Source organism: Staurois parvus, unplaced genomic scaffold, assembly GCF_062004578.1.
Source record: "Staurois parvus isolate SC_StPar_1 unplaced genomic scaffold, SC_StPar_1.0 ptg000730l, whole genome shotgun sequence".
NCBI lineage: Eukaryota > Metazoa > Chordata > Amphibia > Anura > Ranidae > Staurois > Staurois parvus.
This window is the reverse complement of record NW_028318526.1, coordinates 712,655-764,484: the sequence shown is the minus strand read 5'-3', so window position 1 is coordinate 764,484 and position 51,830 is coordinate 712,655. Positions and strand designations below refer to the sequence as shown.

The following is a 51,830-nucleotide window of genomic DNA, read 5'->3' as shown; positions in this document are numbered from 1 at the left end:
ATAGGAATAATAGAGTGTATAAATGGCAAGATAAGATCACTACAGATGGGTGTGACTCCCAACTTTCTACACCTGAAAAAATTATTATACCTAATTTAAAATCCCCAACGGTTAATCAAACCACTATATCTCCTCCTAAACAAAAAGTGACATTTCAGAATTCTGGCAGTAGAACACCTGAAAATGTTCATGATAAATCACCTCATCAATATGAATATAATGGTAGACCTTCAAGAGGTTTTTCCAACTATAGAGGTCAAGGTGGATATAGGGGTAATGGATATAGGAGAGGAGGTTATCAAAACCAAAATTTTTTTCCATCGAGGGGGGGTTTTTCATACCATCACCGGGGGTGGAATATGGCACCAAGGGGTTACAGACCACAGGAGAAAGATTGGAGAGAACAAGGGAATTATGGCAGAGAAGAGGGAATAAGAAATACAGAGGCAAAAGAGGAGGAAGGAGACAAAAAGAGAAAAAGAGAATAATAGGGGCAGGAATCTATAACTTGAGTGATGTTACTTTTTCTGAAAGAGAAATTAAAGTTTTGGACCTTGGTTTGAAATATATACCTAGGACGAATTTAAATAAATTCGATGTTTTTATTGATTTGCAAAAATTTGTGAGAAAACTTAATATTAAAAAATTTTTTGAATTAAATAAATCTCAAGGAAACAATCCTACTTCATCTTCTCATGGTTTTCAAAATAGTGGTTTAAAAAATGCTTCTACATTTAACCCCAAGACTTCTGGAAATGCTTTTCTGGAGGTATTTAAAAAATATGGTAGAAAATGAGATTAAGAGTATTAATGTTAAAAATTCGTACTGTATTCCACCAGATATAAAATTGGGTATTGAGGATCTTAAAAAGAGAAAGAATATAGTAATTAGAAGTGCTGATAAAGGGGGAAGTATTGTTGTTTTAAATAAGAATGACTATGAAAAAGAAATGAAGAGATTATTACAATCTGAAGACACATATAAAATTTTGCAAAAAAATCCCACTAAAAAACTTAAATTACTACTTAAGTGTATTATTAACAAAGGAAAAAAGTTGGGGGTATTAACTGAAAAAGAAGCAAAATATTGATTAAACATCCGAAAATACCTACTATATACTATTTACCAAAAATACACAAAAATAAGGAGAACCCACCGGGGAGACCCATTGTGAGTGGGATAAATTCTTTATTTGCAAGAGTTGGTGAATATGTTGATACTTTTCTGAAAAACATTGTTATGACAAATAGGGCTTTTCTGAGAGATGGTGGACATCTTATTAACATCCTTAAAGAATTACATAATGTTGATAATTGTATGTTGGTTACTATAGATGTAGAATCTTTATATACTAACATCGATCAAAATGATGGAATTAATGCAGTAAAATGGGCCCTTAAACATAAATCACTCCTGAAAAGATCGCAGAGGAAATTTGTTGTTGAATTACTTGAATTTGCGATGAATAACAATTTCTTTTGGTACAACAACACTTTTTTTCAGCAATGTAAGGGTGTTGCCATGGGAGCTAAGTATGCTCCCAGTGTGGCAAATCTGGTAATGGATAAATGGGAGGAAGAAAGTATTTTCAATAAATGGCCAGAGATGGCGCTATACAAGAGGTATATTGATGACATTATAATGGTATGGGATGGATCCAGAGAAAAGCTCGATTCCTTTATGGAATATATTAATATGAACCGCTATGGATTGAGATTCACTGTTATGAGTGATTTTGAGCAAATTAATTTTTTGGATCTGGTCCTATACAAAGATAATGGCCAAATTTGTACCAAAACTTACTTCAGGGAAGTGGACAAAAACAGCTATATACCTATTTCTAGTGGACATCATCCAAATTGGTTATATAGCACTCCAAAAAGTCAGTTTACCAGATTAAAAAGAAATTGTAGCGCTAACAAAGATTTTTTCGACCAATCTGAGGTGTTAATTGAAAGATTTATAGAGAAAGGGTATGATAAGACCTTTTTGATTAAAGAGAGAAATTCGATTGGTATTAAAGATAGGGAGACGTTTCTTGGAAATAGAAAGGCTCATGTGGGATTTGAAAATAATGTACCCTTTATTACTAACTATAATATGCAATACAAAAATATTGAACGAATTTTTAAAAAATATTGGCCCATTTTTTTAAAAGATGATATACTAAATAAATTCTTATCTAAAACTCCTAAATTAATTTATAAGAAAAATAAGTCTCTTAGGATGAAACTGGCTCGCAATGTCATCGAACCCCCCAAAAAGTTCGATCTGTTTCCAAATTTAAATGGTTTTTTTCCTTGTAGGAAGTGTAAAGTTTGTAGGACTGTAAAAGTTGGTTCTTTTACAAAAAGTCATTTTACAAAAGGAAAGTCATTCTGCTCTTCATTTTCCAAAAAAGAATATGATATTAAATCCCTGATTACATGCAATTCTACACATGTGATTTATGTTTTAGAATGTCCATGTCATTTGAGATATATTGGGAGAACTGGGATATGTTTAAAAACAAGAATAGGCGAACATATAAGAAACATAGTAAAAGGATTTGATAAACATAGTGTATCCAAACATTTCAAATTGGTACATAATTGTGATCCGAGCTTACTTACCTTTTATGGGATCGAGATGGTAAAACCCCATTGGAGGGGCTCGGATTTGGTTAATGAGATTTCCAAAAAAGGGACGTTTTGGATTTATGAACTAAATTCCTTGCAACCATTTGGGTTAAATGTCGATATAGATTTGAATTGTTTTCTCACAAATTTTTAATTTTTATGCTATTTTAAGTATATTTTTATATAGGTAACTGTTTAAAGATGATATATGGGAGATTGTATGTTTTTTGTACAATTTTTGCATTATTTTTGTATTATTACTAGAGTTCCTCTTTATTTGTGTTGAAAGTGTTACTGGCCCTTTAAGTTCCCTTTTTGTAACACAGTCTTAGAGGGTGCTGGCCCGTTAATGTATTTACTTATTTAATTTATTTATCATTAGTGTTTTATTCAAATTTCTTTTTATTCTATTTTTGTTCTCTTGTTTTAAAGTTTTTTTGCTTGTGATGGCAAATATATTGGATACATTGTATATCCTTTGTGGACTCCTGTCATCTGTGGGGCGGCTTGCTTTGCTTGATTCCCCATTGATGTCAGCTGTTCGTTTCCTGTGAGTGAATATTTAAGGAGGTTGAGACGTCTCACATCTATCCGCTCCGTGAGGACGTCGATGACGAAACGCGTAGGGCGGAGCTTGATTGATGTGACGTCATTACGTTTTTGGCTGCCAGCTACTGCGCATGTGCTGAGTAGCCAGGCTCGTTTATGTGATTGCTGTTATGCTGTTGATGCTGGTGTCGGCTGGGACACCTCTTGAGTAAGTGCAATGAGTACCTAATAAAGGAATTGGTTTTTATAATATTGCACCATGAAGTCTTTCTGTTTCTCTCGAGTGCTTGGCATTTCCCCCCATGGATACGTTTGAAGGTGGTCCTTTATCTATTGGAGAAGTGGATTTTCGATTAACTACAAAGTTTTTCATCCTGTTATTTCGATCGATGAGGATCGATGTGTTGCAGAGTTTCCGTTTCTGAAGATATATTTATGGATGATCTGCCATTATATTATCAAGGTTTTTTGGTGAAAATTTTTCATATTTAGACACTTTTTTTGCACAAAAGTTTTTTGCACTTAAAAGTTTTTTTAATTTTTTTTGTGGTATTGGCATATATATATTTTTTTCTGGACTTATGATTTGATGATTTCTTTTTATACACATTTACTAGCGCAAATTATTTATTTATTGGTACACTTTATATATGGTGATTTTTTGCAGCTGGTACACTATTAGTAAGTTATATAATTTTGACCATAGGCGCTATTATTAATTTTTCTTATTAATGGTACCATAGTACTACTTTGGGGAAGTGATCAGTATTTTTTTTTTTTTTTTTTTACACAATTTGCTTATAGCAAAGAATTACTTTGCTATAAGCAAGCATTTACCTGAATGACATCGATTCATTCAGGGTTTTTATTTTTTTATTTTTTTGTGCTTAGCTGTGATTTGGCCATGGCTAATCACATGACACAACTGGGCTGTGATTGGCCCAGCTTGGTCATGTGAACGCTGTGACCATTCACAGCTAGACACACTAGTATACAATGGATGGCATGAATGAAGCCATCCATTGTATACAACTGTCATGGCTCTGCAGGCGCACAAACTGCGCATGCCCGAAGGGACGCAATATGGCATCCGCCCGGAAAGGTAGGGGTTTTTGCTGGCCGCCATTCGGCCATAGGTCGGGCGGGAAGAGGTTAATTTTGATAATGTAAGGTTCTGCACTTGGGGGCTAAGAATATGCATGCATCATACATACTAGGGGGAGTACAACTGGGGGAATCAATGGTGGGGAAGGATCTGGGGGTTTTGGTAGATCACAAGCTTAATAATGGCATGCAATGCCAAGCTGAGGTTTCTAAAGCGAGCAAAATCCTCTCTTGTATTAAAAGAGGTATAGACTCCAGAGAGAGATATCATATTACCCCTGTACAAATCATTAGTAAGACCTCATCTGGAATATGCAGTTCAGTTTTGGGCACCAATTCACAAAAAGAACATTGGGGAACTGGAGAAAGTGCAGAGAAGGGCAACCAAACTGATAAGAGGCATGGAGGAGCTCAGCTATGAGGAAAGATTAGAGGAACTGAATTTATTCTTTCTTGAGAAGAGGAGATTAAGGGGGGAAATGATCAACATGTATAAATATATCAGTGGTTCTTATAGTGAACTTGGTGTAGAGCTATTCACCCTGAGGTCATCACAGAGGACAAGGGGGTCACTCTTTACGTCTGGAGGAAAAGAAATGTAATCTCCAAATACGGAAAGGTTTCTTTGCAGTAAAAGCTGTGAGAATGTGGAATAGACTCCATCAAGAGTTAGTTCTGGCCAGCTCAGTGGATTGCTTTAAAAAAAGCCTGGATTATTTCTTGGATACATAGAATATAACTGGATGCTAACATTTATAAGTAAAGTTGATCCAGGGAATATCCAATTGCCTCTCGGGGGATCAGGAAGGAATTTTTTTCCCTGCAGGAGCAAATTGGATCATGCTTTGCTGGGTTTTTTGTCTTCCTCTGGATCAACTGTGGGCATAGGATTATAACTTTTTTTTTGTTAGGTTGAACTGGATGGACTTTTGTCTTTTTTCAGCCAGACTACCTATGTAACTATGTAACATTCTAAACCAGTAACCTGATCTAAATAGAATGTATGAGTGTATATACATTGTACCAAAGGATACTGGAAACCATAAAATTCTGGGAGATGCTTTACCTCCTCCCCACACTTCCAAAAACAAAAACAATGGATGGGGTTCCACTTTAAGATTCTTGAGTGTAACACTGATGTGGATAACTGAATGTGGTTTCTATTTAAGATTGTTGTAATAAACGACCAATTATTTTATACTTTATATTATTTATTCTTGTAGACACAACAAAATGATAAAACATACACCTAAATTTCCTAAATGAAACCTGTGCTGAAAGAAATATGGAGGCTGCCATTGCTGACCTCCTCCTGATTTTTCTAGTTGCATGGTTGTTATGGTGGTCCAATGGCTTCAACAAGAACATATGTGAAATGCGTAGCTCTCACTTCCCTCTGAAAGTTCTGAACCAGAGCCAGCCAGCCAACCTGCAGTATTTTTAGAAGTTAGTAGTTGCAGCTTCCATATTTCCTTCTGCACAGATTTCCTTTAAGTGGAAAATGAACATTGTTGCTCCCCCAGCTGACAAAGAATATAGTCCTTATTCTTCCAGTGAATTAAGTAATATAGAGAAATACTTATCTTACCCCATAGTCCTTTGGTAGCCAATGGTCAGATTAGCTTTCGGGGGACTAATTATCACAATTGGAATCTTCAGGGAGGAACACTGTTGGAACAGTACAGTGGCTTAGTCCTTAGCACTTCTGCCGCCTCGCAGCACTAGGGTTATTGGTTGAAATACCAACCATGACACTGCTTGTATTGAGTTTGCATGTACTCCCTGTGCTTGTGTGGGTTTCCCATTGTTTCCTCCCATACATCAAAGACATGCTGGTGGGTTAATTGGCTCCTGTCTAGACTGGTCCTAATTTGTGTATGTATGCATGTGAGGTAGGGACCTTAGATTGTAAACTCTCGGAGGACATGTACTCAAGGAGCTATATAAATACCTGTGATAAAAAAGTTTATTCCTGTGAATTACATCATCATCTCGACAAACTATATTCTTCTTCGGCTTCAGAAGAGGGTGGGGATACAGTTCGATTATATTATTTATTTACAGAGTTATATAAATACATATTTTTAACATTCCTTAAAATAGGCCTCCAGTGACATCTCCTGACTAGGTGAGGATAACCGAAAACATGTTACCTCACCATTTTGGCTGACATTCAGTGTGACATTAGTTGACCTCATCCAGTTCCAGAAGTCAATGAGACCACAGTTACATGCAAGCGTCATTGGTGACAGATCCAGATTCTGCAAGGAAGCCAAAGATTTAAAACTTGAAGATGAAAGAGTAATAAGATTATTGCTCCCTATATATAAGGTTTTCAGTGCTATAAGGCCAGTGAAGAGTTTTTCAGGGATAAGTCTAAGGTTATTTCTTGACAGATCTAAAAAACGGAGACTCTTTAAATTACTGAATAAATCTTCAGGCAAGGAGTATATGTGATTCTTTGAAAGACTAAGAATTTCAAGTGACTGCAGATTTGTAAAGATGTCTGAGCATTGTCCGGAGTTCCAAATCTGACCCAAGTCGTTATCAGACAGATCCAAATAATGCAACTCAGACTTGCTTAAGGGTTTGCTAGCAGAAGAACAACGGGAAAATGTATTACTGCTTAATAGCAGGTTTTTCAGAGATTTCAGTTGCAGAATATCCCACAAGGTCCTCAGATCAGTTAGTCGGTTGCTTGAAAGATCCAGAAAAGTGCAGTTAGGGCAGAAAGAAGTTAAGCCATAAGTGTCTGAGATGCGGTTTTGTTTTAGTAGTACCAGAGTTAAAGCTGGGAGTTTAACTTGTGGTATATGCTTCAGAGCATTGTCCCTTAAGTTCAGTGATGACAGCGAGACAAGACCATCCATTGCTCCAAACTGGATTGCTCCAATATTATTTACACTAAGATCCAAGGCTTTAAGAGGGGAAGCCCACAGGCTTTCAAAACTTTTGATTGTAATATCTCCAAGGAGATTTCCAGAAATATTTAGGCTCACCAGTCCTGTTAGACCTGCAAATACCCCTTTGCTAATGCTACTGATTTTGCTGGAAGACAGATCAAGGGACAATAACTTGGTAAAAGCAGAAAAGACACCAGGGGTAAGCTGTGAAACAAAACTATGGGACAAGTCAAGAATATAAACATTACTTGAGCTGAGAGCTGCAAAAGTATTTTCATCTGGGTTTTTCAGATTACTGAATCCAAATCCACTTCCCAACACCGCACTATCACTCATCCTAATATGCTTCACCTGGGTACCTGAAATAGTTCTGAAATATTGTGCAAATGTATCAGCATTCCAGGCCATGAATGATATATCTAGGGTTCCCAAGGTTATGTTCACAAAAGGATTAGCACATAGGGATGTATTGGACACCTGTAGTGGATTATATGAGAGATCAAGGAGCTCCAGTCTCCTTCCTCTCCAGTACCTAAGATCATTTTCGCACAATTGGCTGATTTTGTTGGATTTTAAACTAATGGTAGAAAATGACTTCAGCCTTAGAAAACTGGGATCTGGTCGTAGCCTGTGTATGTTGTTATTAGAAAGATCAAGCTTCCTGAGAGAGAACAGTTCTCCAAACAAATTTGATTCCAAAACCGATTCATCAAGTCCATTAGAGTCTAGAATAAGGACTTGAAGTTGAAAAAGACCCTTGAAGGCCTCTGGGTGCAGGCTGAGGATGCGGTTGCCTCCAAGATCAAGGGATATAAGGTTAGGTAGGTTGAAGAAAGCACCTTTCCCTATGTGAAAAGACCCATTGATGTCTTGGCCACCCAATGACAGGCCTTGCAGCTTTGGGAGGGTCGGGAAAGAGTCATTTGAAATGGATGAGATACGGTTAAAATTAAGCAAAAGTACTTGGATGTCTTGAGGAGCAGAGGGAACTGCTAACAAGCCCTGAGCCTGGCAGGAATAAACTGAGCGAGATTGGGCCATGAACATGTTACATTCTGAAGAATAAGACATCAACACAGTACACGAAAGAGTTGCAAGCACCAGGAAGACAGGTGGAAGGAACATGTTACCTGTAAGATAAAGAATACAAAAAGCATATTAAGGACTTGTGCAAAATAAACGTGTAAAATAAATAAGTACTAAATATTGTAAATACTAATTGCTGCATGTCTAATTACATGTGAATGGTTATGAGCACTGTCAGCCTCTCATTGTTCCGTATGAGGATTTCCATCTACAGCTGTACTCTCAAACCCTGCTGAGTTTCCTACAGAAATTCGTAGTCGTCCCTTAAACACAGGTGTAAAAGGGCCTTCATATGGGCAATAACCTTATTACTACTTAAGATAACAAAGTGATATACATACTAAATCTTAAAATAAACAAGCCTTATTTAGTAGTACTGACTTTTAAAAATTAGTTAAAGTGTGTGTAAAACCAAAATTTTTGTTGTACTTTAAGACTGAGTGTAGAATGGTTAGAATCCTCATTAGGTTTTATTGTGGTCTGTGTCCCTGTTAGGTACATTTACCTATCTGTCCTGGTGACTACTGTCACTGAGACAAGAAGTGCTGAGAAATTCATAATTTTAGAATTGGCAACTAAATTCAAGGTAAGGGTAAATCTTGTCTAAGATAGCTATTTCTCTAATTTCTTAGAGATTTCCTTACTTTCTGCTACATCTCCGAGACAGGAAATAAAGCTAAATCTCCATGATTGCACACATACAATAATATGCTTTTTACAGATAAAATACTGTATATAGGGATTTTAACTCTTCCATACTCTATCAAAATTTAAAAAAAAGTGTTGGCTATGCATACACATTAATTTCATTTAAACGTAAAGTCTAATAGGTTGGATAGCACTCCTCTACCATTTTTAGTGGGCTCTGGTAGCCTTAATACATGCTTAAAGGCTACATTTACATCACTAAACAAGGTGTGTGTGTGTAGCAGAGTTTTAAGGTACCCACATCACAACTTATAAATTAAAAAATATCAATCTTTTATTGAAGTGATAATAAAGGCAATTTAGAAAAAAATAACAAACATATTATACTTACCTGCTCTGTGCAGTGGTTTTGCACAGAGCAGCCCCGATCCTCCTCTTCTCGGGTCTCCTGTTGGCGCTCCTGGCCCCTCCCTCCTGCTGAGTGCCCCCAGAGCAAGTAGCTTGCTCTGGGGGCACAGTGTTACTGTGGTAAGCCCTTGGATTAACATGATCTAAGAGGTTGTTTCTAGTCTAGGATCTTAATACATTTATAATTATTTGGGATAAGAAAGAGACATAAAGTGAGGTTATGGCATAAGGAGGAATGTAAGGCACCATATATGTGCTCTTGCAGTTAATTATCTTTATTAATATACTGCAGCTTATCCTAATATGCTGATATCAGTTGATAAGAATCATTTCATTGCTTGATCCTTTGGATGGATTGGGTTTGGTGGTCAACTCTCTCTGCTGGGCAAACTTCCCTTTGTTTATACACCCCTGCACTTGGGCTGCAAGTGGGCTTTTACATTGACAATATCCTGGTATGGTCTTATGACAAACAGGATACAATGACTTATAATGGTTTCTAAAGAGTATATATAGATCAGCCTTTCTCAACCTTTTCAACACAGAGAAACCCTTGAAATTACTTTTGATCTCGGGGATCCCCTTCTAAAAATCACTGTATCTACAGCCCATGATACATTAGTGTGATGGTGAGTGGAGTGAATGTTCCTTGTGATCATTGAGAATAATTATCCCCTTATAGATAGCTAAAAATATCAATGGTGTCAGTGGAAACTTATCCGAGAGGCGGCTATTGCTCATTGCTAAAGGAACCCCTAGCAACCTCTGGAGGAACCCTAGTTGAGAAACCCTGATATAGATATACAAAACTGGTTCCTAACTGTTGTTTTCTCATGGTATGTTCTGTTATATTTGTTATAGAATTAGCCCATAGGAAACCCTTGAAGAAGGGGAACATTTCCAAGAAACACGTTCAGTAGACACCATGCCTTCACCATATGTTAGTGGAAACACATATGGACTAAGTCACTAGAACTGTAAGAATACTGTATGGTTGAGATAGCTAATAGGTGATGTATGGGGATTGTACAAGTATGGGAGTTTATTATTGACAGAATGTACTGATGATCTTATAATGATTTAAACTGTTGTTTTTTTTAAGTGATAGTACTATTTTTGTAATTTATTTGTTGTGATATGGGTACCTTAAAAATCCACTATACATAACTTTGTTCAGTAATCAAAATATTTTTCATGTGGTACTGTTACTTATCCCTCTCCTTTTCACATCACTAAACAAAGCCTGCACACATAGGGGTTGATTTACTAAATCTGGGGAGTGCAAAATCTGGAGCAGCTGTGCATGGTAGCCAATCAGGTTCTAACTTCAGCTTGTACAGTTAAGCTTTGACAATAAAACCTGGAAGCTGATTGGTTTCTATGTAGAGCTGCACTAGACCACAGTGCAGTTACATGTGAGTAGAGCCTCCCACCGTCAGACAGCGTGCAGTCAGGGTCTGCATTTTTGCAGAGTTTTGGCCGCACACAAACTGCCCACAGCTAATCAGCCAGTTTGTATGTGGTCATATCACAGAGTTGTAGCATCCAGGGGTGGTGTTTAGCCACTTTTGAATGCATCAAAATATCCAGAGAGATCCCCATGTGAATGTAGCCTTAGAATTCTGCTCTCTATGGTCCAAGTCATGGCTTGGTGGTATTTTATCTAAGCAACTAATGCTTTTCTTAGTTTTCTGATGTCAGAGTAAAAATTTCTCCAGGCAGATCAATCTCTGTTCTGTCTGTGCAATGCTATTGGGTTTATTTAAAAAGTACTAGTTCTATATTCTTCCTGCGTAAGAAGTATATTGACCCACCGCAGTCAATCAGAATTCATCCGTGGCTGTGGTCATCACCTAATAAAGTGTCAATATTACGAATTGTCTTTGCTGCCAGTAATAAGGAATAAATAGCTCTGCTGAAAAAGAACAAATAAACCTGCATCTATGCTGACCTTATCTGAGCCATTTGTGACATAAACTGGGAAAGTAAAACAAATTAGTACTTACTGATGTCTCAGCCACAGGACCCAGAAAGTCTCCAGCAACCCAATCTCCCACTGCAGGATTGTATTAGTCTCTGCCTATCCTCTATTTAACTATTTGGCAGATGCAACTTCTCAATGAGGAAACAAATGATTGACGTCAGAGAAGCACGCTCATGTTTGCCAACAGAGAGTAGGAAATTCCTAAGGAGATTCCCACATCTTGACCAGTCACCATTTACTACTACAACTTAACGATTATCTGTAGGGTTTTCTCTCTAATACACACTGGGACACATAACTCCTACACCTTGCTGCTACTTATTTACATGGACACCAAGGTGTTGCTGCACAAACAGTACCCATAGATGCCAGCACTCTTTTTTTCTAGGTAGGATCCCAGTTTTATTTTCTGGAAATTTCTTAGTTCTAGAATTCTGACCAACAACTTGTCAAGTCTCACTTTATAATAGATCCCTGTGCTAAATACTATAAATACTAAGGTGAGCTGTAGTTCTAAGAATGAATGCTGCGCACTGCCTTTTTTCATAAGGACGTTGGATACTTAAATAATTGAAAGACAGTAATAATTTGGAAATGGTTCTGTGTTTGTATTTGGGCCTGTGAACATGTAAGTTAATGGACTGCAAAGCAGATCAGAAATGATAGCTTTTTTTTGCATAAATGTATATAGTGTATTTCTGTAGATCAGTGCGTTTGGATGATTTAACACAAAGCACCTTTTAAAGTAATGTTAAAGGTTCTTTTATTTGCCAAACATATTATACTTACCTGCTCTGTGTAATGATTTTGCCCCGATCTTCCTCTTCTCAGGTCCCCCACTGGCACTCCTGGCTTCTTCCCCTACTGAGTGCCCCATAGCAAGCTGCTCGCTATAGGGGCACTTGTGCTTGCTTGCTCCCAAGCCCTGCCCCCTGCTCCCTCATCAGTGGCTCTGACTGACAGCAGTGGGAGTCAATGGCTCCCGCTGCGGTATCTGAGCTAATGAGGAGCAAGAGAGTCGAGAGAGACTTGGCATTCGTGCACATTGCTGGATCCAGATCAGGCTTAGATGAGTATGGGGGGGATTTTTACCTTACTGCATAGAATGCCTTTACAAACACTTTAAATGCTTCTATTTTGCTCTCATACTTAGCTTAGGGGTTAGTGACACATTTAAGTAAACTGAGCATTGCCCATGTAGGCCAAAGCAACATGTTCACTTTAATGCAGAAGTACAGTCCATTCAGCCTGCAGGAGTGAAGGGAAAGCCCCATGTAAATCTAATTTGACTGCGCTAATATAACCTAGTATTGTCATATGGATTGAATCACATGCTCCTCCATACCCAGAAGTACTATTTCTTTTGGCTGCTGAGGACTGGAGGGATGTTGAGCAAAGGTCTGCTTTTAAGTTTGTGTGCAGGGTAATAGTAAAGCACTAGGAGATTGCTTACTAACTCATAACAAACAATTCCCATTATGGGTTTTCTAAAATGGGAGTGTGTACAGATGAAGGGGGGGGGTTACGCCTCAGGTTCATTCTTTTCAGCTCAGCTTGAGCTACTGAGCAATATTAACAACAGGTAATTTTTAATAGGGATGTAAGCAAAATACAGAAAACATGTAATAAGGAGTTTGTTTTTTTTTTACTTCTTATTATATAGAGGAAAATAAACAGCAAATTAAAAAAAAAACTGTTTCTGGTATAACACTTTGCAAATATTAATATTAAAAAAAAAAATCTTTCTTCATACATTTGTGCCAAGCTGTACTGTGCTACATTTCTTTGTACAGTCAGTGTATATTATTTAGTCTGATAGTTATAGGGTCTACAAACTGATAAACATGGATTCATGCTTTCATGTTGTTTATGCCAAATTCTGACCCTACGATCTGAATGTCGCAGCAACCAGTCTGCCCATTCTCCTCTGACACCAACAAGGTTTTTTTTTTACACACAACTGCCGCTCACTGGATATTTTCTCTTTTTTGGACCATTCTCTGTAAAACCTACAGATGGTTGTGTGTGAAAATCCCAGTAAATCAGCAGTGTTTGAAATACTCAGACCAGCCCGTCTGGCACCATCAACCGTGCCACATGTAAAGTAATTTAAATCCTCTTTCTTCCCCATTCTGATGCTCGGTTTGAAGTTCAGCAAGTCATCTTCAAGACGTCTAGATGCCTAAAAACACTGAGTTGGTGAAACTCGGTTCCACCACCTCTGGCTCAGGCCCTCTGCTCCCTGCTCACTGCTATTACTTGTAAACATAAAAGTCCGGCTTCTGTGTTTACAAGTGACAGCTTGTCTCCCAATGGCTATCACAGAACTGATATCCTGAGCGGCACCCTAAGTGCAGGACGGGGACAAAGAAGATTCAGGTGTCCGGGATGCAGTGTAGATGCCGACACCCCCACTGACTGATCTCTCTGCAAGTGAGAGAAGCGGAGCCACCTAAAGTGTACAGGTAGGTACTAGAGAGGACTGGGTGCTTAAGCTTAATCCAGCAACAAAAGTAAGACATGTGGAAGATGGTGGAACTTTTAAGGAGGGGGAGAAAATGAGGGCAGTGGAGGGGGGGGGGGGTTACATGTAGAGGTCAGAGCTGAAGAGGGGTGAAAGTGAGATGTGGATGAGGGATGCAAAAGGTAAGCAGCTGTGGAAGAAGGCTGAACTTTGCACTCTGTGAAAAGTTCAGCCTGAACTTAGCACTTGGTATGCAGTGCACCCCTGAACTCTGCACTCTCTATGTAAAGCACTCTTGGTATTCAATGTCCCTTTAAGACCCTCCCACTATTAGTGAAATTTGACTACACCCACTAATTGATGTAGTTTGGCAGGGGGGGGGGGTGAGGGTTAAGGAGGTTTTTGGGGGGGCCATGCTTGTGTTCCTGCACCTATGTCCTGTGTGTGTGTGTGTGTATATATATATATATATATATATATATATATATATATATATATATATTTGAACATTGATCAGCCCTGATGTACTGACTGCCTATCTAATTTCTTGAGGTCCTAAATTGCCAGGACAGTAAACATTCCCCAAAATTACACCTTTTTGGAAAGTAGACAGTCCAGGGTGTTTTGTTGGCATGGTGAGTTTTTTGGAGTTGTAATTTTTTCTAATTTGTTGGAAAATTAAGAAATTAGAAAAACTTTTTACAAAAAGTTGTTAATTATTTTATCACACACGGCATAATTGCAATTACATCCCAAAACACATTTTGCTACTCCTCCTGAGTATGGGGTTACCACATGTTTGAGACAAAATCACAATTACGGTATGTGTCTAATTTCACGACTACTTGCAGTATATTTTTTTAGTCCCTTAATTGCCAGGACAAGAGAAACACCTAAAAAATTACCACATTTTGAAAAGCAAACATCCAAAGGTATTTTCAGAAAGGCATAGTGAGTCTTTTGAAAATAATTTTTTTTGTTTCATGTTTTTGGAAAATGCAGAAAGAAAATAAAAATCTATTTTTTACACAAAGTTGTCAATTAATAAGATAATACTAACAAACAGAATATGCATATTTAAAATGACAAACCAAAAAACATTCTTCTACTTCTCCCAAGTATGGCAATACCACATGTGAGAATTCTTTATAGCTTAGCCCAACATTCAGTTAGCACCTTCACACTTTCTAGTTCTATAAATTAGGCACCTAACTTCCTGACAACCTATTACATTTTTGGAGGCCTTGGAGCACCAGGACACTGGAAACACCCACAAAATGGCCATATTGTGGAGAGTAAATACCCCAAGGTACTTTTTAGAGGCATGGTGAGTCTTTCAAAGACTTCATTTTTTTCCCAAAAGTTTTTGAAAAATGCAAAAAAGTTTTTAAAACAAAGTTATCAATTTATTAAGACATTTTTCACACACAGCATGGGCATAATTTCACCACAAAACACATTCTGCTACTCCTTAGTATGGGGATACCACAAGTGTGAAACTTTTTCAATGTTTGGGCTGAATGTACATATTCAGCCCAAACTCGGACAAGATTAATCAGAAAATAAATTGATTATTTATCAAAGCATTTATAACCATCAAAACCTGTTACACACTTAGTACAGGTGAATTCACAGTTCTGCCAACAGCAGGTCAATGCTTGAACCCTTTATATCCTCCCACACACATCATCCGTCACTTCAATGTGAATCCTAGAATTCACAGTACAAGTTGCATCTTACAGTACATATTGATGCTTTACAATAATCCTATATTGATGATATAGTGGTCCTCCAGTATAGCATGTGTCATGGACGGTAGACTTTATCATGCTGGTAAGATGCCAACATACTTTGTCTAGCACTTGTAGACTTTGTCAGGGTGCTGACCTCTAAACAGTAGATGACAATTCCTATCCTTGAAAAGTTTAGATATCTTTTTAGTGCATGTGATAGGGCCTGCACTGCTATCATTACAAGTTCAAGTTCACTTACTATAGTATTTGTATTGCCACGAAGATTTACTTTTAAAGCAACATTTAGTAACAGTCGTGTGGGGCTTTTACAATCAATGCTCCTTATCCAGGCAGTACAGAATGGATGAAAAAATATTGGGGATGGTTACTGGCCAGACCATCTGCTGAGATGAAAACAATGATTCATTGCAATACCAGAACATGGGAAGTGGATTGTTGGTTGAATGTCCTGTCCTATCGGTAATGATGTCATAACTGTGTTTACATAATGATTTCCTTTATATAAGTACAGGCAATGGTAAAGCAGGATGTCTGCAGAGGGAGGAACTGTTGTAGCTGGGTGGGTCAAATATACACTATATTGCCAAAAGTATTGGGACGCCTGCCTTTACACGCACATGAACTTTAATGGCATCCCAGTCTTAGTCCGTAGGGTTCCATATTGAGTGGGCCCACCTTTTGCAGCTATAACAGCTTCAGCTCTTCTGGGAAGGCTGTCCACAAGGTATAGGAGTGTGTCTATTGGAATGTTTGACCATTCTTCCAGAAGCACATTTATGAAGTCAGGCACTAATGTTTAATGAGAAGACTTGTCTCGCAGTCTTCACTCTAATACATCCCAAAGGTGTTCTATCGGGTTGATGTCAGGACTCTGCGCAAGCCAGTCAAGCCCCTCCACTCAAAATATCTTGGCATGCTGACACCTTAAGAGTTCTCTTCACTGGAACTAAGGGGCCAAGCCCAACCCCTGAAAAACAACCCCACACCACCATCCCCCCCTCCAAACTTTACACTTGGCATGATGCAGTCAAGCAAGTACCATTTTTCTGGAAACCACCAATCCCAGACACGTCCATCAGATTACCAGACAGAGAAACGTGATTCGTCACTCCAGAGAACACGTCTCCACTGCTCCACTGAGTCCAATGATGGTGTGCTTTACACCACTGCATCCAACGCTTTGCATTACACTTGATGATGTAAACCTTGAATGCAGCCACTCGGCCATGGAAACCAATTCTCTACACACTGTTATTGTGATAATCTGAAGGCCACATGAAGTTTGGAGGTCTTTAGCTATTGACTCTGCAGATAGTTAGGGAATTCTGCACACTGTGTGCTTCAGCATGCACTGACCTCACTCTGTCATTTTACGTGGCCTACCACTTCGTGGCTGAGTTGCTGTTGTTCCCAGTTGCTTCCACTTATAATACCACTAACAGTTGACTGTGGAATATATAGTAGGAAGGAAATTTCACAGATGGACTTATTGCACAGATGGCAACCTATCACGGTACCACACTTGAATTCACTGAGCTCCTGAGAGCGACCCATTCTTTTACAAATGTTTGTAGAAGCAGTCTGCATGCCTAGGTGCTTATTTCTATACACCTGTGGCCATGGAGGTGATTGGAACACCTGAATCCAATGATTTGGAGGGGGTGCCCCAATACTTTTGGCAATATAGTGTATGTACTAAAGTAACAGACCTTATGGAAATAAAGGGAGTAATAGACCATGTCATTTGCAAGGCATCACCAGTGTGAGTAAATCTACTACATGTCAAACAAAGGTGATAGCCCAGAATGTACAGTTGTGTTCAAAATAATAGCAGTGTGTTGAAAAAAGTTAATAAAGCTCAAAATCCTTCTAATAGCTTTTATTTCCATACACACAAATGCATTGGGAACACTACACATTCTATTCCAAATCAAAACATGAAGAAAAATATATCAAATTTGTGTTGTTCCTCTAAAAAAAATTGAAGAAAAGTGAATATTAGACTGTTCAAAAAAATAGCAGGGTTTGTATTCTTCTTTACAAACTCAAACATTCACTATAGAAACTGAAAAATGTTTGAAGATTTTGCTTTCCTTTTTATCACTTAATGAATATTTAGTTGTATAAGCACTGTTTCTGAGAACTGCTGTACATCTGTGTTGCATGGAGTCAACCAACTTCTGGCACCTGTGAACAGGTATTCCAGCCCAGGATGATTGGACTACATTCCACAGTTCTTCTCTATTTCTTGGTTTTGCCTCAGAAACTGCATTTTTTATGTCACCCCACAAGTTTTCTATTGGATTAAGATTCGGGGATTGGGCTGGCCACTCCATAACGTCAATCTTGTTGGTCTAGAACCAAAATGTTGCACGTTTACTGGTGTGTTTGGGGTCGTTGTCTTGTTGAAACACCCATTTCAAGGGCATTTCCTCTTCAGCATAAGGCAGCATGACCTCTTCAAGTATTCTGATGTATTCAAACTGATCCATGATCCCTGGTATGCGATAAATAGGCTCAACACCGTAGTATGAGAAACATCCCCATATCATGATGCTGGCGCAACCATGCTTCACTGTCTTCACAGTGTACTGTGGCTTGAATTCAGTGTTTGGGGGTCGTCTGACAACTGTCTCGACCACTAGACCCAAAAAGAACAATCTTACTTTCATCAGTCCACAAAATGTTGCACCATTTCTCTTTAGGCCAATCAATGTGCTCTTTGGCAGATTGTAACCTCTTCAGCACGTCTTTTTTTCAACAGTGGGACTTTTCGGGGGCTTCTTGCAGATAGCTTGGCTTCACATAGGCCTCTTCTAATTGTAACAGTACTCACAGGTAACTTTAGACCTTCTTTGATCTTCCTGGAGCTGATTGTTGGCTGAGTCCTTGCCATTTTGGCTATTCTTCTATCCATTCGAATGGTAGTTTTTCGCTTTCTTCCACGTCTTTCAGGTTTTGGTTGCCATTTTAAAGCATTTGTGATCATTTTAGCTGAGCAGCCTATCATTTTCTGCACTTCTTTATATGTTTTCCCCTCTTCAATCAACGTTTTAATCAAGGTACGCTGTTCTTCTGAACAATGTCTGGAACGACCCATTTTCCTCAGTTTCAGAGAGAAATACACTGTAACCAGCATGTACAACATTTGCTGCCTTCCTTCCTTAAATAAGGGCAATAATTGCCACCTGTTTTTCAAAGAATGAATGACCTCACTAATAGAACTCCACACTGCTATTATTTTGAACATGCCCCTTTCAATTAGTGATTCAATTACACAGAATCAGCAGCATGCATGTCATGACTGTTGGGTCTGTTGGATTTCTATTACTCTACTACACCTGCTAGTAAATTATTTGCCATGTAGAAATATTATTTCTACCAAAAACAGTGATTGATCGGGTTAGTGATATCTGACTGCTATTATTTTGAACACAACTGTATGTCTAGGCAAACTAAAATAAACATATTTTCTACATCTCTGCAATACATTAATATTTCCCCATATTTTGTCCCTTCAAAAATACCTATTGATCCTGCCAGAAACCTACTGAGCTCCTAAATCCCTGTAATGAGCTGACTATGCTGCCTCTGCTGCACTGAAATCTCAAACAGTGCTGTCAGCAGTGCCTGAGGTTGCCCATATTGGACTATAGAGCACTACCCCAAATGAGAATGAGAAATGGGGAAGTGTTCTTAATGCAACAGGGGAGAACTCAGAGAGGGCTGACAACTCTGCTTGGGATTTCTGGGTAGTTATTGATTTTGCCCAGACAGACACTGTAATGCTAGGATACAGAACTAAGTACAGTTGTGTTCAAAATAATAGCAGTCAGACATCACTAACCTGATCAATCACTGTTTTTGGTAGAAATGATATTTCTACATGGCAAATAATTTACTAGCAGGTGTAGTAGAGTAATAGAAATCCAACAGACCCAACAGTCATGACATGCATGCTGCTGATTCTGTGTAATTGAATCACTAATTGAAAGGGGCATGCTCAAAATAATAGCAGTGTGAAGTTCTATTAGTGAGGTCATTCATTCTTTGAAAAACAGGTGGCAATTATTGCCCTTATTTAAGGAAGGAAGGCAGCAAACGTTGTACATCCTGGTTACAGTGCATTTCTCTCTGAAATTCTGAGGAAAATGGGTCGTTCCAGACATTGTTCAGAAGAACAGCGTACCTTGATTAAAACGTTGATTGGAGAGGGGAAAACATATAAAGAAGTGCAGAAAATGATAGGCTGCTCAGCTAAAATGATCGCAAATGCTTTAAAATGGCAACCAAAACCTAAAAGACGTGGAAGAAAGCGAAAAACTACCATTCGAATGGATAGAAGAATAGCCAAAATGGCAAGGACTCAGCCAACAATCAGCTCCAGGAAGATCAAAGAAGGTCTAAAGTTACCTGTGAGTACTGTTACAATTAGAAGACGCCTATGTGAAGCCAAGCTATCTGCAAGAAGCCCCCGCAAAGTCCCACTGTTGAAAAAAAGACGTGCTGAAGAGGTTACAATTTGCCAAAGAGCACATTGACTGGCCTAAAGAGAAATGGCGCAACATTTTGTGGACTGATGAAAGTAAGATTGTTCTTTTTGGGTCTAGTAGCCGGAGACAGTTTGTCAGACGACCCCCAAACACTGAACTCAAGCCACAGTACACTGTGAAGACAGTAAAGCATGGTGACAACGACCCCAAACACACCAGTAAACGTGCAACATCTTGGTTCCAGACCAACAATTGACGTTATGGAGTGGCCAGCCCAATCCCCGGATCTTAATCCAATAGAAAACTTGTGGGGTGACATAAAAAATGCAGTTTCTGCGGCAAAACCAAGAAATAGAGAAGAACTGTGGAATGTAGTCCAATCATCCTGGGCTGGAATACCTGTTCACAGGTGCCAGAAGTTGGGTGACTCCATGCAACACAGATGTACAGCAGTTCTCAGAAACAGTGCTTATACAACTAAATATTCATTAAGTGATTCAAAGGAAAGCAAAATCTTCAAACATTTTTCAGTTTATATAGTGAATGTTTGAGTTTGTAAAGAAGAATACAAACACTGCTATTTTTTTGAACAGTCTAATATTTACTTTTCTTCAATTTTTTTTTAGAGGAACAACACAAATTTGATATATTTTTCTTCATGTTTTGATTTGGAATAGAATGTGTAGTGTTCCCAATGCATTTGTGTGTATGGAAATAAAAGCTATTAGAAGGATTTTGAGCTTTATTCACTTTTTTCAACACACTGCTATTATTTTGAACACAACTGTATATAAAACACAGCAGTTTACAGCTTCAATACCTCCGGAACCACTGACCCAAATTATGTATACAGCAGGTGTAGTCAGAATTCAAGGCTGCACATTTGTTCCAGAATACTGACTCAGAATGTATAGAAGCCATTGGATCAGCTGACAGCCACATTTTCATGAGATCACAGCAACAGCATTGTTCATTTTAAGAGGAACTTTGCTTGTTTTTAAAAAAATTAAAAGTCAGCAGCTTCAAATACTGTAGCTAATCCTTCCTTATGCTATCCAAAATTAAAAAAAAAAATATTCAGGCCTTAGATACACTTTGGGGTTAATTTAACCACTTGCCCTCCAGAGGATTTACCCCCCTTCTTGACCAGGCCATTTTTTGTATTACAGCGCTGTGTTACTTTAACTGACAATTGCGCGGTCATGCAACGCTGCACCCAAATTAAATTTACGTCCTTTTTTCCCCCACAAATAGAGCTTTCTTTTGGTGGTATTTTATCGCTTCTGCATTTTTGGGGTTTTTTTTTTGCACTATAAAAAATACCGACAAATTTGAGAGAAAAAACAATATTTTGCTATTAAACGTCCAGTAAAAAAATTTGAAAAATCTAATTTCATCGTAAATTTAGGCCAATATGTATTCTGCTACAAGTCTTTGCTAATACAAAATCCCAATATGTGTAAATTAATTGGTTTACGTGACAGTTATAGAATTTACAAATGGCGGTATATATACTGAGATTTTTTTTAAATTTTTTTTTATTTTTACTAGTAATGGCGGTGATCAGCGACTTATAGCGGGACTGCGGCAGGCATGCTAACACTGGGGGGAACTGACTTTGTGTCACTGTCATCCCCAGGGACACCAATACAGTGATCAGTGCTAATAAACAGCACTGACACTGTACTAATGACACTGTACTAATGGCACTGGACAGGAAGGGGTTAACATGTGGGGCAATCAAAGGATTAACTGTGTGCTGTGTGTGTTTTACTGTGGGGCTGTGTTTGTGCTTCACTGTAACCACACTTCTTTGCATGGCTGTTTTGTTTACTACCAGTTCTCCCCTCCGTTGGAGATGCTCAGCAATCACTTGGTGCCGGCGAGTAATCATCGGCTGGGACACAGTGATTGGCAGCCACAAATGGCGGCGTGGGTAGGGCGCACACGTCCCCTACCTGTAAATGCGAAATCATGTGGTTTTGCGCACCAGTGCCGCCCTGTAGCAGTACTTCTGCTATAGGGCAGATGGGAAACAGTTAATAAAAGTAAATAGGCTGGGCAAATGCACCTGGAAGTGCACAAAAGGGCAGTTAGTCTAGATCTGAGGGGAACATGAAAGTAAAATAAAAAGAAAACAGCATTTTTTTCTTGCACGATTGGATGAAAGAAATCAGCAGAGCTTTTCCTCATTTCCGAGCTTCCCCTCGGATGTAAAGCAGCTGCACTTGCAGTGCACAATATTTTTACCTTAAGTAAATCAACCCCAGTGATGCAAACGTAGTCTAAAATAACTAGCATTTCCACAGGGAAGTCAGCAATGGCTTCCCTGTATTTCTTTATGGACAGGTTAACTTTTAGAAGAGAAGATATTCTGCAGTGATTACAAAGGTTTTATTGAGTATTCAGCAGAGCATACAAAAGCTGTGTAAATATAGGGTTGTTAAAGGAAGCTGCAGGCATTACAAGTTCTAACTGTACAGTATGTATTTAGTTATTGTTCCAAACCAAACAGCTTGAAAATTAATCCGATTTTGAAGCGGAACTCAGTTGCCATCTTGGGTCAGATCAGGTAACTATCGAATATTATGTAATAATAACTAAGAAAAAGCCCCAAACAACTGTATCTCCAATTCAGCTGCAAACCTTAGCCCAATAGGTATAAGTAATCAATAATAGAAGGGATGCGCTAATTAATAATAAAGTTTCAAAAATAATTCCAAACAAAAATAAAAATATAAACTAAACTAAATATATAAAAATAAATATCCACAATTCTTATATAAAGTCCAACCACCATAAAGAGATAAACAATGTAGCAATCTTGTATAAATAATTGACACCATGAAGAAAATCCACCACCGAATGAATTAAATAAACTCACCAGAGCGATATGCTGATCAAATTATAAATCAGCATAATCGCTATTGCTCTGGGAGCGATGATCTGTTTGAAGTATCCAAAAGTATGGGAGCAATACTCTGCAATCAGCCAGAATGGATGAAGGAACTTTAATATCAAACGAACCTCCTCTCTCTCTCCATGAATAAGGCAATGCTCGGGGAATTTGAAAGAAAATATAATAGTGCAGTACGTTCTTTAAAACATAAGCTTTATTAAATGTCAAATAAAAACTCACAAAAAAGGTGTCCAAGCCGACACCAGCATAAACCGCCTCTGTCAACACCCAGGACGAGCCTCGTTCACCGCGGTGATCCAGCCGACAGCCTCGAGGAACGTCCTGACGTCACATCCATTAAGCCCCCCTACGCGTTTCATCATTCGACGTCCTCACGGAGCGGAATGGATGTCAGACGTCAGCTCATTCATTATATCTCCCACTCAGTCTGCATTGCGGGCTCAGTAAAACTAATCAGAACGGCATTCTGGCAACACAATATCGCTCGATCTCTGCAGATTCGTTCAATATTGAGTGACTGTGAATATACTAAATGCCTATAACCTCTAGATAAACATTGGAACACAGAAAAAAAGGGGAGAAGGGGGGAAATGAAAACGCTATCACTAGCATATAAAAATATGACATTATACATACAAAAAAACTTATATCCAAAATAAAATACAAAAACCCTGAAAAATAAAAATATTAAAATTAAAAGTTAAAAAAAAAAAATTATATATTTAAGAAAACACTACACCGCCAAGCATATAACTAATTTCAAAGATCAAGAGTAATTTAAAATAGAACATTACGTCCGTATATTCTAATATTTAAAGGGACAAAGAGCTATATAATACCCTTCTAATATTTTTAACAAAATAGTGGCTTATATTAATGCTTATTATATATATTTCAGAGCCAAAATATGGAGTAGCTAGAATGAATCTCAGTACTCCAAACACACAACCACAATAGGAAATATGTATAATCAACAGATCTGTGTGTCTGTAAGTGCAAACAAACATATCTCTAGCTGGGAGAGACACCAATCAAACAGAACCATTATATCTATATAATCATGTACCGTTCTCATTAGACACATAAATAGATATTCATATCTCTGTTCTAATATTAGAAGAAATATTCTTCAAATATTAACCTGTCTTATATATTGACGTATTAATATTTTAGAGATAGTAACTATATCAGTGTTTACCATATATATTTCCAAAACAAGTATGGAGTGACTGAAAATAAATCCCAGCATCCCAATACAGGCAATGACAAACGTATAGATACGACACAACTGTAACTCCAAAAATATATCCTGTAGTGACTTTTGGGGACTATTTATCAAAAACATAATTCTATTCCAACAGCCACAAGCCCAGCCATCTGTTAAGGGTTAACTTTTCTTGGTTAGAATTCAAATGACCTTCTAGTGAAATCACATGCACAATGAATAGAAGGGGCTCTTTCCAGAGACAATAGACTATTTGAATATCTACAGGTGGTCCCAAGACAGACAATCCTGAGAGCTTATGTTGGTGACTATAAGACTAGCTAAAGCATATATTCTCAACAAATGCTATTTGTCTATTGGAGTTGAGGAGATTGCACCTACAAAAAGTTAATTAGACAGTCAAATACAACGTTGGACTTCCAAACAGTGAGTCACCACACATGACCAAATTAACAATACGTAAGACCATACTTGTAAGTCTGAGAAGATTAAACAAAACCTTGGAGAGAGTGATAAGCCAACAGACTTCTCAAAAGAAGGCTACAAAGACAACTGGTTGTTTACCCTATTATCTTAACAAAGGACAAGTAAACAGCGGTTTCCTGTGTCATTCTTAAGACCAAAAGGTGAAACTCAGAACTTATATTTTTACCCACAAAGACATTAAAAGAAAGACACATTATTCACACTCTTTCTCAAACAAAAATATATTCAGCAGAGTTGGGGATTGTATACCACTAAATTGAGTATGAAATGGTGAAAAGTAAGATATATTGTGAATTGGTATCAGTTGTATATTTCTATCAGAAAGCAAATGTTTTCACCCAAGTTTAAACCTCAGGGAAATGAATAACTGAATACACATATATCTTCTATGGTTCCTATCCAGGACATTATAGGTATAATCAAATATATATTTGGATGAGAGGTCTATTTAATACCTAAAATCACCTTGGGTTCCACCCGAGGTATGAGTCATCATAAATACTCAAATTGTTTTGTGATCCCTGACTGCCCCCTAGTGGACAGGTGAGAGATAGCTTAGGTACATACACTTCTTGACCAGCCAATCAAAAAGCCTGTTGGGAGGGTCTTTTAGAACAATGGTTTGGATGGTATAAAAAAGCCATGCACCTCATTTAGAGGAGAACACACACAAAAAAAAGAGCAAGCTAAGAAAAACAAACTACCAAAGGAGATCTGAAAAGCTGAAGAAATCTGACGAGGCTGAAATCTATCCCACCTGAAGAACCACTACTTAATCCTTTCAAACTTTTAAAAACTTTTACTAAACTTCTAAATCTCTGTACCTCTAGCTTCTTACATTTTTCCAACATCACTACCTATTGCACTATCTCTCACTTGCCCTGCGGTCATCCCTGAAGGCGTTTCCATTGTCAGCTGAATCCACTGGGGAGGCGTCATAACCCAGGTTCTGGGTGTGGTGAGACTGTTTAGATCTAATATTGTATTGCATATTTCCTCTGTTGCTTAGAGTGATAAGAATTATATTAGAGTGATAATAACTGCACTGGGTGTTCATATATAGATAGAGAGATCCATGAGAGATCCATGTATTACTGCTAGAAATTGTTTGGTGTCATATTAAAAATTCACATATTGCATAAATAATTAATATTGGTTAGAGTAAAATTTATCAGGGAATATTTTCTCCCATTTCTATGGCCACGTTTTGGGAGAAATAACCTCTGAAATACTCTAAATTACCATATATCACTAAATTTTATTGTAACCTTTATTATCATTATTTAGAAATAATTGTTTGGTGTATAATATTGGTATAGTATATCTTTGATCGTGTGTACCAGTATCCATTCATCACCAGTCTTTTGCGTTTTGTGTTAATATCTATATAATTTTTGTACATAAATAAATTTATATATTTATTTATTATAAGACAATTTTTGTGTATATGGTACGAAATCATACTGGCTAAAAGGACTCAAGGTATAATAATAAGTGGTGATCAAATTATTAAGGTGTCCAAAATATTGGTTCATTAAATATTTGCTGTATTTTAACGGCTGGAGGCACTGTAATATTTTATTTAAGGGAAAGGGACACCGCCCTTCATAAGTAGAATAAATCCTTATATAAACCACCACAATCCGCAATCCAAAGAACTCTATTATATCCCAAATGCACCTCAGAAAGCGATCAAAAGTTAGTCAAAAAACGGATCTGGTCACAGCAGGTCATATGGTATCGGCAACGGGGCCGGTACTCAGATCTGTCATCGGCCATGTCCGAGGTACATGGCCAGTGACAGATCGCGCTACTACGCAGCTCTGCAGGCGCACAAACTGTGCATGCCCGGGAGGACACCATATGGTGTCCACCTGGAACGCTAATGGATTTTGCACACCGCAATTTGGCCATTGCCCGGGTGGCTAATGGTTAAATGTATAATTTTTGTTTTTTAACTTTTAATTTTAACATTTTTATTTTTGAGGGTTTTTGTATTTTATTTTGGATATAAGTTTTTTTGTATGTTTTATGTATAATGTCATATTTTTATATGCTAGTGATAGCGTTGTCATTTCCCCCCTTCTCCCCTTTTTTTCTGTGTTCCAATGTTTATCTAGAGGTTATAGGCATTTAGTATATTCAGTCACTCAATATTGAACGAATCTGCAGAGATTGAGCGGTATTGTGTTGACAGAATGCCGTTCTAATTGGCTTTAATGAGCCCGCAATGCAGACTGAGTGGGAGATATAATGAATGAGCTGACATCTGACATCCATTCCGCTCCGTGAGGACGTCGAATGATGAAACGCGTAAGTGGGGGCTTAATGGATGTGACATCAAGACGTTCCTCGAGGCTGTCGGCTGGATCACCGCGGTGAACGAGGCTCGTCCTGGGTATTGACAGAGGCTGGTGTCGGCTTGGACACCTTTTTTGTGAGTTTTTATTTGACATTTAATAAAGCCTGTGTTTTAAAGAACGTACTGCACTATTATATTTCTTTTCAAATTCCCCGAGCATTGCCTTATTCATGGAGAGAGAGAGGAGGTTCGTTTGATATTAAAGTTCCTTCATCCATTCTGGCTGATTGAAGAGTATTGCTCCCATACTTTTGGATACTTCAAACAGATCATCGCTCCCAGAGCAATAGCAATTCTGCTGATTTATAATTTGATCAGCATATCGCTCTGGTGAGTTTATTTAATTCATTCGGTGGTGGATTTTCTTCACAGTGTCAATTATTTATACAAGATTGCTACATTGTGTATCTCTTTATGGTGGTTGGACTTTATACAAGAATTGTGGACATTATTTTTATTTATATACAGATTGCTACATTGTTTCTTACTTTATGGTGGTTTGACTTTATATAAGAATTGTGGATATTTATTTTTATATATTTACTTTAGTTTATATTTTTATTTTTGTTTGGAATTATTTTTGACACTTTATTATTGGTTAGCACATCCCTTCTATTATTGATATCGAATATTATGTGTTAAGATTCTCTACCAAAGGCCAGTTACTTTAAAGCCTATCTATGGTCAAAACTTTTTTTTCATGTTTGGATGAAGTAGGGAAAGATTGGAACTCCTATCCTATATAGAGATTTGTTGTCCAGGACTGTTCTGTCTTTCCCCGTCATCTGAACAGGAAGTTAGAAGAGATCGCTGTCATAAGGACAATAGGAAACCATCCTATCTCTTCCAGCCAAGGAAGCGGCCATCTTAACCTCTGTTTGATCTGCATGACACCAGCCATTTGTTGGCATTACAGTTCAGTTGAGAGCGTCAAGCAGCTGTAATCCAAAATCAAACAAAACCAGCGCTCAAATCCTCATGCAGACTGGAAGAAATACAGAATGCCAAACGAAGAGGTGCAGCCCTTCAAAGATCGGGAAATCTGGATACAAATGGACAAAAACAAACAAACCTCTGGCTCTGAGGAAAAGATTGTGCCCTCGAAACGCGTTAGCAAGTTGGTCATCCAGGGTTCCATCGTATGGACTCAGATGCTGTTTGGATCATACATCTTGTTCAGTCTTACATGCCTGTGTTTTTATGTCTATTGTGAGTATGATACTTTGTTCCTTCAATAAACATTTTTAAAGGATAATGCACTAGGTCAGTGCGCTCTTTTTTTTGTTTCTCCATTTGCATTTAGTGTATTTGGACCACCCCGGTCTGTAGAGGGCAGCAGGCAGTTAATATTCCAGAAAATTCCAGAACATTCCTATTGGGTCTACTGCGTCCATTCCTAGTGCAGGAGAAAAGTGTTTGTTGTGTTATATTCACCTCTTTGTTGGGATACAACCATGAAGAACAATCATCAGACCTAGAAACCTACAAGTTATTTGAAAACTCATTGCTCTCTTCTGTCATAAATGTGTACCTCGTTTGTCAGCTGTAATGTATGGTGAGCCTGTATGCGGGAGTGACGTCAATGCTGCCACTGAGGGAGAACCTGAAGGAAGACTGGGCAAAGACAGAAGCACCCGGGACCAGCGACAGCTCAGCACTGGAGGGCTTCAGTGACAGGTCTGTCACAATGTACCAATATGCATTGCACACTAGCAAATTATGGCATAAACCACCTGGGGACCTGATTAATAATAATAATAATAAAAAAAGAAAAAACAAATTGAATACCAATTTAAGTGTTCAAATATGCCTTCTGGCTCAGTGTACTCTTTCCTAATAGGTTTTTGGGGGCACTTGGCAAATGCAGGCAATGCTTGACATGCATGCCCTTTTAGTGTTCACGTGAACTTTGCCTTCCTGTTTCCCAGCAGTTCACACGTTTGCATTGGCAATCTCACTGTAAGAAAACTCTGGCAGGAGTGCTTACGTATGTCAGATTGTAAATGTGTCTTTGTGCAACGGTATTGCAACACAAAGACTCAATGTTAGTGCTATTTGTTTGGTAACTCTGTGTTCTTAATTTGTCCGTGGATATCATGTAGCAATACCCGCTGTGACCATCAGTTTTGCCACATTCAGCAGGAAGATAAGAATATGCAGAGATACACAAGAGAGTCACGTATAGTAATGGTCTAGTGTCATGACGATACACAATAATTCATGTATCTGATAACTGGTATTGTTGGCTGCAGAAGCGTTTGAGATTTTGGGAATTATACAACACAACCTTTTATAAAAGCAGTGAAAAAAACAGCAGATTCCTCCATCCACACAAATGAGGTGGATGCCGTAATTTCTCCTCCTGTTACATTGTATTTGGACAATAGCACCCGCCACTGTCAGAATACACTTAGCAGCTGCAGATGCTGATTGAGGAAAATTTTCCAACATGTCCCTTTGACAGACGTTCATCAAATGATCAACTTCTGTCTAATGGGGATGGCCAAACACTGATCAAAATTCACTTGGTCCTCGCTGAAACAGCTGAATTTCAATCGATAAATGGCCAGCTTTAGGCTAGCCATAGAAGGGACAATTTTGGGATGATTCACTGCATATATGAATATTCAAGAAGCACAAGATTATACTGCAGCATTCCTGTACAAATACAATCACAGTCAAAATCGGATATATATATATATATATATATATAAATAATCATTCTCCGCAGATGCATTTTTGAGAATTTTCAAAAGACACAAATAAGAAACATCAAACAACTGCATCATATATAATCTATGAGTTGCTTAAAATGATTGAAAAAAATATGATTATGGAGATTAGAAAATGATTTAAATCTTTCCAAAAAGTACACGAGTATGTCCATCCTTTTGCAGTGGGGAATATAATTATTTGATCCCCTGCAGATTTTGAAAGTTGCCCACTTACAAAGCAATGAAGGGTCTATAATTTTTATCATAGGTGTATTTTAAATGATAGAGTCAGAATATCAACCAAAAATCCAGAAAAAACACGATACAAATGTTATAAATTGAGTTGCAGTTCAGTAAATAAAATAAGTATTTGACCCCCTACCAACAATAATTCTGGTCCCCACAGATTGGCTATGTGCTCAAGTGATACATAGATTAGTCCTGTAAACTTAAGAAGGTGCTCCTAAGGATAACTCATGTGTATAAAAGACACCTGTCCACAGAATCTTTTTCTTCCATTCAAACCTCACCATCATTCTGGGCAAGACCAAGGAGCTGTCAAAGGACCTCAGAGACAAGACTGTAGTGCTGTACAAGGCTGAATTGGCTACAAGACCATCAAGAATCTTGGTGAGAAGGAGGCAACTGTTGGAGCGATTATTTGCAAATAGAAGAAATACAAAATAACCATCAATCGCCCATGGTCTTTAGCTCCATGCATGATTTTGCCTCATGGGGTAAGGATGATCATGAGAAAAGTGAGGGATCACCCCAAAACTACACAAGAGGAGCTTGTGAATGATCTCAAGGTAGCTGGGACAACAGTCACCAAACAAACCATTGGTAACACAGTACTCTAACATGGATTGAAATTATGCAGCGCTTGCAAGGTCCCCTTCCTCAAGAAAGCACATGTACAGGCCCGTCTGAAGTTTGCCAATAAACATCTAAATGATTCAAGAGAAGGATTAGTAGAAAGTGCTGTGGTCAGATGAGACCAAAATTGATCTCTTTGGCATTAACTCAACTCGCTGTGTTTGGAGGAAGAAAAATGCTGACTATGACCCTAAGAATATCATCCCTACAATCAAGCACGGAGGTGGAAACATTATGCTTTGGGGCTGTTTCTTTGCTAAAGGTACAGTCTGACTTTGCTGCATTAAGAGGCCAATGGACAGGCCATGTATTGTAAAATCTTGGATGAAAACCTTCTTTCCTCCAGACACAACACTGAAGATGGGTCGTGGATGGGTCTTCCAGCATGAAAATGACCCAAAATCTACCGCCAAGGCAACAATGGAGTGGCTCAAGAAGAAGCACATTAAGGGCATGGAGTGGCCTAGCCAGTCTCCAGACCTTATTCCTATAGAAAATGTATGGAGGGAGCTGAAACTTCGAGTTGCCAAGTGACAGCCAAGATATTTTAGGATTTAGAGAAGATCTGTAAAGAAGAGTGGCTAAACTTTTTTTATAATCTAACCCTGCTTTAAACTTCTCCACAACTGAATACTTTTTCAAGGCATTGTACATGCACATTTTTTCTATTTGCAATATGGGTTCATTAATTTTTGCAAAGGGTGGAATTTGTCTTTAAAAACATTCTTGTCTGCAATACAGGCCATATAAAAGTGAAACTCGAAAAATTAGAATATCTATATACTAGTTATATACTATATATACTATATACTAGTTATAGCAGCTATAGCAGCAAGAACTTGCTCTGGTAAGATGAGACCAAAATTGAACTTTTTGGCCTAAAAGCACAATGCTACACATCACCCTGAACACACCATCCCCACCGGGAAACATGGTGGTGGCAGCATCATGTTGTGGGGATGCTTTTCTTCAGCAGGGACAGGGAAGCTGGTCAGAGTTGATAGGAAGATGGTTGGAGCCAAATACAGGCAATCTTAGATGAAAACCTGTTAGAGTCTGCAAAAGACTTGAGACTGGGGTGGAGGTTCACCTTCCAGCAGGACAACAACCCAAAACATACAGTCAGAGCTACAATGGAATGCTTTAGATCAAAGCATATTCATGTGTTAGAATGGCCCAGTCAATGTCCAGACCTAAATCCAATTGAGAATCTCTCCATCCAATCTGACAGAGCTTGAGCTATTTTGCAAAGAAGAATGGGGAAAAATGTCACTCTCTAGATGTGCAAATCTGGTAGAGACATCCCCAAAGAGACTTGCAGCTGTAATTGCAGCAAAAGGTGGTTCTACATAGTAATGACTCAGGGGGACTGAATACAAATGCACACTACACATTTCAGATACTTATTTGTAAAAAAATGTTGAAAACCATTTATCATTTTCCTTTCACTTCACAACTATGTGTCACTTCGTGTTGGTCTATCACATAAAATCCCAATAAAATACATTTATGTTTTTGGTTGTAACATGACAAAATGTGGAAAATTTCAAGGGGTATGAATACTTTTTCAAGGCACAGTACATATACACATTGAAGTGACTAGCTTCAGGTGATACACAGATAAAACAAATTCTACATAAGTTGTCCCTGTTTATCTGTAGCCAGCAAAAGTACAAATTTTACACTGCATTTCTGAGTTCCAGAAGGCAGGGGGCAGGGATCGGATGTCATACACTGCACATCATAGAGCAGTGAGTGAAATGTGAATCCTGATGGAAGGGAATGGAGACTCTCCCCTCGACACAGTTCCATAGGGAAACATACACAACAGAGGCAATCACCTTCTGTGTGCTGGAGGGGGGCGATTCCCTGGGATTCTGTGGTGTCCACATAACCTGTCAGAAATGACTCATGCAGATAGCAGAGGGAGGAGTACACAGGAACCACACTAGGTGCTTTGGACTGAGGCAGGTACACACTATAAAGGCATATGCTTTGTTCGTTTTTTATTTCAGAGGTTTAAATTTCTAGTGCTGTTCATGACATATGTTTTACTCTTTAGGCAGCCTGACCACATCCCAATAATAAAAAAAACATGTGTTCCATTGGGCTTTAATACATGTACTTGACAAGGTTTGCTCTCAGTTACTATTTCTACTGTATCACGTGTTACTACAGAGGAAAAAAAAAAAGATAAAACTTATTTCCAATACACTGCATTGCTGAACTGTCCTTACATTTACCTGCAGCACAAACAGATATACAGAAGTGAATGGAATCTTACACTTTCTTTATGTTGTTTAAATCAATGTATGTAATAAATTGTAATAATTACAGTGAACTACATTTGCATGAAAGTGAAAGAGGCATTTAGGAGTATGGTTGTAACGTCCTACGAATTATACTAGATGTGAAGGATGGTACTGATGCAGTTTTCACAATGTATCCTTCCGCTGTGCATAATAAGTATCATGTAAATTGTGCAATATTTACACAGTACCAACATTTCATACTGCCACACTTTTAGCTTTTTTAAATGCAGAAGTGATCCAGGAAGTTTAAACAAATGTTATTCCTCCTAGATCACCATTTACAATTGGTGTGAAAAGCACTATTGAAAAATCATTGTATGCATTTAGAAACATCCTCTAAGCACAAATACATGCAAACTTGACAGATTCAGTGTGAATGAGGCCTAAACCTCAGTAGAATAAATCAAGCATTGGAGGTCATACACAGTCTACCATTATATTTGTTACATCAGTTTATTCCATGCTTGTATATACAGATCACACAAATGTGTACACAATATGTACAATACACAAATCTTCAGTCCATAACTTAGCCTCGCTCACAGATGACGTCTATTACACTCTGCTCCATGGGCGCAGGATCCAAACACCGATGAGCTGCACTGCACACCACCTCATCTAAGAGGCAATGGACTAGATTTTCATCACTGACAAATCGCCACAGATACAACTGCAGGTAGTGACAATCAACTTGTATTTGCTGCAGACCAAAGCGGCCAAATGTGCGTAAGCGGACACACTCCAGGAACGTCTTCAGGCTGATTTTTATAATACCAGTAAGGATGGAAACCTGAGAGAAGACAAATGGGACACAACAAGACATTCACTTTGCAATCCCAGATTTTATTAGAACACAATCCAATGTCAAGAAAGGCACCAACCATAGAACCCCCCAGTACTTTTAACCAGAAATATCTTCATTAACATGCGACAAGTTACTAAACAAAAATCCCTTTTTAAGGGAACCTCCATTACAGTAGTGTACAGTTCCTGCACATACTGCCCCCCCAACACACACGCCTTATTAAAAGCTACACTTATCTATTACATTTAAAACTGGTAAGAAAGAACCAGTGATTCTAATGGCCTAGGATTTTCTAGAAAGAGTATAAATCTTCTGCAACATTAAAAAGGTAACTCCACTATAATGGGAAACAAAATTAGCAAATAAAAAAAGTTAATACAGCATACACAATTTCTACACTTCACATTGTACATGAATTTTATTAAAGATTGAAAACTTTTCCTTTTCAATCTGCAGCGCTGTAACTTTCTGTAAAATGCAATTCAATATGGCAGCCTGGAGCTGTTCTGTACATAAATGGTGTACAGAACACCCCCAGATATGTCATTTCCTGCTTGTGTGATTGGCTTACTGATTTTCCCAGAAGTTTGCACAAGTCAGATTTTTGGCACTCCCTGCAACAAAAATGTAATCTTTGGTGAGATACACCCAAAGAGAAATCACGTCTAAAAGGGATGCAGACTCTGCCACTTTCCTCATTAGAGCCCTGCAAGTGCAACAGCTGATAATTATAAAATGACTCCCATTAGATTCACTCTGCACATGGACACAGACAGAAAAACTGCTATTCCTTCAGAAGAAAAGAAATTTAGGAATCTGCAACAAAGTTTGTAAAAATCCTTGCATTTTCTCTCAAAAAAGTGAAGTTACTCTTTAAGCTCCACACCTATATACACCGCACTATCTAGAGCAGTGGTTCTCAACCTGTGGGTCGCGACCCCTTTGGGAGTCGAACGACCCTTTCACAGGGGTCCCCTAAGACCATCAGAAAACACATATTTCCGATGTGTAAAGAGCAGCTACTGTGTAGAAAGCAGCTGCTGTGTTAAAAGCAGCTACTGTGTTGAAAGCAGCAGTATTGGAGGTAAAACGACACTCGTGAATTATAATTACTGGGTAAATAATTTTATGGTTGGGGGTCACCACAACATGAGGAACTGTATTAAAGGGTCACGGCATTAGGAAGGTTGAGAACCACTGCTCTAGAGGCTTATAATACTCTTCTTATTTAACTGTTTAGCTACACAAAACAATGCTATAGTGAACCTTAGCAATTATGAACAAAGTCTTATTTTAAACTATTTTTAGTATCCATATATAACATACACATTTACCTAACGTATGCCTTAAACAGGGGTTGAACAGATTCAACAAAAATAAAAAATAATGTTCCTGCCTTTGGATTTTCAATCTTACCTCTACACATTGATCATATTCTGTGTGTTAACAATTGTTGTTTTGGGCTGTGATTATCAGAAGATACTTAAAATATGTCAAACTGGTTTTCCAGTATAACATGACAGCTGTCTGAGCAGTTAACCATGCCAGAACATGGAAGGCTAACACAGGGAAAGTATAAGTCAAACAAGAAAGGCAAGGGACACACTATAAAAGAAGGCAAACAAAAATATTCAAAAGAAAAAATTGTTTTACCTTGTTAAACTGCACAGTGCTAAATATGTCTATTCTCTCTGAGAATAACTTCTGGATGTTACTTAGAAGGCTGGTGTCCAGGGGTGCACTAAGTGAAGTGAAACAAGCACAATGATATCTTTAATTTTACAAAGTACCAATATATTCAACAGCACCAGATACAACTACAAAATGTAATAACATGGATTTAATACAATATACAAAACAAATGGAAGAATGGCTTCACTTGAACAGCTTAAAAATACCATCCAGAAAGTGCAGACTAAAAGACCACAGGGAGGTGATTGCTGGGTGTTAATTAAAATAAACCCAGTGCACTGATTATAGCTTCAAAGTTTTGTTCCTGGAGTTATTATGGCTGTGAAACTCTACCTGTAGATCTCGGCCAGGTGACCAGTAGATCGCAATCTGGACTTGCTGACCTGCCATCCCAAAGCATCAGAGTTTAATGCAAAGTTGGATCTGCAGTAGGGAGCAAGAGCCACATATGCCGATGCCTCCTCTGTAGTGCTGGCTCCTGTCCCATGCAGAGTGATACCAACTGCACTCCACCTCTTATCCTGGCTAGCAGTCCCCAGAGTGGAGCCAGCAGCAGGAAAGAAGAGATCTTCAGGTCAGTGTAGAGCAATACACTGGACAGAATAGAATAAAACTGCTTTCACACTGTTACGCTGCGATTAACCCACACCGAGGGTGCAGTGCAGTGTACCTGCAGCTTTCCTGGGGGTTTGCAGCACTTAGCCATAGACTTCTATTTTATCCTGTGGGTTTGGTGCACGTTCTGAAAGCGCACCAAAACTCCTGAATACAGGAAAGTGCACCACATCTGCAGGATAAAATAGAATTATATGGCAAAGCTAACCCAGGATAGTCAGGTGGAGGACTCTTTCCACCTCAATGTGACAGTGCTGAGTGCTTAAACAGCCCCTCACCAAACACCATGACTATCAAGTGGGAGGGAGAAGAGTGAATCAAAACACCTGGAAAAACCTTTTTTTTTTTTTTTTTGCGGTGACCAAAGTGGCAGGATAATAAAGGGATAGGGAAAATGTACTGCTGGTGGAACCAATATTAACGTGAACCTGTTGCTTTGCTCTGTATTTGAACCTGTTCCCACCAGCTTTACACATATATGCGTCATCTCAGAATTGGGCCTTCCTCTGAGGGGCTGCATGTATGCACAGCTGTGTTTGTGCTGAAAATGCTTCCAAACATGGAGACCAAGCTGTCACCGACAGCTACTGGTCTCATACTAATGATTGGCAGTTGGAAGAAACAGCTGCCAAAACACAATTACTGTGATAGATTGTTACGATCACAGTGAACACTATCTGTAAAACCTGTCTCTTGTACTCTCTTTCTCCTCTTGAATGGAGAAAAATATATACTGGGTGGAATTGAAGATTTGTGCACATGCAAGCCTACACCACTCTAACATAAAATATTAAGCAGATACAAGTCCCTTTGTTAATTAGGAACGATCAGTTCTATGTTCTGCCATGTTTGTGACATGCAGCACAGAGAATGGAAAGCTGAAGTTGCAAGCTATAATCTCTCTGCCATCACTGCCCCTCAATTAAAGATAAAATAGCTGGATCAGGACTTGATTGGTTGGTACCAGTGTCACAGCCAGTGTGTTTTATGCAGGGCTAATGTATTGTGCACATACAGTGCGGAAATTATTTGATCACGTGCAGATTTTGTACGTTTGCCCACTTACAAAGAAATGAAAGGTCTAGAATGTTTATCATAGGTGTATTTTAAATGATAGAGACCAAAAATCCAGAAAAAAACATGATACAAATGTTATAAATTGAATTGAGTAAACAGTGAGTAAAATAAATATTTGATCCCCTACCAACCAACGAGAATTCTGGTCCCCACAGACTGGCTATGTGCTCATGTGGTACACAGATTAGTCCTGTCAACTTAAGAAGGTGCTCCCAACCACAACTCGTTATGTGTATAAAAGAAACTTGTCCACAGAATCTCATTCTTGCATTCAAACCTCACCATCATGGGCAAAACCAAAGAGCTTTCAAAAGGATGTCAGGTACAAGATTGCAGACATGCACAAGGTTGGGACGGGCTACGAGACCATCAGTAAGAAGCTTGGTGAGAAGGAGACAACTGTTGGAGTGATTATTCACAAATGGAAGAAATACAAAATAACCATCAATCGTCCTCAGCCTGGAGCTCCATGCAACATTTTGCCTCATGGGGTAAGGATGATCATGGGAAAATTGAGGGATCAGTTCAGAACTACCCGAGGAGCTTGTGAATGATTTCAAGGCAGTTGGAACCACAGTTACCAAACTAGTTATTGGTAACACAATATGCCATCATGGATTGAAATCCTACAGCGCCCGCAAGGTCCCCCTCCTCAGGAAGACACATGTACAAGCATTTCTGAAGTTTGCCAATGAACATCTAAATGATTCAGAGAAGGATTGTGACAAAGTGCTGTGGTCAGATGAGACCAAAATTTTGTTCTTTGGCATTAACTCGACTCGCCATGTTTGGAGGAAGAAAAGCGCTGACTATGGGCCAGTTTTCCTTTGCTAATCAAAAAAATTCAAAAGATATCCATTACCATTTACTAACAAATAAAGGCCCAATTTATTCTGAAAAAACAAGGTATAATTCACCTGGATAATGAAAAGTAGTAAAAAAAAATAAAAAATAAACAAAAAAAATAAAATAGGGCCCGTGCAGGATAATGTCATAATGTGCTAGTATGAATTGCATACTAACACTTTATGACAGATTAGCCCTCCAGCAGCTGTCGCCGCTGACAGGGCTTCTATCTTCACCTGGTCTTCCTTCCAAGTTCGTGGGCTCTGGCTGTTTGAATGGCCGAGCCGCGATGATGTCACTCCCGCACATGTGCGCGGGAGTCAGTTGCAGCACAGCTCTCTCTCAATAGTCACCATGCTGTCCATTGAGAGCACAGTGTGCTTGTGTCAGTGACATCACCAGCTACTAGTAACGTAATATCTCCTAAACGGTGCACATTTAGGAGATATTTACTATACTGTTGGTATGAACAGAAAATGGGATATTACTACCACTTTAAGTAGATTGAAAGCTATGTATGGTTTTACAAGTCAAAGTTATCAATACCGACTTCAGGCGTTCATGTTGGCTTTACTTTCACTATGAAGGAGTTAAAGGCGGCACAGAATACAAGGGACATAGTTCTTGTTTTTCTTCTCATATATTCACCTGGGGGTGTAGCTCTGTGCATATCTCCCCTGCAGACGTGAGCTGCTATACACAGAGAAGGTGCGTTTACTGGAATCACTACTATGTGCTTTCCGCACTCCTTCCTCATACAGTAGACCCACCTGTGCAAATCAATAAGAAATGTAAGGAAAAACATTGCTATTTGAAGATAAAAACATTTGTGTGTATTAGAGTTGTCTTGAAAAGACAGCACAGCATTAGTAGGTCATTACTGCAGATCAATATCATAATTGCTAGGCAACAAAGCTGACTCACCTGTACATCAACACTAGTAATATCTTCCACTACTCTCTTCATAACTGCCCGGACATTCCGTGGTTCTATGGTCATCACCCAGTCCCGAGTCTCAACACTCTTGCGCAACATCTGAGAAACAACTAGACCCTGAGACTTCACATACTGATTGAGCAGAGTCTGAGCGGTGGAGCGAGCCAATGAGCATAGCGTGCTGACGGGAGTGACTGGAGAGTGGTCCTATAAAAAAAAATGACATCTACAACAATAAAAGACTGGAAATAACACAAAATATGCACGTCACTAACGTTTAATGTAATAACATATAAAAGGAAATACATCCCTGCGGCACCCAAAAATTGCAAGCTTTGACACAGCTATCTGTACTAATTATTTCTTATGAATAACGATTTACCAGCAGTGCCCATTTCTTGTTCTACATGGCCGATTAGGAGTGAAAACTACTGTTCCAGAAAGCTTGGGCCTGGTGTAAAACAAACGCACGTCTGATGTTAAACTGATTCTTCGTGCTTTGGACAAAATCTAGCCATTGCATGCAATGGAGAAATACCAGAGCCATCAACCACAATAAAAAAAGGATTTATAAATTACAAATACTGAGCTAACAGAGCAAGTGCTGCTGTGTTCATAATGGAAAAGAAAATCTCCCACCCTCAATCAGTAAATTAACTTTCCTCGGCATGATGCCCAGCACTGAGGGAACATAAACATATGATACCCTTCCACGGTACTTTTAGTTTTCACTGTTACCCTGTGAACAGCTAGCAATTGACATCGTGCATAGACTGCTCCGAAAAGGAAAGGTTAAAAGTGGTTCCTGATCATTTGTTCACTGTGTCCTGAAGATGGTAACTGTTCGATACATTTACAGTCATTTAAAAAATTATTCAGCAAAATATTAAATATATATATATGTTTTTTTTTATTTTATTTTTTTTAAAGCAGACAAATTAGGCATTAGCATATAGTCAAATTTACTGACACGTACTGACTCTACTAATATTTGGCTTGGGCATCTAGGGATTAATGACCCTGGGCAAATAAGACCAGCAGGATTACTAACAGGGATGAACTTGGGCATTTTCGGATCCTAGTCCAGACCCAATTAAAGTGGAATTAAAAAGGGATCTATGCCTTTTCTTCCAATGATTCATGTCCCTTGCCAGTACCGACAACTTCTCCTGTGTGCTGGTTTTGAACCATGCTCATTGGCACAGGAGGCCGTCATTCTGGTACACAGTGATCGGGCCAGCCGCTTTAAGCTGAGCTGTGCATGCGCAGCTAATTTTACATGCGGGGGGACACTACAGACAGGCAGGTAGATTTATTTTATTGAAGAAGAGCCATTGCATGTCTCTTCTGCAATAAAAAACCTACCTGCTCTCAGTGAACTTTAGTTCCGCTTTAAGCAATCCCACGAGTAAGCGGTCATTTGTACTGTGCAAAATTATAAGCAGCTGAGATATTCTCTGCCCACCGTTGCATGTATACAAGGGAGAGTGCATCCATGTGGCTGTGGGGAAGGAAATGCCTCAGCTAATTATGACTGGCCCATTACAGTGACAGTTTCCTGGCAGGATTGCTCAGGTGGGTTTGGACTAGGAACCGAACACCATTTTATCCTAACTGGAGGTCACATTCAGCGAAAACACAATAAAATGCAGGAGTGGATTTACCAGGCCCAGAAACTGTTCATCTGTCAAGGTCAGTATGTAGCTGATGGTTGAGGTCTCATAGTCCAAGCAGAGGCGAGAGAGAAGTAACAAGAGCAGTGGTGGTGTATTGGCACTCTTTTCACCTGGGGAGTCACAGAACTGTCGCGCTGTCTGGCACACAGACTTGATGAAAGCTACAATCAGTCCTTCCCGGACACCTTGACTACAGAATTCACCCTAGCAAGAAAAAAAGTGAAAGAATTGTAACACAGAGAGAAGCTGGAAAAAAGGAAGAGTAACAAATTATGATGGATATATTTTACAACTGGAACTTTAGAACAAATGTTATCTTAGTTTTGACCAGAGTAAGGGACAAAACATTTGCTGAGTTTCTATTTCAAGCTATATTTCAGTGTCCCAGTGATGGTGATAACCAAAACAGGAAGTAAAGGTAAATCACCAACACATATTCCAGCTTCCAGCCAGGGGCGGACTGACCATTTGGAAATTAGGGCACTGCCCAAGGGGCCGGGGTCAGTAGGGGGCCCCATGAGATGCCCCTGGTACCTTTTTCATAGGCTTTTTTGAGTTTGGGCAAGGACACAGGGGCCCCATGAGTTGTCAGTCCGCCCCTGCTTCCAGCTCTTTCCCACTCAAATAAAAACTAAAACAAACCTTGAGATTATTTCATATCATTAGAAAATGCAGTCTTGTCTTTGAATTTTGGCATTCATTTATTCATAGATAAGGTATCCTACTTGTCTGACAGGCCCCTTACATTTGATCAAACTCTGTATGGCTATGCCACCTTAATTCTGTTTTCGCACTACACAATATAATCAACCCTGGGGTTCCATGTGGTGAGCATCTCTCCGGACTGGTAAAGGTGCTGGAGAGCGGACGGCATTGACCTCATGATATACATGCTACTGACCAAGTAGTTCTGGTGAGTGCATAGTGGTGGAGGACCTTGAACTGGATAAAGAGCACTTTGTGTGATTGAACACTATCTGCCGTGATTGACACCATAAGTTTACAGATTAAATTGGAAGGACTTTATTATTTATTATTCTGTTGTTGGTTATACTGTGACACATTTAGATATAATTTATGTTGTTTTATTCACTGATTTGCTAGTTTCCTTATGCTGCTTCTATATCTATAGCGCTCCCTGTTTACTTTTGAATTTGAATCTCATATAACCGGTTGGGAGTGTTTTGAACGCTTTGTTTTCACGATAATCTTATCCAATAAGATTCCCTCTATGCCAACAATTCTGTATTCTATACAAGGCTGATCCTAGATTTCTTGTATAGTCACTGTGGGGGAGATTTAAAATCATGTGCAGACCTGCAAAGAAACCAACCTGTTTTCAGGTTTTATTGTCAAAGCTTAAATTGAACAAGCTGAAGTTAAAAGCCGACTGGCTACCATACACTACTGCACCAGATTCTGAGTGATCAATTTTTTTTAATAAATCTCCCCTATGTGTCCTATTATTTGATGACTGCATCTGCTTTTATTTTTTTTCACCCCCATTGATGTTAGGGGATCATTGTGATCCTGTATTGACCTCATGTAAACTTAATAAAAATAATCTTGAAAAAAAAATAAGAACTTCCATTTAAAAAACTGACTGCACTTACCTTAAAGTATGGTTTGTCTGAGAAAGCCACATCTTTAGCTGTGAATAGGTGCACTGAGGCCAAAACAGATTTAATCTGGTTTAAAACAGACCCAGAAAGCATGGCTAGTAGTTCACCCAATGCTGGAGCTTCTTTCCCAGGAACTCTTGGAGCTGCAAGTGCTTGTCGAACGTCAGTTATACATCCCTGGAAAAAGTCTTTTAAAGCCTGTAGGTACTGAGCCAGCCGCTCCTGTGCTGCTCTAACCACAATCTCCGTTCCTCTCCGATTAAAACTGCACCCCGGTACCAACTTGGAAGGTGCCTGGAGCCGTCTATGGAATCTGTCCAGTGCCCGGACTAAGAGCGAGTTGTCTCCTGGACTCTTTTCCTCTCGCAACCGCTTCTCAACTATTTCAAAGTAGCCTTCACTGAGCTCATCTAGGAATGTGGTAAGCTTCCGCTCAGCCATCTGTGCTGTGCTCCCTGGATCTTTACAGAACAGACTCTGGTAAGAAGCTGCTAGAAGACAGGCGTTACTAATAAATCCACCACAGCCCCGGTCAACAAATTCAAGAATGTCGCTGGCCCCCTCCAGATCAGAGAGGTGAGAAGCCAAACGTCCACGTCCATGAGCTAGAAACTCATCACAAAGCAGGTGAGCTGGCTCCTCCAGACTCAAAAGCAATTCAATACATTCAGATAGGTCCTGGGGGGAAGAAGAAGGATTCCTGCAGGAGAGGGCCATGATATTAGTAAGTGATATAGATATGACAGAGTACAGTCAACAAAAAGATATAAGAAAACACAATGATCATCGAGATAGGGGCCTTGTCCATGCCAAAATTAGTTGTTGAAATGCCTGAGATTACATTGTATTGACTAAGCATCTGCACTTTAAGTGTAGATAGTTAACTGAACATATATAAACAGTATACTGTATATCTATTCTGAAATTCTAGCAGCCAATACACTAAGCAGGACCACTAAAAAATGTTGAGATATAATGTATTTAAGCAATCATGTAATGCATATGTGCGGCAACAGAGACTGGGGCTCCCAGCACAGTAACCAAGCCATCACAGACAGCTTCCAGTCTCTGTATATTATTAGGAGTCAGCAGGGCAGGCTCCTAATCATGTGACCATTGTGACAGACAACCACCGAGATCACGGGATCAGGAAATCTCCCTTCTCTTCCTGTTAGCACTTAGTTTAAAAGGCCGCCAGGAGGGGGTGGGAAGGGGTTAAAAAGACTATTAGGATACATACTGTATATCCTAATCATAGTGTTCCATAGTGAAATACATGTATTATACTTTACAGGATGGCCTCTGTTAAAAGGAATCGTCTTGCTGTTCCAGACTTACAGACACTGCTCAGATCTTATCTTTAGCAAAAGACATCCAGGTGTATCGTATACCTGCATCTCTCCGCTGTGGTTCCACCTAAAAACCATTGCATCACTACTGCATCCCTTTGAGCCCAACTCTGAGCAAAGCAAGAACACCCTCCCTCTCCCTATAGATGGTCAATGAAAAAAAAATTCTAAATGCCCTGTTTACTTATCTGAAGCCTCAGACATGTATTGTTCAGTTCCCAAGATTTCTCTCCTTTTTTGTTACATCAGGTGGGTCCTTCTTCCATCACTGCCTATTTGATATGGACACAAGGTCCAGTGGCAGAGGTTCTATTGCAGAGGCTTTGGAAGCAGCAGAAATACAGGGGGTAACAAGGAGAACAGTCCCAAAAAAGATAGCGAGTGGCTGAAATGATCCAGTCCCAGGGGCAGGAAATAAGATTTCTGGAGCAAGGAAGAGGCGAGTATTGTAAAGACTAGATCTTGTAATGTGCCAAGACAAGGTGTTTGCAGCACCCACCCAGGAGAAAGGCAAGTCATTTACTAAACTGAATGCTTTAGATAGGGAAGATCCTAGCAGTGCTTGTAACTGTATGGGCTTGTTTATACATGTGTTGCCCTCGGAAAAGCAATCCACAGTGGATAGCTTTTCAGAGTGCGTTTGACAGGTGGTGAGGAGGTGTTATGTCACTGCCTGTTTTAAAGTGGTTATAAATCCACAATGTTTTTTTTTTTTTTATCCTAATGCATTTTCTGCACTGAAGAACGTGTTATCTCAACATTTCAGATTCCTTACATTTGTCTGTTGTACCATTACTTATGTTAAAAAGTATCCGGTTTTCATTGTATTGCCCCCATGCCCCCCCTGCATAGCCATTCACTGGGAAGATCAGTGAGCTGCTGTTTCTTCAGCCCAATCTCTCTAGCTGCTTAGAACAGAGATTATGTGAAAAAAAGTATTTATAATGCTTCACATATACTGTATACAAAAATATCGCTTTTCAATTCTATTTTAAATTGAATGGGTTGTTTAACAAGGTGAGGGTTTCCATATAATTTAAGGTAAAACATGCCCCACTAGTTTGTTCTACCCACTCCCCTCCCTAAACCTGACTCCTCTCTATGCTCCAGCGCTGTCCTGGCATCAGAATCACTCCTCCCACTGCCTGCAGTCACAGGAAACACAGCAGTACCAGCCATAGGCTCCTGCTGCTGGAAAACTCCTATGAGAAGGGAACAAAGGCATGGCTTACCGGCACTGTGTGTGTTTATGGACGCACACAGCCTGGCTCGGGAGCGCGCATGCAGGGGGGCCCTTATAGCATCCAGCTATAAGAAGCAGACAGCACCCGTGGGGGACTTCCAGAAGATGAGGTAAGTATAACATCATTTTTATAGTAAAGGGAAAAAAAAAAACCTTAAGTATCACTTTAACACCTGAAATCCCGCACCATCATTTCACAACAGCGTGCACTGAACACAGATGAAGCACGGTCAGATTCAGCTTTGTTTTACGCTCTTCTAACTCTATACTGGTCCCTTAAAGTGATGTGTAACCTTAATGAGCAGAAGAGAGGCTTGGGAGGATGGAGGAATTTTAGTGAGAAAGCTCAGCACTGCCTTTTTGGTTATTTACTGCCTCTAACTAAAAATGCTCACAATTCTGAATAAGCTTTCAAGAGAAGTATGCCCCCACAAATACTTATTTAGAGGTCTGTTGTTAATAGGCCTGAATAGCAGGAGATCAATTTACACAGGATATTCACAACATAGTAGTAAATCACTCTACATAAAATGTGCAGCTGCAATCCCTGGTGCAATAAATGATAGCTGCAAGTGGTAACTACCAAATATGCATATAAAATAAAAATTTCTTAGTCCAACACGTTGTATATAAAATATACACAAAACATTATATATTCTATATAATGGAAACCTGTACTGAGAGAAATACAGTGGCTGGTACTGCATAAAATTCTGTCTCTGGCTACAATGTTTTAAGTTACTGAGCAGGAACAAAACATGGATATATCAGGAAGGTCAGAACTCCGATCTGCATACTTGTAGTGGATCAGTACGTCAAACACAAAGTGTTAAAGCCATAGGATCAGAATGAAAGCCAGGTGACAAGAATTTTCAGAAAAAGAGATCAGAAATGGTACTCTCCATATTTCCTTTAATAGGCCCATGACAATAAACCAAGCAGAAATATGGCAGCCCACTGTCTCAGTAGAATAGTTTAACAGGACAAATCAATACCTGAATCTTTGGCGTAGTGTGTCTGCCAAGCCTGCCACGATTGCCTGGCAATCTGTTTGGATGCCATGGAAGGAAGGCATGTGCTGATACTGCTGGAGTACACTTTTGGCTTTGGTATGATATGACACAGCCTGGGAAAAAGCACCCATTTCAATGCACTTCTTCAGTCGAGCAGGGAGTTCAAACAGGAACTGCAGTTTGCGCAGGAGGGTGTGCACACCTGGATGTCAGAACAGAGACACGTGTGAACCATGAGCAGAATAACATAGATCAATAACGGTTTTTTATTATCATTAGTTTTAATCTGGTTGCACTGTAGAGTAATCAGCAGAGAAGAGGCTTTGCTTTGTGTCCCCCTATATTTAAATCCTGGAAGCTCTCAACACAGCTCTGCAATACTGCAAATAATTACTCAAATCCTCCATGATCACAACAAATCAATATCAATATGGACACCCAGACTCTAGCTGGAAATGTAATTTATAGCTGATGAACTGCTGCACATTCTCTCTTTTCATTTCATTTTATTACAGGTATTAGTATAGTGCTGACAGTTCATGCAGTGCTTTACACAATGTACATGGACACAGGTCCCTACCCTGACGGACCTTACAATTGGAGGTCCCTACCTCACATACATACTATACATAAATATACCAGAGCTAATTAACCTGCCACAAGGTATTTGGAGTGTTAGAGGTAACCGAAGAACCGGGAGGAAACCCATGCACATACAGGGAGACCTTGGAGACAATGTTCTGATTGGGACTTGAACCAAGGACTCTAGTGCTGCAAGACTGGCGTTGAATATCACTGAGTTATATTTCATTTAGAGTCCCTGCTTCAAGTCCAAGTCTAACCAAAACCTCATTTTTTTTAGTTTTGGATGGAGTGGGCTAGATCCATTGTCAGGTTTTACCACCGCTTGTGTCTCTGCCAGGGGAGCTTTTTTTTTTTTTACACTTCCTGTCCTCCCTTAATATCGAGCAAGGAAATGAGGTGAAATTTCTCCATCAAAGAAACAAAACAGCAATAAAAGCATTTTTAGTAGTGTGGGGAAAAGTCAGAACTTCAGTCGAAGTGAGGAATCTCAAAGACTCAAAGTGGTTGTAAAAGTTCAAGGTTTTTTTTTACCTTCATGCATTCTATGCTTGAAGGTAAAAAACCTTCTGTGTGCAGCAGCCCCCCCAGTAATTACAGGAGCCCCATCGTGATCCAGCGATGTGCATGTGAGCCTTGGTTCTCCATGGACTCTCCCTCCTGTCAATCACAGTCAGTGAACCTATGAGGAGAGCAGGGAATGGGGCCGAGACTCTATGTGTGAACTGACATGCAGAGGAGCAGCTCGGGAGCAAGCCTGCTTGGGTGCCCCCATAGCAAGTTGCTTGCTCTGGGGGCACTTGGCAGGAGGGAGAGGCCAGGAGTCCTGGCGGGGACCGTGAAGAGGAGGATCGGGGCTGCTCTGTACAAAACCACTGCACAGAGCAGGTAAGTATGACATTTTTTTTTTTTTTTTAATTGCCTTTAATATCATTTCAAGGGTGAACTATTAAAAAAACAACTATGAAATCAAAGGAAGACTGTGACAAGAGGCACTGTTGTGTCACTCTCTTAATCATACATGTCCTCTTGGTCTAAAGATACACAGGAAGGATGAAGCATCATTGGCATCACTCACCACTAAGCTTGGTAATATGTTGGTGTCTCTCCTGCAAGGTACTGCTGATGCGGGCACTAAATTCAGTGATTACTGCCATGTTAGCTGCCAGTCCATCCATCTCATCCTCCATCTTTTTAAAATCATTTTTCATTTTACGAATGGTATCTAAGGGATTGAACAATGACATCTGTTCAGCAAATATTATGAACATTTGTTATGCAAACCATTTAAAGAACCAAAAGCTATCAAATCATTACAGTCAGAAATATAAACACAACCTGCCATCCTTTTTATGCCATCCCATCATTTACCTGTAGCGGATATGAACTTATTGTAGTTCTCATAGACCAAGGTCTGCATATCACTGTCCAAAGCGCGTATCTGACGAACCATGTCAGCTTCAACATCCATCAACTCTGCTAGAGAGCTCTCTTTTCTCAACTGCAGATACAAAAATGAAAATGAAAATTAAATACAGTTTTATATAGCTGACATAACATATGTAATCACACAAATATAAAAACATCTGGGTAAATGTATTACAGAGACATTCCACTCTAGATAGTGGTTCAGGGCAGATGCTAGAAAATGGGGTTCTAATTTGCAACCATTGCTTATCCACAATTTGCCATTCTTGTTCGTAATAGAAAAAAAAAAATTCCAGGCATGGATTTTTAACACAGTTACAATGATCAGCTTAGACCAATGTAACTATAGATTGTATATACCATACCTGTAGAATCCCTCTAGAACGGGGGTCAGCAACCTGTAGATCACGGCCAGGTGACTTGTAGATTGCACATCAGTGTGAAAAAAGCATTATTGAGGACTCAGAACAGTAAGTGTTCATGTACATTTACAGTTTGGGTGGTGATAAAATTCCATAGTTAAGGCATGTTTTTACCACCCCGCTACAACCCCCCCTTTACATAATTGGCCACATGTTCCCACTTCCAAGATGGCCGCGATCGCACTTCCGGTCAGCGTCGATACGTCTGACGTCACGTGTCCCTGACGCGTTTTTCAGAAGGACCCTTCTGAAAAAGTCATAGGAAGTGACGAAACGCGTCAGTACACGTGACGTCGGACGTATCGACGCTGACCGGAAGTGCAATCGTGGCCATCTTGGAAGTGGGAACATGTGGCCAATGTTTCCCTGAACTTGTCTACACTTGTATCCATGTGAGGAGGAGCTGCTTCACTCAAATTTTAATGTGAGTTACCAAATAAAGGAGGATATTTTTATCTACTATCTGTGACTGTGGATTTTCTTGTGAGGATAATGGAAGAAAAACCCTAGCATTGGATGAAATCGTTATGAGGAGAAGTTAACCCAGAGTGGTGTTATGCCCTGTTGTTTCGTATATAGGGTAATTATCCATCAGCATATGAGTTGGAGAGTGTTGGTTTGGGTTTAAGGTGATCACTGATGTATATAGGGTGTGGTGATACACATTTGCAGTGACAACTTGGAGTTGCTTTCACATATTGTGCTAATGACACTTTGTGTGAGTGTCTTTCACCTATATTTATATTTACAAAAGAATATTTGCATGTGTATAGATACTCGTATAGAGTATACACATTTATAAAGATTTTTTGCATGTTGCACAGTGAGTGGCACGTGTGTTTTTATTATTTAAAAGGTATGACACTGTCAAGTTTTTTTTTTTTTTGAGGTGTACTGTCATCAGGATTTGCGGGTATTGAGAAGGAGTTTTTGATGAAAGAAGAAAGAGAACTATTATTTACACTTGTGGGGACTATATTTTTTTGAATTTTTGATATTTTGGACAATTTTTATGTTTTTTTATGTTTTTTATGTTGGTTTTATTTTTATTTTATGTATTTGTCAAAGGGAAAAGTTTTATATATTTTTGCTTAATTGGCCTTCAAGGGTGGAGGTGAATAACTTTTCTGGGATATTATAGGGTGATTTTTTGCTGTGTATAATATAAGTTTATAAACCATTGCACTAATATCAAGTGAAATAAAAAACTGGAACAAATACAAATTTATTCTCTACGGTGTCTGCTTTCAGAAAATATATCATGTTTGGGGGTTTTAAGTGATCTTCAGGCCTAAAATTATTTTTTAATCATGTAAACCAAAAATGTTTAAAAAATGGTAAAAATGGCTCTGGACACAAGTGGTTAAATGGATGTGAAAAAACTGATCCTTTTTTTTCTTTGAAAAAGCATGACTGAACTGATGAAACAAATGGAACGTCCGTGTGAAAGGACCCTGAGTGTGAGGAGATGGAGGCTCCCTTTGATGGAAAAAGAAGGGATGGAGGCTGCGTCTGAGGTGAGGGAGGCTGTCTATGAGATATGAGGGACAGAGACTGTCTCTGAAGAAGGGGAGGCACCTCTGAAGTAACAGAGCTTTTATAAGGTGGTGTGTCCAACTTAAAAAGTCCTCCATCACAAGGTCTGCGGGTCTTATATAGAGGTGTGTGTCAGGGAGTCTTATATAGAGGTAGGTAGGTGATAGGGGGTCAGCATGGCAGCCAATGGGGATCGGTAAGCTGCTGAAGCATACGTGCAATCGGGAGCTTTCCAATCATGTGACCATGGTGACAGCCAATCCCAGCGGTCACATGAACCACATGCCCAGCTACCGGCTTTTAAAACTCTTAAAGGGCCGGAAGGTGGTCGGCATAAAGGGGTCAAAGCCCATTTTTCCTGTCATCGCATTTATGCGTTACAAAGTCAGCAAGAGTTTAAAGACATAGCCCACCTTCCACCATGCTTGCCTACATGGGAATGTGCAGGCAGGCCCATTTGCATCAATTTGGATCCTCTACATCAGGAGTGTCAAACTGGCGGCCCTCCAGCTGTTGAGGAGCTACCTTTGGGAGGCATGCTTGTAACTGTCAGCCCTGCAATGCCTCATAGGACTTGTAGTTCCACAACTGGAGGGATGCCAGTTTGACATCACTGCTCTACATGGACACAGCTGCTGCTCCCAATTTGACAGCTGTACTGGCACAAGACCCCAAATTCAGACAGCATGCATTGAGTTCAAGCACTTCCACATACACACAGCTGTCAAATTGGCGGCAGCAGCTGTATAGTTGCACCCACTACATCCCAACTCACAGGAATAGGCTGCCTGTAGAACAGAACACCTGTACATCCCCCATGCAGGCAAACATGGTCCTCACACGGATGTAATCTGCAGTGCACCTGTGTATGTGCTGATCCACACATGTGCAGTGCGGACTGAAGTTCAGGTTTCACAGCTAATTGATACAGTAGCTGTTCAGTGGCTCATGTCAGGATTACATCAGGTTCAGGACAGGATCAGCTCAGGATTTTATCCTGTTTTCATGTCAGGTTTAGAAAAGTTCCCATAGAAGTCAATAGCCTGTAATCCGCACCTGAACCGCACTGCTCAGAAATAGGACAGGACTTTTTTTTTTAAACCGCATTGAATCTGCATCATGTCAGTGCACTGGACATATGTGAATAGGCACCATAGGAAGTAATGTTATTTCACCTGTCATGCGGATTGGATGCGGTCCAAACCACAACCGATCTGCATATATGTGAATGGGCACTAAAGAGGAAGAAGCCTTACAATCGGGACACGTGCTCCTCGAACTACTTTCTAAGGGGATTTCCTTCCCTTTGCAGAGATTTCTTCTCACTTCCTGCTGTGTGTCTGGACAGGAAGTACAGGAAAACCTCCCCAAAAGAACACAGTAAAAAAACTGACAGAGGAGTTAACCATTTCCTGTTCTATCCAACAGTAGAATATTAGTCTGATCATTAATCACATGGACCAGATCTCCACTGAGCTGTACGGGTGTGACTGTGGGGTGGACAGGGAGATATACAATGAACCGTATGATGTACCCTGCTCTGTATATACAACACAGCCTCATACACAGGACAGGACACTCAGCATTGACGGCCGGATATGACGTCACCTTAGTCAGATACATGTCTGGGTTGAAGTGAACGCCATCAATGTCGGTGGGATCCAGCAGCCTCTCACCGCTCTTTCCTTCCTCCGTCATACCATAATACAGCTTCAACATTCCGTGAGCTTTCCGTTTCCTTCCCATATCCTCTTCCTCCATACTGCCGGTGTCCGCCATCTTTCCTTTACCACACAGCAACCTTCTGCTAAACTGCGCAAGCGTAACAGCTGCCGATTCCTGCACTTGCGCAGAAGGGGAAGCCTCGGCAGAGGATGGAACTAGGCCAGCGATGCCGCATGCGCAGTAGGGGCTTCTCTGGACACTATAATATCACCGTATTGGAGAATAATGTTGAAGACTTTACATTTTAGTACCTAAACGGTTACTGAATGTGGAAGTGTTAATAGGAGTTAGAATGCTAATACATGCTTGAGTTACATAAAAACATAGCAAGCCATCTATAAAATATGTGAGAGATT

At 39.4% G+C, this 51,830-nt stretch overlaps 2 protein-coding genes across 2 annotated transcripts; both read right to left on the bottom strand.

Moving 5' to 3' along the window:
• Positions 1–6,220: 6,220 nt before the first annotated feature.
• Positions 6,221–8,300, bottom strand: LOC149445301 (toll-like receptor 5). Its single transcript, XM_089653955.1, has one exon. It carries the CDS (start codon positions 8,298–8,300, stop codon positions 6,357–6,359), a length of 1,944 nt encoding a protein of 647 aa, XP_089510081.1. The 3' UTR covers positions 6,221–6,356.
• A 24,391-nt stretch (positions 8,301–32,691) lies between these two features.
• VPS51 (VPS51 subunit of GARP complex) lies at positions 32,692–51,586 on the bottom strand. Its single transcript, XM_089653963.1, has 10 exons — positions 51,358–51,586; positions 47,735–47,864; positions 47,442–47,588; positions 45,764–45,983; positions 42,168–42,876; positions 40,543–40,758; positions 38,867–39,085; positions 38,591–38,712; positions 35,366–35,453; positions 32,692–33,697 (listed from the first exon to the last, which is right to left on the bottom strand). Exons 1-10 carry the CDS (start codon positions 51,526–51,528, stop codon positions 33,437–33,439), a joined length of 2,283 nt encoding a protein of 760 aa, XP_089510089.1. The 5' UTR covers positions 51,529–51,586; the 3' UTR covers positions 32,692–33,436.
• Positions 51,587–51,830: the final 244 nt, after the last annotated feature.

Bases quoted from the DNA above. Each gene is read 5' to 3' on its own strand.
- LOC149445301 (XM_089653955.1), bottom strand. From the start codon at position 8,300: ATGTTCCTTCCACCTGTCTTCCTGGTGCTTGCAACTCTTTCGTGTACT.
- VPS51 (XM_089653963.1), bottom strand. From the start codon at position 51,528: ATGGCGGACACCGGCAGTATGGAGGAAGAGGATATGGGAAGGAAACGG. The intron at 47,865-51,357 runs GTGACGTCATAT...TTGTATCTGCAG, and splicing joins CAGACATGTATCTGACTAAG to TTGAGAAAAGAGAGCTCTCT. The intron at 35,454-38,590 runs GTGAATATATGA...CACTTCACTTAG, and splicing joins GCACAGAGCTACACCCCCAG to TGCACCCCTGGACACCAGCC.